This window comes from Microtus oregoni, unplaced genomic scaffold (assembly GCF_018167655.1).
Source record: "Microtus oregoni isolate MIOR12 unplaced genomic scaffold, Mior012 000000F_ref0000247, whole genome shotgun sequence".
Lineage (NCBI taxonomy): Eukaryota > Metazoa > Chordata > Mammalia > Rodentia > Cricetidae > Microtus > Microtus oregoni.
The window spans coordinates 91,694,746-91,755,200 of record NW_024543059.1 but is presented as its reverse complement, the minus strand read 5'-3'; the positions used below and the strand labels follow the sequence as shown (position 1 = coordinate 91,755,200).

Here is a 60,455-nt window from a genome sequence, read left to right as displayed (position 1 = left end):
GACAGAACTGCCTCCATTACCTAGCCTGGGGGATCCCTGTCTATGTGGGTTCCATAAACCTTGAGAATGAAAAGCTGGCTAGCATTTCTTAATTGTACCCGTTTGTGTCCTCAAAAGTCCCTACTCACTTCAGCCATCTCAGGTGATCCAACTGAACCAGTTGCTGGAACTGGAGAGGGGTGGGGCCTAAGTGTAAGACTCAGAGCTTTATCCCCAAAGTTCCTTTTCTGAGTCATTGCTTTTTATTTGCACAGTGAGTGGGAGCACCAGGGGTCATAAAATTGACTGAGCAACAATGCTATTATGGGCTTACATTTCAATTTTAAATAAGCTGTCTACTGATGGAACTCTGTTAATAGTTGGTTAGTTCTGGTTTCATTTTTAACTTCACTAGCAAATATCAATTGTATAAAATGCCCGGGTTTACTGTTTCAGTTTCCTACATCATGCTATGTACTCTGATCACATTCAACAATAAACTCGGTTAAAAAGTGAGCAAAGGTCTTGAGTAGACATTTCCCCAAAGAAATTATTATAGAAATGACGCAATTATTTTGTGCAAAGAAAAGCAACTTGACATTCCTGACCACAGGGAAAGCAAATTAAAACCTAAATGAAATCCCATTTTACATCACCGTGATGGCTGTTATTGAGAAAATCTAAGAGAACAGCAAGTTCTAGTGAGGATGCGGAGAAACTAGAGCCCTGTGCACTGTTGGCGGAGCACAGTGCCACTGCCGTGGAGGACGGTTCCCCCAAAAGAAGGATGGTTGTGTCATCTTATCCTGTTTCAAAAACAGTTCAAAGCAGGGGCTCAAGGACCTGCTTGCTTATCTATACTCAGAGCAGCATTGTTTGCAATAATGTGCAGGCAACCTGGTAGTCATGTACAGCTGAATAAACTATGGCACATGCATGTAATGGAATGCTATTTCTCTCTTTAAAAGAAAATCTTGATACACATTTCAATATGGATGAACCTGGAGGATATTATACTAAGTGAAATAAATTTGTTACAAAGTATAAACACTGTGTGTTCACTTATATAAGGTACCAAGAGTGATTAGGTTCATGGAGGCAGGTGGAATGGTGGCTACCCGTGGCTTGGAAGAGAGAGGTGGCAACTGGACGTACAGATGGCTGTGAGCTGCCACACCCAGGTCCTCTGGAAGAGCAAACAGTGCGCTCAACTGCTAAGCTGTATTTCCAGCCTCTGACCCAAATTGCTGATAGTGTTAAACTCCTTTAGGGATGAGCACATTGCTTTCTGTCTCTCTGGACTAGCTCCCTGGGCAGGGACTTTGGCTAGGTTTCTTCTTTGTTGTCTCTCCTATTTGGAGGTCTTTGGGTGATACTTAGCAGACATTCAGTGAATGAGCAACATACACTGGAAGGGACATCTGCTTACACCGGTTTTATATTCGGTTGAAGGCAAGGGTTATTATTCCATCTCTTGTTAGCAGCCTTTTTCCAACCTTAACTACAGCTTTTCTTCTTAGAATGTTGATTATTATTACAATAGTACCTAACTCTAAGATGATTCAGGGAAGTTGTTCATATAAAATAATTAATGTTATTGTACTTCTTTCTCTTACCTTTTATGTGTTCTTGCATGTGTGTTTACATGTGTGGGTGTGCATGTGGAGGCCAAAAGGCAACATTAGGTATCTTCCTTAATCATTCCCCACCTTATTGAAATTTTTATTAGATTGTATGTGTGTGTACACGTGTGCGTGCCCAAATGACAAGGCATGTGTCACTTGCTGGGGGTCAGTTCTTTCTTCTCATCCTATGGGTCCCAAGGAATGAACTCAGGTCACCAGGATTAACAACAGGTGTCTTTACTTGCTGAGCCATCGCCAGGACTCTCCACCATATTTTTTTTGAGACAGAGTCATAAACCTGGAGCTAGCCTATTCATGCAAGATTTGCAAGATTGGCAGGTAGCAAGCCGAGAGATGCCCTGTCTCTGCCTTACAGCACTGGGTTATAGGTGTGCTCTGCCATTTATTTATTTATTTATTTATTTATTTATTTATTTATTAGTCAATGCGGGTGCCTGGGGATTGAACTCAGCTCCTCATGCTTAGAAGGCAAACATTTTACTGACTGGGACATCCTCCCAGCACTCCTCACCCCTAATCCTGTATTACCTTGTAACTTAATGTGCTATTAATTTACCTTCTAAAGCAGCAACACTTCCTAGGAGCTTACCCTGCATCACTGTCCTGGACTGTGATGAAACTCTAGCCAAGAGTTGCCTTTTCCCTCTTCTGTCATTGTTTCTGGCTCAAGCACAGTCAGGCCAAGTCCTGGCTACTCCCAGTGACTCTTTGAACCTTCTCTCCCTCTGGAGAGAAGGGGGGCAGGTTTGAGAGTTAGGCAGTAAACACAGCTGAGCGTGTCTCTGAATAAGAAGATGATGGTTGCAGTGCCCCGCGTCTGCAGAGTCATCTCATCCACTGGGTGTTGCTCCCGGGTCTTCAAGGAGAAAGGCAACAACTAGCTTGGTCAAAGTGCAGGGTGTCTTAGAGAGTGTTTTATACGGGGCAAGGCTGGAACCTGTGTGAGCTTTTTCAGTAGAAAATATTCCACAGGTGGGTAAGAAAATATCAATCATTGTATGTCCACTCTGTACATCAAGCCTTGCCTTCAATGCTTGTGTGGAATACTTCTAACATAAAAATGAAGAAATGTATTTGGAAAGTTGAGTTTGTTCTTCATGACTGATAGAAGATTCAGGAAAGTTAACTTATACAGAGGCTTAGTGAAACCAGCTTAATTCAGCCTGTGATATTAGGCGAAGGATGGATCACGTGGCACACCCTCAGGGGCCCCATCCTTTTCCCGCACAGACTCTGGGTGTATGTATAGAACAGCCTCTGCCTTCGCTCACCCCTCCCTGCCAGCTTCCCGGTCAAATCCCAGCCTCCTTGCTAGGATGCCAGCAGCATCACTGGAGACTGTCATGGGGGGAATGCAGGAGTTTTCTGCTGTAACCTCATTCCTGGCCACCAACATCAGCGACAGTGTTTCTTCCTTCCCCATTGGCTGGGTGGCTTTTCCTATATCACACTGCTGACCTCGTGAAAGTGTTATGTAAATCATGGGTTGTTTCTGTTCTGCTCACTAGGATTTGGTTTTACCTAGTTTGCTCCTGAGAAGGAAAATGTGTTACAAGGAAACCCATTTTAGAAGGAAAGGAACTTTTTTTTTTTTTTTAAAAAAAAAGAATATTGGGACTTTCTTTGTTTCAAAAGCCAGTTTGCAAGCCCATGTAACATAGTAAAGAAGCAGCCTATGTATTCTCATGAACAGATTCCATCTGGATTTCACCTGCTCTCCAAATGACAGCCTTTCCGGCCACATGCTGAACTTCTCTTTTTTCTGGTCTTCTTCAACCAAGAACATTGTTTCAGTCATCCCCCAGCTTTCACTGTCTTTGCAGATCTAAAGGTTACAGACTGTAGAATATTCTGTTTTGGTTTTATCTGACGTGTCCTCGTGACGGCATTCTCCAGGTTGTTCTCCTGTATGGAGCCACTCACTCAATCCAACCAGGCATCCTGCTCAACCCCCTTTGATTCCTGCCACACAGCTTGTGCCACTCAGACCTGCCTGGCCGCTCCTCACTTATAAGGAAGATAGGAAAGGAAAAGGAAGGAGGGGGTGGAGAGAGGGAAGTAAAGACAGAGGCATGGATGAATAGAGATGGCGAGAGGAGGGGAGGAAGCACAGAGGGAAGAGGGACCATCGGTGTTTATATATGAAGTAGAAATATACAAAACTGGTCAATTATCTGTAATACTGTTATTAAAAAGGTTCAGATAATTTACACTAAATGTATAGTTCTCAGGACATAGTTCAAATGAATGCTGAAACATTGGTGTTTTAGCAAAGCCATTACAATTCTATTATTTAAAACAATTACAGTTATTTTAAAATGTGAAGTATTCACATGATTTAGTAAGGGTGGTGATTTTAGTAATTTAGTGCCGTCTTTGCACAATTGGGACTTGTTGGCATTTCTTTTGGGCATGGTATGGGTTGGTAGATAGTCTGGACAAGAGTCAGAATTCATTAATCTTTTAACCTGGAATTCTGACTTCTAAATGACTTAGAGAATATGATAGATTTCCAATTAGCTCAATGTGATATGAAATAGCCTAAACCTAAAGTGATTATCTCCTTGCTGCATTGCCAGGACATCCAGGCTCATGTTTTGCTGCATATAAGAATCACCTTTCCTGTGATGTAGCTGTGTGGTGGAGCTGCGAACACAGGATAGAATGGGTCCTCCTGAAGCGGCTGATTTGTCTTTATCAGGACAATCCATAGCTATTAATAAGAACAAACATGTTTACCAGGCTCTAGAGTGGTTACCACTCCAAGGAATTCAAGATAGATGCTGAAGTCTTCAAGGACCAAAATTGATGAAATCCAAAAAAGACTGCTGTTTCTATGGAAATAAAAGGCACGGGGAGGCCAGCGCCTTTTAAAGCGGAAGTGCTGAATTAGGCTGAATGCTAAACTCTCTTCCTGACCACAGAAATGGGCAGAGTAAAACAAATATGAGCCCAGGGGTTTCTGTGTGGCCTTCATGGGAGTCTTTGGCCCATGAGCCTTACCGACAGACACAGGAAAGGAAGCCCTCTTGTGGAGAGGTCTCAAGTCTGAACATTTCCTTCTCCTGAAAAACTGAAACTGGCTATGATTGTTATCTGTGTGTTAGCTCTCCTTCGCCATCATAGCTAACAGCGGAGATGGTCAGTTTGTAAGTAGGGAAAGGTTCTCCTGGGGTTAAGGTTTCAGAAGTTCCAGTCCATAGTCACCTGACCCCACTACTTATAGGCCACTGTGGGGGTGGGGAACATGGAGGGTGGGGAGCGGGGTGGGGGATGAAGTGTGTGTGTGTGTGTAGGTGACAATAGTGGAGAGTACAGGGTTGTTGTTGTTGTTGTTGGTGTGTGTGTATGTGTGTGTGTGCGCGCGCGTGCCTGTGTGTGTAGGTGACAGTAGTGGAGAGTACAGGGTTGTTGTTGTTGGTGGTGTGTGTGTGTGTGTGTGTGTGCCTGTGTGTGTAGGTGACAGTAGTGGAGAGTACAGGGTTGTTGTTGTTGTTGGTGGTGTGTGTGTGTGTGTGTGTGTGTGCGTGCCTGTGTGTGTAGGTGACAGTAGTGGAGAGTACAGGGTTGTTGTTGTTGTTGTTGGTGTGTGTGTGTGTGTGTGCGTGCCTGTGTGTGTAGGTGACAGTAGTGGAGAGTACAGGGTTGTTGTTGTTGGTGTGTGTGTGTGTGTGTGTGTGTGTGCGTGCCTGTGTGTGTAGGTGACAGTAGTGGAGAGTACAGGGTTGTTGTTGTTGTTGGTGGTGTGTGTGTGTGTGTGTGTGCGTGTGTGTGTAGGTGACAGTAGTGGAGACTGCAGGGTGGAATGAAACCTCTCCCTGTTGGGACTTTTATATTCAGGTGTGTGACTTTTGTTTACGCAGCATTTTGTTAACTCAGTGAAGCTGTGGTTTTTTGCCTGTCTGGAACACCTGACGATCTAATAAAGCTCTGAACGGCCAATAGTGAGGCAGGAAAAATAATAGGCAAGGCTAGCAGGTAGAAAGAATATATAGAAAGAAATCTGTGAGAAAGGGGTTCTGAATAGGAGCCCGAGGAGAAGAAAGACATCAGGAGCCAGTCACCCAGCTACACAGCAATCCACGGAGTCAGAGTAAGATTTACAGAAGCCAGACAACAGGAAAAGCCCACAGACAAAGGTGGATGGGATAATATAAGTTAAGGAAAGCAGGCAAGAAACAAGCTGAGCTAAGTCTGGACGTTTATAATTAAGAATAAGACTTCATGTGTGATTCATTTGGGAGCTGGGTGGCGGGTGCCCCCCAAAAGAGTCCTAAGAGCAAACATCATACAGCTACATCTCACCTCCCAGCCTGTAAGCTAGAACCAGAGTCTGGGGTTCTATAGTCTCCACGGTACAGTTCTCCCCCACTGGCCTGAAGACCTCACAGTAGGCCGGACCCCTAAAAGTCTCTCCCCCCTCTCCACAGTGCTAAACTTAGGACCAAGGCTTTAACACAGGCCTTTCTGGAGCATCCATATCCGGACTACAGCAACTGTGTTCGGTGTTTCTCAATCCACTGAACATACATTTGTAAAACATATTTCCAGATGATTAGAAGATTACCTTAAGTTTTTTTAAAATTAGATTCAACAAACAAAAAGCCGATAGAATTTCTAAATCTTCCCAATGTCTTACTCAGGCACACACTTATTTTCTTCTTCCCTGAAGCATCCACTGCTCTTGTTCAGTGTGATTTCTTTGCAGGAAGCCTGGATAGACCTGAGGTTTGTTTCTGAGCCGTTCAGAACACTGCAGGCCGATAGCTCCCAGTATTCTTGATAGCAAAGCTTAAAATTTAAGCACTTCACAAACTTTTGGTTTTTCAAGATAGAGTTTCTCTGTAGCTTTGGAGCCTATCCTGGAACTAACTCTGTAGACCAGGCTGGCCTCAAACTCACAAGATTCACCTGTCTCTGCCTCCCGAGCACTTTGTTCATGTTTAAGACTAATTTTAAAGTCTGCTTTATTGCGAATCTTCACACAGAACAAAACAAATGCTTGAAGGTTTCTGATGAGCACACTTTGTGTAACCACCCTCATAACCAAGGTCTCGGGAAGTCCCATCACCCCATCCTTATGCTGCCCTTTGACCTTTAATATCATACCCCTCAATAAAAATAACTCGCAACTCCACAGCTCCTGATCTGTTTCTGTTCCTATATGTATAGTTTTGTTCTTTCCAGAACGTTCAATCATGAGAGCTGCTTGCCAAGAGATTACATTTCAGTACTGAGAGGCATTTCGGCGTGTGAACGTAGCACTGACTGTTCTGTAGCTCGTCCACTCAGGAACATTTCGGTTGTTTCTCGGTTGGCAAGTGTCATCCCAAGATGAGCGGGTTTCCAGGGAGGGCCTTAGGAGCCTTTTCCAAGGAGAGGTAACAAGAGCAGATGGTGTCTGAGGGCTTTTCCTGAGGAAGGGGCTAATTCCCAAGACTACAATGTGGATACAATAGAAGCACAGGAACGGGTTTTGGGATCATTTTTATTAACAGCAGGCAATCCTTATCTACAGACTTAATATTCATACACTATGTTTAAAACAGACTGGTAGGGAAGGAGGTAAATTCAAGATGTTAGACCCCGGCTTTTGAAGAAACAAGTGATTTTAGTTTCTGTTCTTAATTCCCGATGACAGCGGGATAGAACCAGTTTCTACTAAGTAGAGCGATTGAAGGGAGATGATTGATTCCAAGAAAGGCATCCCGCTTATGGTGAGGCAGCTGTTCATATTCTCATTTCACTGACGAAAGACTATGCAGGGAAACAGGACTCGGATTTTCTCTCTGCAGATCCAATGTAGTTATCCTAGGAACTCTCTCACTTGAACAATAAATGCTAAACCTCAAAACAACACCTGTCTTGAGGGGAAGGAGCTAAAGTTTCTCTGTGTGATGTGGGAAGGTACCCACTGTACGCTGTCTCCCCTCCTCTCTCCAAGGCCTCCTGGGCGACCGAAGTTCTTCCCTGAAAACAGACCTCTAGCAGGTCCCTCTGCTCCTTTTGGTCTGTTAGACCTTTTCACATTTGACTCATCGTCCCAGTTAACCACCCGTAGCCATCTTCTGGTGAACACAAGCAGCAGTTCGCCAACTCTTCCAGTCCAATGGGCCTTTGAGGCTGAGCAACCTGGCCTTCAAAACACCTCCTCCCCGCAGGCTTTAATATGCTGGCGGCGAAGCTTGCAGCTTCGAGGGGCTTCGGACAGAACAGAAACCGGTATCAGAGTCCCTAGCAACCCATCCCTCCCTCCTGCCCGCACGTTTTGGGGGCTGGAATCTGGCCCAGCAAGTCCCAGCAGCCAAGTCAGGCCTGGGCCAGCTCCGCCCCGAGCAGCAGCTGGGCGGCCACACCCTGTGCCGAGCTGGGTTCCTGTGAGCCAGAAGCCTCGCCCCCCGACGACGTTCCGGAGTCTCTGCGGCTGCCGCCCCACCCAGCCAGGCCTCGCCACCCGGATCGCGCTCGGCCCCCCGCAGCCCGCGGTGACTTCCCCGGGACCATGCTGCGCTGGCTGCGGTCCTTCGTGCTGCCTACGGCCGCCTGCCAGGATGCGGAGCCGCCCACGCGCTACGAGACACTCTTCCGGGCGCTGGACCGCAATGGGGACGGCGTGGTGGACATCGGAGAGTTGCAGCAGGGGCTGCAGAGCCTGGGCATCCCACTGGGCCAGGACGCCGAGGAGGTGGGTCGTCAGGGGCGCTGGGGAGGCTGCCGGCTCCGGGACCGAGCCAGGTACCGGGAGGGCTGTGGCCTGAGGCCAGGCAAAGAGGCGGAACTATGCCCGCCAGCGGCTGGAAGAGCTCCGGAAAGTTGAATCTGGAAGGCGGCGGGTATTTTTCCAGATAAGTTAGTGTTACACACTTAAAACTGCCAAGGCTTTCGTTCTGAGAGCATCTCTAGTTCTTGGTTCTTCACTTGTCCCGACCTTTGCAAACAATGCATGGCTGTTCCCCTGTCAGACTTCTTTAAGTTAGGTGAAAGAGACACTTTGTGGCCCTTGGAAGTAGCTTTGTTACAACTACCAACTAGAGTTTTGTTTCAAAAACGGGTTAAAACCAGCAGTTCTTCCCGCCGCTGGTCGAGGTGGAAATGCCACATTCCCATTTTATGACATTCTAAGTTAGTGCCCTAAGTACACACATTGATCTGAAGGGTTGACCTGTTGTAAAGTAATTGTTCTTTCTCTGAGTCATGTAAATTGTGCCCCTGACATCCAGGCCCTTTGGCAGGGTGGACACACTGAACCTGGAACTTGTCCAGCCTGTTGCTGTGCAAAAGGACACTGGCTTTCCTAGCCCAAGAGGAACGTGCTTGAGTTACTGCGGGGGCCACCAACTGTTCTGTATCTATATTTAAAACTCTTTCACCGTCAATTCCTTAATAAGAGGCCTCTTCACTTTACTACAGCCTCTTAGTAAGTTAAACTTTTTAATTTTTTTGGGGGGGGGAAGTACTCATTTTGCCCAAAGTATTATTATATATCTCATTTCTGATCTCTGTTCCTTCCCCTTCTTCACACTGGCCATAGGTTTGCCTATTTAATACACATTCTGAAAGAACCAACTTTGGGTACTTTTTGCGGAGTGTGTCTATTCTACTTAATCTGGGTTGACTCATTTCCTCCTATTTCTTGAATCAAAGGTCTGACTTGCTAATCTTGAGTGATAGCATCTCTTAGCCTCTCCATAGCTGAATCTCACAGGTATGTTGAGGGTTATTTATTTACTTGTTTGTTTGTTTATTTATTTTTTGAGGCAGGGTTTCTCTGTGTAACAGCCCTGGCTGTCCTGGAACTCACTCTGTAGATCAACCTGTCCTCAAACTTATAGAGATCTTCCTGCCTCTGCGTCCTAAGTTCTGGGATTAAAGGCGTGTGCCACCACCACCCTGAGGGTTAGTTGTTTTTATTATTCTCCTCCAGGTGATTTCTAGCCGCTGGTATGATTTCTTTGACTCAGGTTTCATTTTAAGTGTGCTTTAAGTTTCCTAATAACGTTTTTTTGAAAATATGAACAAAGTCGACAACGCGTCTGGTGAGATTTTAAAAAGAGAGGGATTAGCCAGGGATGATGGGGCATGCCTATAATCCCAGAACTCTGGAAGCTGAGGCAGGAGAATTGCTGCAAGTTCCTGGTCAGCTTGGGCTCTATCCTCCTCTCTTCTAAGTCAAACTCGAGTGAACTGAAACACACAGCAACGACAAAAGCTCAAAACCCTGGACCCCACAATAATAACAAATCATGAGATAAAGTCTTTAATTTTTCAAAATTTATTATATATAAAACAAGTTATGTAAAAACTATGTGCATTTAAATATATAGAAGAGGGCAGCTCATGTATATCACTGGTAAGTGTATATATTTTGTGCATATATAAATTATATTTTGTTCAGATGTGTAGTGTCACTATTGATGTCGTGCCTGGCGTATGATCAATGCACTAATGCACTCCTCTGCAGAAGGCTAGTAATAGCTATTTCTCAATGATAAAAAAACAAACAAACAAACAAACAAACAATTTTCTACTTTTCCTTTACAACATTTGTAAGTTTAGGAACTGTTATTTTTATAGTTAAGGGACAGCATTTGTAAGTTTAGGAACTGTTATTTTTATAGTTAAGGGGAAGTTAGTTTTATTTTGAATAACTGGCACCTTCTCTGTGGTGTGTCTTCCTGGACCACCTTCCAGGGATGAGCTGACTGTGTACTGCTGTGTGTGGCTCCCTTACCTCACGTGTCACCACTTTTGTGATTGCGAGTGGTATTCCGTATTAATCAGTACGACCTCCGATAAGACCAGCACTTCGGACTGACAATTCTGTCTCTCTCACTGGATCAAAGGGATAGCAAAGGGTTTAGGGCTAGCATCTGAAATACACTGACATGGCAGTGACGTGTCTTTTAATAATCACAAAATTAAACTTTAAATCAGTTGTGTTGCTTTTATATACACATTTATTTGTATGTGCGTGCACATGTGCTTGCGTGGGAAGCGTTGCATGTATGTGGAGGTCAGAGGACAGCTCATTGAGTCACTTCTGCCCTTTACAGAGTGAACTCCAGGGTGGAGCTCAGGTCTTGGTGGCAAGTGCCTTTACCCCCTGTGTTGTCCTGCAGGCCCTACTCGTTAGTGTTTCCGTTTTCATCGTAAGTAGGACCAGCCAATCAAAACCGTGCCGGGGAAAATCGGATCACATGTAGTATGTCATACGGCAGGTGGATTCCTAGGCCGTGGGCTGACTTGTATGCCCTATTTGCTGTGATCTGGACACACATAACTTGTCTATGTTTCCACTTCATGTCATTTTTCCTCACAAATGCAGTGAACAGCACCCTAGACACATACTAGGACGATTCTTCTTCTCTTGTTTCCCAAGGCTCCTTCCCCCATGCTGCAGGATGGCGGCTCTGGTTGGTCTGTGCTCACTCAGGGGTCCTCAGCTGACCAGGCTTCAGCTGTCCCTCCTCATTCACAAGGGAGTGGGATTTGGATAAGAGCTTCATTCAACACAGGAGTTCCTAAAAGGTCTAGGCCAGGCTGATAGGGAACTAGCCAATGGTATTGAAGAGAGGACGAGAGGAAACTTATGTTGGGGAGAAGTGGCCCCAGCTCCAGTTCCCCACAGAATCCTGTCACTGCCTGGAGCAGCCCAGGGACAGGACAGCTTTTCGGTGTATCAGAAGGTGCCATGGCTGGAGACCGGAGGATGCCAGTCAGCTGTGTCTCCCATGCAGAATCCCTCGAAGGGGAATAATTGCTCCATCCATGGGTCATGATTCTTACAATACACAAGAACTTTCCGCAGCCCTCAATAATTTTCAAGGATTCTAAAAGGATCTGGAGACCAAAGAGGTTGTTCATTGTTTCTGTGCGGAATTTTTAACAATTGTGTGATATACTACTTTATATTTATATAATATTATTGCCAATACTCTGATTGCTATTTAGCTTATTGATAGTTTCAAAACTGTGTCAAATAAAATTACATCAGAATCCGTTTGTTTTTATTTTTTGTCTCATTTGGTCCAGTTATTTTCATAAGATACATTTTTTTTAACTTTTTGAGCTTATACTGTAGTTACAATGTTTATTCCTTCCTTTTCTCCCTTCAGACTCTTCTATGCATTCCTCCTTGCTTTCCTCCAAATGTGTGTGTGTGTGTGTGTGTGTATGCATGCACACACACACATATGTAGAAATATAACCCACTCAGTCTGTACAGTGCTACTTACTTGCTTGTTTTTTAGGGCTGACCATTTGGTATTGTGTGCTGTCCTTGGAGAAGGCCATTTCTCCCCCTTTTAGCATTCCTAATTTGCCTGTGTAGGGTTGAGACCTCGTGGCCTTTTCTCCATTCACTTAAGCCTGTCTATTATCCTTGTTCAGCTCATATTTGGACAGCCATTTTCACTTTAGAGATGAGATTTTGGTGAGGCTTTGTGGATGTCATTTCTCCTAGCACACGCCCTGATCTTCTGGCTCTTACAGTCTTTGCTCCCCATCTTCTGCACTGAACCTTAGGTGTGGGAGTGTATTGTAGATGTATCTGTTAGGACTGGGCTCCACAACTCTGCAGTTTGTTTATGGTTTTCTGTAGTGGTCTCTGTCTGTTGCAAGGAGACGTTTCCTTGTTGAGGGGTGAACACTACAACCACACCTATCTGTAGGTAAGTATAAGGACAGATGTTTAAACTGTCAATAGGGATTATGCGGGTTTAGTAAATTAGCGCTTGCAGATTCTCCTCAGATATCCATGGCTTCACTAGCACTGAGTAGTAAGCTACGTTTCCTGTTCCAGACATGTTTGCCGTCTTGTTGAGCGGGTCTTAAATCCAGTCAGAGAGTTGTTGGTTAGCACCAAGGTAGGCGTGTGTGCATCTACTGCACCCATAGGACGATTGTGCCATTCTGGTTGTTGCTGTGGTTCACAGCAAGATTGGACGGTTGGTAGCTTCTCTCCTTTGGGAGATTGAGCGACATCTTCTGGCAGAATGAAGCCCAATCTTCAGAGAAGAGGCTTTCAGGCCAGGTCCAGTTCCTGGGCCCTGTTTCTGAAGTGCATGGTGTCTTCTGTGATAGGGATTTATCTCCACACCTTGGAGGGAGCCAAGGGCAATAGGAATAGACTTTATTTTATTTTTTTTTTTGAGTCTCTTGGCCATCACTGGCCAACTACTCAGAAGAGGCCTTCTCATGTCCAGCTAAGTGGTCCTTGGTTCTTGGAGGGAGCATTGTCATCCCAGATGAGAAAAGTTCACTGAACATATAAATGTGGATCTCTGTGAGTTCCTGGTCAGCCAGGTTTACAAACTGAGTTGCAGGACAGCCAGGGTGGCTATACAGAGAAACTCAGCTTTGAAAAACCAAAAACAAAACAAACAAACAAAAAACAAAAAACAAACCCACCAGACAAAACAAAAGCCCCAAAACACGCCCCCAAACTATAAATGCATATTTATACACAGAATTTCATGCTTTAGTACTAGTTTTAGGTAAATAGTTAATGGTATGATTTCATGGCTTTTCAGACATCCTTACCGTTATTTTACCTCCTCTGTCTTTACCTTCCCACCTCTCTAAAAGCCCCTTTTCGTCTCTCCCCGTCAGAGCCCATGTAACCCACCATTCCTTTTACCCTCTTCTGTCCTTCTTCTGTGTTTGCTTCCCTGCCCCTCCTTGAAGAGCCCCCTTTCTCTTTCCCTCATCAGGTCACTAGCACACTGCTATTCCCCTCTCTAGGCTCCACCACAGCCCTATCCTGGCAATGATCCTGTTTTACTCTTTGTTTTAGTTACTCCAGGCTATGTACTCATATCTGAAGATTTGAAGGTACGAGCCCCCAACGAGAGAAAACATGATGTTTGTCTTCCTGGGTCTGGGTTTCCTCAGTATGATTGTTTTTAGTTCTATCCATTTACCTGCAAAATCCATGTGTACCAGGCTTTTTTGGGGGGCCACCAACAAGCTCCTAAATCATGATGCTGAGACTTACTATTAGTTTTGAATGCTCGACCTAGCTTGGGCTCACTTCTGACTAGCTCTTTTTTTTTATTTATTTTTATTTTTTTTTATTTTTTAAATTTATTTATTTATTAAGGATTTCTGCCTCATCCCCAAAACCGCTTCCCATTTCCCTCCCCCTCCCCCGATCAAGTCCCCCTCCCTCATCTGCTCCAAGAGCAATCAGGGTTCCCTGACCTGTGGGAAGCCCAAGGACTGCCCACCTCTATCCAGGTCTCCTAAGGTGAGCATTCAAACTGCCTAGGCTCCCACAAAGCCAGTACGTGCAGTAGGATCAAAAACTCACTGCAATTGTTCTTGAATTCTCAGTATTCCTCATTGTCCGCTATGTTCAGCTAGTCCGGATTTATCCCATGCTTTTTCAGACCTAGGCCAGCTGGCCTTGGTGAGATCCCAATAGAACATCCCCATTGTCTTAGTGTGTGGGTGGGTGCACCCCTTGTGGTCCTGAGTTCCTTGCTCGTGCTCCGTCTCCTTCTGCTCCTGATTTGGACCTTGAGATTTCTGTCCAGTGCTCCCGTGTGGGTCTCTGTCTCTGTCTCCTTTCATCGCCTGATGAAGGTTAATATTCCTGAGGATGCCTATGTGTTTGTCTTTGGATTCACCTTATTTAGCTTCTCTAGGAACATGAATTATAAGCTCAATGTCCTTTATTTATGGCTAGAAACCAAATATGAGTGAGTACATCCCATGTTCCTCTTTTTGGGTCTGGCTTACCTCACTCAGGATAGTGTTTTCTATTTCCATCCATTTGTATGCAAAATTCAAGAAGTCCTTGTTTTTTACTGCTGAGTAATACTCTAATATGTATATATTCCATACTTTCTTCATCCATTCTTCCGTTGAAGGGCATCTAGGTTGTTTCCAGGTTCTGGCAATTACAAACAATGCTGCCATGAACATAGTTGAGCATATACTTTTGTTGTATGATAGGGCCTCTCTTGGGTATATTCCCAAGAGTGGTATTGCTGGATCCAGGGGTAGGTTGATCCCGAATTTCCTGAGAAACCGAAACACTGCTTTCCAGAGTGGTTGCACAAGTTTGCATTCCCACCAGCAATGGGTGAGTGTACCCCTTTCTCCACAACCTTTCCAGCAAAGGCTATCATTGGTGTTTTTTATTTTAGCCATTCTGACAGGTGTAATGTGGTATCTTAAAGTTGTCTTGATTTGCATTTCCCTGATCGCTAAGGAAGTTGAGCATGACCTTAAGTGTCTTTTGGCCATTTGAAGTTCTTCTGTTGAGAATTCTCTGTTCAGATCAGTGCCCCATTTTATAATTGGGTTGATTAGCCTTTTACGGTCTAGTTTCTTGAGTTCTTTATATATTTTGGAGATCAAACCTTTGTCAGTTGCAGGGTTGGTGAAGATCTTCTCCCAGTCAGTGGGTTGTCTTTTTGTCTTAGTGACAGTGTCCTTTGCTTTACAGAAGCTTCTCAGCCTCAGGAAGTCCCATTTATTCAATGATGCCCTTAGTGTCTGTGCTGCTGGGGTTATACATAGGAAGTGGTCTCCTGTGCCCATGTGCTGTAGAGTACTTCCCACTTTCTCTTCTATCAGGTTCAGTGTGTTCGAACTGATATTGAGGTCTTTAATCCATTTGGATTTGAGTTTTGTGCATGGTGATAGATATGGATCTATTTTCATTCTTCTACAGATTGACATCCAGTTTTGCCAGCACCATTTGTTGAAGATGCTCTCTTTTTTCCATTGTATACTTTTAGCTCCTTTATCGAAGATCAGGTGTTCATAGGTTTGTGGGTTAATGTCAGGGTCTTCTATTCGATTCCATTGGTCGACGTCTCTGTTTTTATGCCAATACCAAGCTGTTTTCAATACTGTAGCTCTGTAATAGAGTTTGAAGTCAGGGATGGTAATGCCTCCAGACAATCCTTTATTGTATAAGATTGTTTTGGCTATCCTGGGTTTTTTGTTTTTCCATATAAAGTTGATTATTGTCTTCTCCAGATCTGTGAAGAATTTTGATGGGATTTTGATGGGGATTGCATTGAATCTATAGATTGCTTTTGGTAGAATTGCCATTTTTACTATGTTGATCCTCCCAATCCAAGAGCAAGGGAGGTCTTTCCATTTTCTGGTGTCTTCTTCAATTTCTTTCTTCAAAGACTTATAGTTCTTGTCAAGTAGATCTTTCACTTCCTTGGTCAGGGTTACCCCAAGGTATTTTATGCTATTTGTGGCTATCGTGAAAGGTGATGCTTCTCTGATTTCCCTCTCTGCTTCCTTATCCTTAGTGTATAGGAAGGCAACTGATTTTTTTGGAGTTGATCTTGTATCCTGCCACATTACTAAAGCTGTTTACCAGCTGTAGGAGTTCTTTGGTAGAATTTTTGGGGTCGCTTATGTACACTATCATATCATCTGCAAATAACGAAAGCTTAACTTCTTCCTTTCCAATACGAATCCCCTTGATCTCCTTATGTTGTCTTATTGCTATTGCTAGAATTTCAAGCACTATATTGAAGAGGTATGGAGAGAGTGGACATCCTTGTCGTGTTCCTGATTTTAGTGGGATGGCTTTGAGTTTTTCTCCGTTTAATTTAATGTTAGCTGTTGGCTTGCTGTAAATAGCTTTTATTATATTTAGGTAGGACCCTTGTATCCCTATTCTCTCCAAGACCTTTATCATAAAGGGGTGTTGAATTTTGTCGAATGCTTTTTCAGCATCTAGTGAAATGATCATATGGTTTTTTTCTTTCAGTTTATTTATATGGTGGATTACATTGATAGATTTGCGTATGTTGAACCAGCCCTGCATCTCTGGGATGAAGCCTACTTGATCATAATGGATAATTTTTCTTATGTGCTGACTAGCTCTTTTAACTTAACTTAAATATTAACTTGTTTCTCTTTATGTTTTTTTTTTCCCCCTTCAAGACAGGGTTTTTTTCTGTAGCTTTGGAGCCTGTCCTGGAACTCGCTCTGTAGACCAGGCTGGTCTCAAACTCATAGAGATCCGCCTGCCTCTGCCTCCCAAGTGCTGGAATTAAAGGCTTGAACCACCACTGCCCGGCTTTATCTACATTTTTTTTTTTTTACCCCAGGGCTTTTTACCTTTTTTTCTGTATCTCTCACTTTCCTGTGGTCTCTCTGTCTGTCTGGAAGCTGTCTGGCTTCTGACCCCAGTCATGTCCCCCTCTTTCTTCTCATTCTCTTATTCTTTTTTCTCTATTTTCTGTCTCTTTGGTGGAGTCCCGGAAGCCACTCCCTCCACAGCGCCCCAACTAAAAACAAAGGAACGAACAAACAAAAAACACAAGCTAAACTCTTCCCTGCTACTTCTTGTCAGCCAGTTGCTAACCCTGCTTCTCTGAGCCCGGGTTAATTTTATTTAACTAACACACATGCAACATGTCTTTGCATAGTTAACAAATGCAGCTTAAACAAATGTAACACAACTTTGCCTGGTTAAACAAATATCCCACAACACCCATTTTTCTATTTTATACTACTTCACCAGTATTCCGTGGTGTATATGTAGCGTATTTTCATCATCATAGGACATATTTTGAAAAATGGAAATTGAGTTGTATATTGCTTTGAGGAAATATTGTTTTCATTGTACTCCTTGCTGACCGACAGTCTGTGCAGTTCCAATTCCATCTGGTTAGGATGCCAGTTTTTATGAGCGCTCCCAGCCTGCGAGCTGCCTTCATATTTCCATTGTTTTATTCTGTTCCTTGGGTTGACATGTGCCCTCGCACACGGCCTGCCGATTCTCATGCCAATCTCTTCCAAAATCACCCACAGACACACCCAGAAATGTTATTGGTTACCTGGTGTGCACTAATCCACTTGGTATATAAAGTTCACCAGTATATCTGGGAAACTGGAGCCCATAAAATTCTTTAATTTGATGAAATACTTGACTGAGGCATAGTCAAGTGTTGGTATACTGTAAAGAACTGAGGAGAGGGTTGATTTGAGTACACAGGGGTAAGAACTATGGATGACTCCAAGTTTCAAGAAACAGTTTGTCCCTAAGACAAGTATTTACTTTGAGTGGAAATCCCTATAGAGTTTCACCAAATTTTACCTCTTCGTTACAATAAATTTAGCATTTTGAAGAGAGAAAATATCTGTTTAAGCTTTTTAGATTATACTATTTCTCACATTTATTGATTATTTGTGTACATATACCCATATAGCATGGTGCACAGGGTGGAGTCATGTTCTCTCTCTGGGGACTGAACTCAGGTCATGAGGAGTGATGGCAAGCACCTTTGCCTGCTGAGCCATTTTGCCAGCTCCAGGCTCTCATTATTTTGTTTTTCAATTTTTGATACAACAAATATCCGAGTAGAATGTAGGAGAGAGGCACAAAGTACCCAATGGTTAATCATTGGTAAGTATTCCAACATTACTAAGGGGAGAGAAAGGACTTTGTGGCAGGCAATCCTGAGGCAAATGTGAAATTGTCATGCTACACTTTTGATACTATGACCTCTGTTTTCTCTTTTAATAATTTATTCACTGAGAATGTCCTACAGGGATACAATGCATCTTAATCATATTCACCTCCACACCCTCTCTTCAACTTCCCTTAGCCTTCTCCTCAGTATATTTCCCTTTCAGCTCCAACTCCTCCTTTGTTTAATTAACTAATAAATGCAGTCATAGATGAATGGGTGTGGGGTCATCCCACTGACATGGGCAACCTCCCTGTGGCCACCCCCTAAAGAAAAGTGATTCTGCCTCCATCAGCAGCTGTTACCTGTCAATAGCTCCTCAGCTAGGGGTGGAGCCTCAGGAACCCCTCCTACTCCATGCTTGTATTTCTAACGGGCTTGTTATTATGCAGGCCTTGTGCAGGTAACCACAGCTGCTGAATTAATGTTGGGAGATTGGCATTTCCCAGCACTCCTTACTACCTCCAGCTCTTATATTCTTTGTGCCCCTGCTTCCATGATGTTCCTTGAGCCCCTGACTATGAGTTACAAGAGAAACCTCATGTAAGTTCTCCTAAGACTTGGGGTTACCAGGATATGGACCTGAGTCCCCTACAAAAGCAATAAGTGCTCTTAACTGCTCTCTCCAGCCCCACAAAAGCAGGTTTTGTTGGCTGTGGGGAATGGGCCTCCTTTGTGTGCTGTAGAGAACACAGAGTCACAACTGACATATTTGAGTAGAGAATACATCTCTATAGGAGGTACCACATGACTACACGAAAAAGACCAAAGTTATGACCAAGATAATAAGGAAAGCCAACTGATAGCATTTTCAAGATTAATGGAAGAATAAACAAGGTTGATATTATCATGCTATAATTAGCAAGTATTTTATCAAATATCTCTTCACTTTTGAAAATTGCTTTGGTTATTATTTGTTTGTTGGTTTTTATGTATTTAACCAACTAATATACAGCAATGATGGATACGGTGTTGGCTCGTTCCTCTTGGCCTTGTCCACTGCTGCTTCTCCAGCTTAATGGACATTTTCTTACACTGTTCAGTAACACCAACTAAATAAAAATCTTTGCACCAGGGTTTGGGGTGATTTTTAATAATTTCCACCTTATATTTGAACTTTCTAGGAATTAAATAACTTGACTAAAACCCTGAAGTTAGCAACTGGTAAAAGTGTTTAACTCTGTCTAATCAATTCCAGAGCCCATACCATGACTAAGCTAACACATGATAAACAATGATCCTTATTTAACAGTGAACCTCATTCAATCTTTAAAGCCAGAAAATCCTTTTGCTGTTTTCATAAATCCAATCAGTGACCTCTACTTCACTGTTCGAAAGGTAAGACTTTGAACTCAGAGTGGAGAAGAGAGGTTAAGTAACATTTTACAGAATGTTGCTTTGTGGAAGCTTATTTATCTACATGTGTAATATCTAGAAAAATAAATAAATGATTCTGAATTTTTTAGGGTAAGAGTGAGAAGATATTTCATTCAACAGTCGTGATAATTAACCAGGAAGAATGGGAGAAATCCAAGGCAGAAAAGTAAAATAAAAAGATAAACATACGCTGGACAGTAGTGGTGCATGCCTTTAATCCCAGCACTCAGTAGGCAAAGGCAGGTGGATCTCTGTGAGTTTGATGCCAGCCTGGTCTACAGAGCAAGTTCTAGGACAGGTTCCAAAGCTACACCGAGAAACCCTGTCTTGAAAACAAACCAAACGAAACTAAAACAAAGAGATAAGCATAATTGCTGTGGCAAAATCAGGGAACACAGGCTGTTGGGAATTTGGGAACTGACTAGGCTTTGAATACTCCCCTGGAGAAGGCCGTATTAGACTATAAAGGAGTCTTCCTCTTCATTTTTCTCTTTCAGAGGATTTATTTCTACAAAGAAGAGGTAACATTACCTTTTAGAATATAAACTTGGGGACACACACACACACACACACACACACAAGATACTGATTTTGTATATTAGAACGTTAGATGTGAGCGTTGCTAGAATTCCCCTGTTTTTCTTATTCCATAACCTCCGTGCCATGATGCCCTCAAAAGTACCTTTCTATTATAAAGTTTCAGATAGTTGAATATTAGTGGGGCCTGAAGCTTAGTAGGCCAACATTTGTATAGTGTGTGTGTGTGTATATGTGTGTGTGTGTGTGTGTGTGTGAAGGCTTGGGCTAGGTCCCTAACACTACAAAAAGGGAGGGATACTAATCTAGCATCTCCATTATTCAGAGAGAAATTATAATTATCTCAGTGGGGTTAAAACCTGAGGAAAAAAAATCAAAGCAAAGCAATGGACTTTGATAAACTGTTGTTTTGCATTCAATTCTATTCCATATGTGATTGTGAAAGCATAAAATGTCCTTTTGAAAAGAAAAGAATGAAAAATTACAGACTAGAGAACCTGGATTATCCCTGAGTTCAGTTTACCCCATTGAACCATTCTTGATATCGAGTCCCCAAGACGTTCATCATCTAGTGCATGTAACACTACATCTTTAGTATATGTGAAGGCATGTGTGCACGTGTATATGGAGGCCAGAGGTCAGTGTGGGCTGTCTTCCTCTATTGCTCTTCACCGTATCCTGACCCAGGAGCTCATTGCTTGACTAGACTGCTGGGCACCGAGACCTGGAATCTTCTGTTTTTGAATTTCCAGTACTGATATTACAGGAGTGTGCTACCATGCCCAGCTTTCTATGTGATGCTGGGGGTCCAAACACAGATCTCCACACTTCTACAGCAAGCACTGAGCCCTTGGCCTTATGGCATATCTTAAAGGTATCCTTACCTAAGCCCGTAGTCATCCACATGTGCTTATATGGAGAGCTCCGCCTATTAGCCATCTTCACACGGTAGAAGAAGCAAGTGAGGTCACTGGCTATTACGAGGGCCCTGATCCCATTCACAAGGGCTCCACTTTTGTGAACTAACTACTCACAGAAGCCCTACTTCTGGATCCCATACATAAGGTGAGTTAGCATCTGAATGGAAGCTGAGTGATACAAGCATTTTGTCCATACTGCGATCTTCTCAGCTTCAAGGTCCCAGGCTCCTATGAATCCAAATGTCTCCTAAGAAATTCACACTAGGAGCTCTGCCTGTGAAATTATGGCAAAAAGCTTAGTCTTAAAATTGCCTGCAGCTTCTCAAGCTAACTGAGCACATTTATTCAAATTGCTAGCATGAACCTGGGTTCAGGAACACCTGGTTCTCTCCAGCCCCAAACCATCTCTGTCTTCCATACACTCATAAAATATAGCCACAGAAATAGTGTGGATCAAAGAAAGACCCCTCCCAATGTAAATTCATCCTGGGTATGCTTCCTTTTATTGTTTTATTATTTTACATTTCAGAAGTAGAGGATGCTGTACTGTTTCAACGTCTTCTAAGCCTAAGTTAGATTTCCTTGACTCTTCTTCTGCATTGAGCTATGTTACTCATGACTTCCATGTCAAGACATTAAATTTCAGACGATTTCCTCCATCTCCAGTGTCCTAACTGTTCTGATGTTCAGCAGAGTATTTCAGAGAATATTTTGGGACTATCTTTTAAAATGTTCTAGTCTAATCTTTGACTTAAAGACAAAACAAAAAGCTAGAAAGAAGGTGCAGAAGGAGAGATTGAGAAATCTGTGGGAAATTAATAGTGACAACACATTGTCCCCCGTTCCTCAGACCAGCACGACTCCCAACCATCTGTAACACCAGGTCCGGGGGACTCGGTGCCCATTCTTGAAATGCTCCAGCACCAGCACACTTGAAAGGCACACAGATGCACAAGCACATCCCCATCAAATAAATACATCCAAAAGTTCAAATCCTCTTTTGTGTGACAATTCATTCACAATTGGGCCACAGGTTTTGTGAAACAGCCTTCCGTGTGAGCCCCTGCTCAACAGCTCTTGGGAAATACCTATTGCAGAGCTTACAGCAATACCTATGTTTAACTGTGGTGCATCCTCCTCCTTGAGGGAATCTGTCTAGGCTTTGTGATGCTCTTTGTCTTGCTCTCAGCACTTGGTATGATGAGAAGTATAGAGCTAATGGAGGATGGCAGAATTAAATTTTCTATTTTAATATCTAATTAAAATACTTATTTTTGAGTGAAGGTCTCATTACGCGTTATCTCAGGCTGGCCTAGCGTTGAGGAGCCTTCCGTCTGGGGCTCAAGCATCCGGTGCTGTCTCACTGCACATTTGTGTTTTCATTTGAAAAAGTATTCAGTTTGAAAAACAAGCAGTGTAAAAGCAGGGAGTCTGTCCGCGGAACTGCATTTCCGCACTTTTCCTGGAGCGGGACAAGGGGCCGGGGGTTCAGGGCTTCCCATGGCTCAGGACGGTGGGCATTGAAAAGCCACAGATAGTACTAACAGTCTCTCCTGCCTTCTCGTTGGAGTCCAGCTGCCTTAATCCCTGGCCATTTGTGGATTATCCTCTGGGTCTCAACTGGTGCCCAGATGGAGAAATTTTGCCCCCAGAATCACTATAGATTTTGTGTAAAAATAAAAGATAAAAAAATCAGGGGTGGGAAGTGGAGATGGAGGGGGGAACACAGAAGAAAAGATCCACACGGGCTAATTTTTCTTTATTTTCAGTCTTTTTTTATTCATCATTTTTTAAAAATTTATTTTACACACCAATTTATTTTACCTCCCTCCTCTCCTCTTGTTCCCTCCCCCTGCCTCTCTTCTATCCGTCCCCCCATCCATTCCTCCTTCCTCTCCATTCAGATGGGGTAAGGCCTCCCATGGGAGTCAACAAAGCAAGGCATATCAGGTTGAGGCAGGACCAAGTTCCACCCCCTTGCATCAAGGCTGAACAAGGCATCCCCACCATAGGGAATAAATTCCAAAGAGCCAGCTCATGCATCACGGACAGATCCTGGTCTCGCTGCTACAGTCCCCACAAAAGATCAAGCTATACAACTGTCACCCCAATGCAGAGGGCCTCGGTCGGTCCCATGCTGGCTTCCTAGCTGTCCGTTTTCAGTCTTTATGACCGTCAGCCTGGTGCACTTCACCCCTAAAAATAATCCTCTTCTTAGGACAACCTGTTTATAACTAAAAATATAGACCCTACCTGAAGCTCGGTGGTGGGGCAGTTAGCGATTTTCTAGCATGTGCATGTTCGAACACATTCCTTCCCCAGCACCCCAGAAAACAATAACAAGTCGCAAACCACACACAGTTTTCCAAAAGTGGTCGGGTGACCTCTGCGACTGTCCGCAGATCACAGAGCAATAGCCCAGTTCCACTCTATTCTCGCGGTTTTTTTTTTTTTTTTTTTTTTTTTCCAAAACAGACCAAACAAAGCAAGACAAAATACAAACTTCTCTTTTAGATGGTCTTGCGCTGGGGTCTCTGAAAGTGGTGGCAGGGCATGGCTGGTTCTGTCTTGGCTCCTGTAGAACCTAGAGTGGAGGTAGGACCTCCTGCCCATGGACTCGGGGGCGGAACTCGGTTCCGGAGTAGCCCACTGGTTCTTGCCCTGCGCGCGCCCTGGCAATCTCGGGACGGTTAGGATGAGGCTTTCTCCTTCTGATGCGGTAACCCCTGCAGATGCTTTGCCTTCGTCCTTCTCTCTCACTGTGGGCAGACATAATCTTTGTCCTATCCCAGGGACTTCGGCCCCTGGGGGACTCAGAGGGCCATAGCAGGGGTTACCCGGGCCGCAGGAGACATTGCACATGGATTCCCTCTACGAAGATCTTTTTTGGTATCTGGATCGTGATGAAGATGGAGCTGTGGACCGCTTTGAATTTCAGAAAGGTCTGCAGGATTTAGGGGTCACTCTTTCTCTGGAGGATGACGAGGTGGGCTTCATGAAGCTCAGATTGATATGGGGTCAGAACCTCTGGAGAGGCCTCCTGAGGCAGAATGGAGTCATAGTTTAGACGTTCTCAAACTTGACCTGGTCCTTTGAGGTGCCGCTGGACTAGTATTGCTTCTGTTTATTAAGAATCCTCCAGGGGCTAGGGATGTAGCGGGCAGGTAGAGGGCTTGATTCGATCACCAGTACCTTATATGCCATTGTGGTGGTGCCAGCCTCCATCCCAACACCGAGAATGGGGAGGCAGGATGATTAGAAAAAGTTCAAGGTCATCCTCGCAGCGAATATCTTCAAGAGTATTTCTCAGTTTTCCTTGTGGCTATAATAAAATTTCCAGCTTCTGATTGCTTTTGCTATTGGCTACAGTTCTGTTTTATGGGGACTACTCGTCCTGTGTTCTCCCGTCACCAGAGGCCTGGCTTAGTAGCTTTGGCACCTCTTAGTTACTTTTCTACTGATGTGAAGAGACCCTGTGAGTTGGGGACTTGCTTACAGTCTCAGAGGGAGAAACTATGACCAGTGTGATGGGGAGCCTGGCAGCAGGCAGATAGGCAGGAACTGGAGAAGTAGCTGAGAGTTTACATCTCATCCAAAATTTGGAGGCAGGACAAAGAACTGCCTGGGAATTACATAAGCTCCTAAAACTTCAAAGCCCACCCTCAGGGATGCACCTCCAACAAGGCCACACCTCCTAGTCCTTCCCAAACAGGGTGGACCAAGCATCCAAATATATGAGGTTATGGAGGCCATCCTTCTTCAAACCACCACAGCAGAAGGGACCAAGATGTGCCTTGGTTTAGAGGACCGGAACATTCACTCCACATGTGTTTGGGGGCTCAGTGGTGGTTGGGAGCAATTTTGTTTTGTTTCTGTTCCTAAGTAAGACCCATCCACATCCTAATAGCTGTGCAGATGGTTGGAGTCTTTCTTTTACGCTTCCGTATGTTGGCCAGCTGTCTTTGAAGTTGATTCCATATGCCCATCACTACATTGTGGTTTCTTTGTCTTTTGCTGTGACTGGGATAAACGTTTCTCAAAGGTGTTCCTTTTAATGACCTGGCACTCAGCCAGTGATTCTATTGGGGGCTGGTGCTGGAACTTCTAAGAGGTGTGTCTTAAAGGTGGCAACTTCAAGAGTTGGAAATCTCCCATACGGAGGTGGATCTTGGGACCCTGGTCCCTCTTCTTCCAAAATGTGATGTGTATTTATTTGATACCAATTAACCTTTTAGAAGGAATCCAGGATCTCATCATAAACAGCTTAAGTTCTTCGAAACCCACTTATTCCTTTTTAACATTTTATTTTCCTGCAAATCTTTTTTGGCAAAAGGTGTGAGGCTTAGCATGTCCATTGATTCTGGGTGCACATTCATTTCAAAGCCAAGGGAGAGCCGTTCCCAGGGCTCCAGACCAACCACATGGAACATTATTTTAAAAGAATTCCTGGGTTTCTCCTCAGGTAAAGGCCACATCAAAGAAGTTCTAATGTGTGGGTTCTCATATGTCTGCAGAAGAAATATCATTCATATGGACTGAGAATTCAATTATCTTTTTAAGATAGAAGTTTACATTGTATAGTGTGAGGTGCAAAAGATACTTTTTTATTAGAAAAATAAGAAATCCGAAGGGATAATTTTCTTTTGTCATTCTACAAGTAGGGGAGACTGAATATGCAAGCAGACCACGGTAGGGTTATAAATAAAAATAGACATTGATTCAGAATCTACAGCCAGGAAACCTTGACCTTACAACGGTCAGGCGTGGAGGAAGATGCTTGATGTCTCTGTCTCCAGTGATAGTCCAGGAAACTGCACAATAGCATCGCTAAAAGCCTCTCCTCTCCCCCAATGGCCAGGACTTGATTAATCTAAGGGACAGTTCTCTTAATTTTGGTTCCCATTTTCAATTTGGGATTCATTAAGAACAGCTATGCCTTCCCATAGATCCACACTGGATCCCGCTGCTGGCTCGCCAGCCTGTGCCCACCTCTTCACATGCCCTATCTCCCCTTTTCTGTTACAGAGCTTCCTGTAGGGGAAGCCCCGTCTTTGGGTCCATAGAAAACACAGATGAAGCAAGCTCAGAAGACGTGGCTCTGGGCTTTGCCTTTATTTCCACAGAGGGAATTATAAGGCAATTCAAAAGAGAAGCCTTAGTCTTCGTGTAATTATTAAATTGGCACCATCCGCTGCCTGTGAAACCCTGGGAATCTTAACCACAGGAAAGGTTGCGGAGCTATGCCATATTGGATACTAACACAGCTGGCCCAAACTGGAAGTCAATACACAGTTAGTCTTTACTTTAGCCCATGCTAACAATAAGATTTCTCTCTCTCTTTTTTTTCCTGTAGAAAATTTTTGTTACTGGGGACACCAACAAAGATGGACAGCTGGATTTTGAAGAATTTATGAAATACCTGAAAGACCATGAGAAGAAAATGAAGTTGGCATTTAAAAGTTTGGACAAGAATAATGATGGTGTGTCCCATTGTCAGTTCTTATGCAGAGTTGCCTTTACGCTTTCCACGTCTAAGATATAATCTTTCCAGATGACTGTTATTCGTGTTAGCGTTTATTTTGTTAATGTGATTGAGAGATCATGTTTTTATTCATTTATTTTTTTAAGATTTTATTTTAGTTGTACATGTGTGTGTGTGTGTGTGCGCGCGCGCACACGCGTGCATAGTTATTGCACATGAGTACAGGTGCCTGCAGACCCCCTGGAGATGTAGTTATAGGTAGTTCTGAGCCAGCCAGCATGTGTGCTGGGGACTGAACTTGGGTCCTCTGTAAGAGCACTGAATGCTCTTAATCACCGAGATACATCTCTCCAGCCTTGAGACCATATTTTTCATAAAGAAAATTTATAGTTTTTTTCTGTTGAATTAAAAATTGCCATACAGTGTTAACCATTGAGATCATGCTCATTTCACTTAAAATAATAATTATTTACATACTAGTATTATTAAATAAAATAATAATAGTTTAAAATAATAATTATTGTTCTTCCAATAAGAGGTATTTATTTTTCCATATACAGGCATGACTTGTGTATTGTAAAATGATAAGTTCATATCTTACATTTTATAATCTCTTTGGAAGAGTTATTTAGATAGTCTCTGATCCTAAAAATGAGAATAGCTCAGCGTTAGTCTTTACCTTCTGGCCAGGATGGCATTGCCTTGCTTACAATACTAGTTCAGGAAGAGAGTCCCAGGTAAGTAGGAAGAAAATCAGCAGTGGAAAAACACCAGACCCATGTCCAGAGGCAACCATTGACAGGAAGGATGAATTCAAAAAAATTATAATGCAACTCTAAACCTTTCCCAACCCCTAATGAATGGTTCAATTCACAGACTTGTTATTCAAGAAAGAAGTTGACTAATAGATTGAAAAAAGTATCATTCTTTTCAAGGGTTGGTATAAAACATTTCAATCAAATTCTAGGTTATAGATATTTTAACTATGTGGGTTATGTAGTCTGAGTTGTGGTTGTGTCTCAGCCAAAGACAATATGTAGGCAAATTATATGCTTGTGTTCAAATAAAACTTCGTTTAGAAAGTCAACAGACCTTATTTGGATCGACAGTTATAATGTACTAGCTAATGATTTAGACTGAACATTAACTTAAAATCAAATTCCTTCAAATAACCAAACCTTATAGATGGTTTTGTTGACGGCTCACAACAGCTACAAGCTCAGTGTGTGGTGGAGGTGGGGGCTGTAGCCGCCAGTAAACCTTGCATTATGTATATTGCCCTCAAGCCCGAGGTCAATCCTCAGGCAAGTCCAGTTTTTTATTTTTATTTTTTATTTTTTTATTTTTTTTTGTTTTTCGAGACAGGGTTTCTCTGGAGCTTTGGTGCCTGTCCCGGAACTAGTTCTTGTAGACCAGGCTGGCCTCGAACTCCCAGAGATCCGCCTGCCTCTGCCTCCTGAGTGCTGGGATTAAAGGTGTGTGCCACCACTGCCCGGCTAAATCCAGTTTTTTTTAAATGAACTCTCTTTCCTGCATGTAAACTTCTATCCTGACCTGGATCCTCTGCAGTCCAGTTGCAGAGACAGTGTTGTCTGTGTGTTGTTAACAATCTCAGGACCAGCTACTATGTGACAGGTGCTCAGCCACCTGTAGACGGAGACTGCTCTTTTGTCTCCTGGCTGCCCAGACCCGAATAATCACACAGAAACTATATTGATTACAACACTGCTTGGCCAATAGCTTCAGTGTCTTTATAGCTAGCTCTTACATCTTAAATTAACCCATTTCTTTTAATCTGTGTATGGCCACGAGACTGTGGCTTCCAGTAAGTTTCCAGCCTAGCATCTTTCTCCTTTGGCAGCTATATGGCATCTCTCTGACTCCACCTACTCTCTCTATATATCCCTTCCAGCCTGGCTATATTCTGTTCTACCATTGGCCAAAGCAGCTTTATTCATTAACCAATTAAGGCAACACATACACAGAAGGACATCCCACATCAGCCACCTAGTACATAAATTGTCCTCCCCAGAAAACTAGAATTAAACCATAGGAAATAGAGGTGAAATTTTAACAATACATATTTCATAAATGTAGACCGCTCCCCTTCCACTTATGACTTCATATATATTTTCAAACAATTTACCATTATAGGCTCATGTTTTTGTTTATAAGGATCCCTTAACATTAACATATGTAGTCTATTTTCTCATTATTTGTGGATTTTGTACTGGTGAATATTACTACTTGCTAAAATTTAGCCTCAGAATTAATTCAAAGATGTGTATTCCAGTTGTTCATGGCCATACAGAGAAGAGCAAAAACTTTGAATCATTGAACATAGATATTTTTAGTTGAGACATAATAAGGATAAAGTGATATTTTTGATTCTTAAAACATAAGGTGACATTCTTCTTTATTTTAACTCTCAGACTGTAAGCAACTGTCTCTTTCAAGATCTGTTTTGTGCATTTTGTTTGCATCTTTGTACATTGTTTGGTGGATAATTTTACTTTATAAAATGTTCCCCATACATGGTGCTAGTCCAAGTCCAAGAGTGCCATGGGGTATGCCATGCAGAATGTAGATTTCTTAGAACCATTTTCCAAGGGTTCCATGTCAGTGAATGAACAGCGCACAGTCATGAGGTGTCCGGACAAACACGAGGTACCCTTAGGTCAGTGGATGACAATGCTGTGATAGAGTCTCTCAGGAACTTGCACCCAAATCCCCTGCAGGATCAGTGGTTTTGCGTTTGCTAATTCAGTGTCTGCAGTAACTTTACAGAACACAGCCGCTGTGCAGTGGACCACTGAGTCTTTTAAGAGTGCAGCCCAGGTTAGCCTCAGATTCTTGGCTATCCTGCTTTCACCTCCTCAATGCAGGGATCGCAGGTGAGCCACTTCCCTCTGGTGAGACCATTTCTTGGTGTGATTTGCCTTTGGATGGATTAAACCAACTTAATCTATAACCCTTAGGTAGAGAGAAACAATTGTGGGGCCTTCTGTCTGAAAATCAGAAAAGGAAATATGAGTGTATAAGTCTGGTCACTCAGGAATTTAATACCGGTACAAGAAGCTTGTCAAAGCGGCCACGAGATGGTTACTAGGAGGCGTACAGATGTAACTCTATGTTTACTGCTAAAAACTAAAGCTTTGTGAGAAGTCTTGAATTTATGGGGGGAGGGGGGGGTCTGTCCTTTCCCCGATCCCTACTCTGTCCTGAACTGCAGGAGACTGAACCTCCTTGGGCTATGGTGATCCCACCACTGGGGTGTTTATTTCATGGTTGATTTTTAGTGTACCTGAGTACTTATATTCCTATTGTATAATCATTTTGTAAGAGTGCTGATTTTCCCTTCCCTTCTTCCCTGGGAGAATAAAAACTTATGGGTACTCAAAATAAGAAGATAAAAGGGAAAGAGAGAGAGAGAGAGAGAGAGAGAGAGAGAGAGAGAGAGAGAGAGGAAGAAGAGGAGGAGGAGGAGGAGGAGGAGAAGGAGGAGAAGAAGAAGAAGAAGAAGAAGAAGAAGAAGAAGAAGAAGAAGAAGAAGAAGACAATGACGACGACTACTGTATGGCCTAGGAGATTGCTGGGAGGGATACGAAGCACTTCACTGTTGAAATGATGTCCCCTCTGCCCCCCTCCCACCACTGTCCAGAGTCTCCTGCCATTGTCCTTTCTCTGAGTGGTCTCCTTCAGCATCCTGTCACTTCTTTAGGTTCCTCACTCAGAAGGTGTCTTCCTTCCCCCTGTCCCTGTGTGTCCCTTTTCCCTGAGGAGCTTGCCGTCCACACTGCGTGGTTGCAGAACCTCTTACTGTGCATGGTCCCAGCTGTGTGAGCCCCTTGAGGGGAAAGCAGGGGCGCTTGTGTTCATGGTGTGTTCTGTTTCCTCTCTTCCGCTTTTCCCTAATTTGTTCCATCTGCAGAGTCTTCAGACTCCCCTTGTATTATTTTTTCTCTCTTTCATTGCTTTTCTCTCCTCATTGTCTTTTTTTCACTGAGATTTCTCAGAAGTCTGTGTTCTTTTGTTCAATTCCTTATTTCTTGCTCTCTTTTACTTGGCCACATGTGACTCCTCATTAATTAAATGCCCCTTTACTTATTAAAATGCAGATATGGGCATTTTTAAATGAGCAGTTCCTGGTTTAATGGCATTTGTCTTGTAGACGGTCAGGATTTAGATCCCCCTCCTACTGCCCCTCACTCTCATTACCCAGCAAGGATGGGAGCTTTTGGCCTACACTTGGAGGATTACCACTGTTTATCCACTAGGCTTATGAATCAAATAGTATGTGTGCATTTTAAGGAATCTGTGAACAATTTGAGTACCGATGCCACAATATGCATTTAAGAAGATCGCTGGCTTGCCTGAATGCTTTGCTTCACTGGCATGGTTCAGAAGTGTTCTCAGATTCTGAGCCTGACCTGACACTGTTTTCATTGTTTGAAGGGAAAATCGAGCCTTCCGAAATTGTCCAGTCTCTGCAGATGCTGGGTTTGCATATTTCTGAAAAGCAAGCAGAGCTGATTCTCCAAAGGTGAGCTCTCTGTCAAACTGACAAACTTCTTTAACATCTCGTCTTCCATGCTGGTCTCTAAGGGCCCTATCAACTGCCTTCCTGCATCTCAGTGTATCTCATTACCTTCACGTACTGACTTTCCCTCCTCTGTTCCCATTTTGTTCCTATGTAAACACACTCTGCAGGGCAGAGATGGCAGAGGGGTGCTTAAACTGGACTAGCTGGTTGTTGCAAGGCTTCGGGAGCACGGGGACAGCAGCAATTCTTGTGTCTAGAGATAGGAGCTAAGGGGTTTTAGTGTTGCTTTAAACATTTACTTTATTTTATGTGTAATTGGTGCTTTGTCTGCCTCTCTGTGTGTGTATGTGTGACTTGCATATCTTGTGCCTGTGGAGTACAGAAAGGTGTCAGGTCCCCTGGAACAGGCCGAGAGGGGAAAGAGGCAGATGGGGGACAGAAAGCTTTGTCAGCCCATGAGCATGAATGGAGACAGCCCTCCGGGAGACAGATTTCAGTGACTCAGCTCAATTTCATCCCAGAATCTAAGGACTATGTGGAATTTGTAGACAAATCCTAATTTGCATTAGTGGCACGCTCCTCTCACAAGGCCTCCTATGTGGCAGCAGGGTCCTATGGCAGAGCCCCAGCACAAGTCTCAGCAGGGATCTCTGCCAGAGATCAAGCTAAAGACAAATCAGGCGGCTGGTTCAGAGACAGCTTTTAGATAAGCCAGTCCTCCAGGCCCGGGTACATTCTCCAGATAAGGGCAGGTAGAAAGCAGGAAGCAGGGCGGGGTTCCTGGTTGCTGAGCTGTTGAGATAGCTGCTAAGCCACCGGGAGGCTGCGACCTCTGACCAGCCAGCAATGCTGTCCAGTAACTGACGGCTGTGAGCCACCTGGTGTGGGCTGGGTCCTGAGCCCAGGTTCTCTGGAAGAACAGGATGCTTTTAACCACTGAACTATCTCCCAACCTCAAGCTAATGGTTTTTAAATCAAGTTGGTTTTGGTTTCTTTCTTGTTTTTTTTTTTTTTTTTTTTTTTTGTATTAGCACGTGTTAATTCTAAGGTGACCAGGTCTGCTCTGGCGTCTTCCTACAGTGTGCCTCAGTCACATTAGCACGTGTTAACTCTAAGGTGACCAGGTCTGCTCTGGCGTCTTCCTACAGTGTGCTTCGATCACATTCGTCTCTCTCCCATCTGCTCTCATTCCGATTCCCTCCCGCTGGCCTCCTTCACCCAAATAGCACCCCTTCTACTTACATCTTTAAAATGGATTTTGATTCTCCATGAAAGAAAACTTACAATATTTGTTTTTCTGAGCCTGCCGTACTTCTTATCACGACCCTCTCCAGTTCCATCCACTTCCCTGCAAACGACAGAATTTCTTTTTTATGGTGGTCGGTTCTGGTGTGCGTGTGTGTGTGTGTGCCCCTTCACCTGTTGATGGGCATCTAGGCTGATTCCATGTCTTGGCAGCTGGGAGTAGAGCAGCTGTAGACACACGTATCTCTGAGGTGTACAGGCTTAGAGTCCTTGGGGTGCATTCCCAGAAGTGGAACGGTAGAGGCTCATGTGCCAGTTCTAGTTTTGGTTTCTGGAGGAATCTCGGTGCTGATTTCCAATTTCCACTCTCATCAATAGTGTAAAGTTTCCCTTTCCCTCCTGCACCCGCTGTTCCTGCTTTCTGGACGTGAGCCATTTGGAATGGGGTCAGATGGGACATCAAAGCACTTTTCATTCTTATTTCCCCGATGGCTAGGGACTGTTTAACAATTTTCACATGTTTACCATCCATTTATGCCTCTCTTGGGAACTGTACAACTCATTTGTCCACTTAATGATTAGATTATTTGTGGAGGTTTTATGGAGGGTGTTTAATTCTCTCTCATTTATTTGTTTTGTTGAGGAGGTGGCCTTTTGAGAAGAATCTGGTGTCTGTGGTCGAGTGGGCTTATTTCTGGGCACTCTGCTCTAGTGCCTTGATTTAAGCATCTGTGTTTGAGTTAGTACTCTGCTACTGTTGTTGCTATGGCTTCGTAGTATAATTAAAATCAGGTTATGGGGGTACCTCCAGCATTACTCTGCTCAGAATTGGCTTAGCTATTTGGGGGTCTTCTGTGCTTTTATATGAATTTTAAGATTGTTTCCCCGAGTTCTGGGAGGAGTGTCATTAGAATTTTGCTAGGAATTACACTGAATCCGTAGATTGTTTTTAGTAATATGGTCATTTGAGCAATAGTAATTCTGTCAATCAATCCCCAAGCCTGGAAGCTCTCTCCATCTTTTACTGTTATCTATTTCTTTTTCCAGTATTTTATATTTACAACTTTCATTAGGAAGATTTTTCACTTTCTTGATTAGGCTTGTTCCTAATATTTATTATTTATTCAGTTGCGGCTGCTGTGAACAAGATGGTTTTCCTTCTGAGTATGCTTGTTATTGGTCTGTAGAAAAGCTGCTGGCTGTTACATGCCAGTTTTGTATCCCACTAATCTATTAAAAGTGTCCCCAGACCTAAGAGATTTCTGCTAGAATCTTTAGGGTCTTTTAAATATAGGATCCTATTATCTGAAAACAAGGGTAATTTGATCTGTTCCCTTTTTTATTTGTATCTCTTTGATTTCTTTCTTTTGTCTTATGACTCATCCTAAGACTTCAGACATTGTATGTATTAAACAAGAGTGGAAATATTGGACACCTTAGACTGCTCCAAATTTTAGAGGCAATTCTTTCATTTTACCCCATTCAACATATAGCTATATGTTTTTCACTTGTAGCTTTTATAGTGTTGACATATGACCCTTCTGCCACCGGCTTTTTCAGGACTTTTAACATAGAGAGATATAAAATTTATCAAACTTTTTTTCTGTATCTATTTAGATGATCATGTGATTTCTGTCCTTGGTTCTAATTCTATTATGTGCTGTATTACTTTATTTTCTTGTGTGCGTTGAACAGTTTTGTTTAAACATTATTTTACGTGTATGGGTGTTTTGTTGGCATGTGTGTGTGTGTGTGTGTGTGTGTGTGTATTCCATGTGCATGCAGTACCCATAGAGGTGAGAACAGGGCATCAGATCCCCTGGAACTGTAGTTACATACAGTTATGAGCTGCCACATAGGTGCTGGGTTGAACTTAGAGCCTTTACAAGAGCAGCCAGTGCTTTTAACTTCCGAGTCTTCTGTCCAGCCTGCTTCTTACATCTTTGAAACAAAACTCACTCCATCAGTGCAAAATCTTTCAAATATGTTATCACCCCCAATTTCCATGCAATAGTTCATGGGAAATTTTTGTGTCGTAATGAAACAAAGAGTTAATTCTTTGAAAAGACAAAGAAAACTGACAAACGCTTAGCAAAGTGTAGATTTTATCTTCTCTCATTTAAGGCCCCAAATCATTTTTTCTTGTATTTCCTTTGACAGCATTAGGACTAAAGCAACTTCTCAGCCCAAGTCTACAAGAGATACAAATGCACCAACACTCAGCTTGTGTGCTGCACAACAGAGTACCACCCGTGGACACATGCCTTCCCACAGCGTGGGGCAGAGTGGAAATTCAGTAAAGTTGTAGGATGACAGCAGTGTTGGTGCACACCCTTTATCCCAGCACTTGGGAAGCAGAGGCAGGGGGATCTCTGCGGGTTCGTAGCCAGCCTGGTCTACAGAGTGCATTCTAGGACAGCCAGGGCTACGCTATCTCAAAACAAAAAAACAGAGCAAAAATTGTGGAATGTTTCTAAGGTGACACTTGCCGCATAGAGCATGCTCCTGAGAGGGAAGTTAGGGGTTATGGTTAAATGCTAAATCACTGCACAAAACCAGAAACTATAGATAAAATGAGAGCTGCTAATACTGCAACTCAGAACGCAGTTTAAACCCAGCGGTGACTAGGATTCCTAGTGACGATGGAGCATTGACACCTCTGCACTGGGGCAAGTAAGCTGAAGTGTAATCTCACAGAGACATATGGGAATTAACATTAGCACTGAGAACATAATAATAAATATCAGAAAATTGTATTTTATTTGTATGCCGCTTGCATGTGTCACTGTCATATAAATTATAGCATAATATCTGAGGAAACACTAAAATATTTTTTCAGACATGTTAGTTCAATACATAAAGAAGTGCCTTGCACCTACCTCTTTAGTAACTATCTGTATTGAACAACGCAATAACGAAATAAAGCCCAGTATGATTTTATATTGTTCTTAGGAGGAAAATCTCATAGAATGGGCTTTCTGCCCAGAAGCTTTAAACACACACACACATACACACACACACACACACACACACACCCCACAAAGTATTACCGCTTACACATGTAAGATGACAGAATGCTGAGTTTAGAATTGATGAGATACCAGGATTTCTGAAAACTCAAATAACCAGGAATAAGATTTTGGTTTCTTAGAACCACTGCTAATTTTCTTACACTGATGAAAATTGGAGAAGAAAATTGAGAGCATATTTAGAAGCTATTTCAAAAGTTGCACCCAAGTGTTTCAGTCTTAGGGTATTAAGAAATAATTCCCTGAGCTTGTGAGAGGAAAAAAATGGCCCCCGAATTTATTTATTCATACTCCTTAATATTTCATTACCCATTTTGTGTCTTTTAGCCTGATGCCTTGAGTCTGACAGAGTGCTAAGTGTGGTCTGTAGTGGGCTCTCCATAATGTTTGGATCTGCTTTTCTCCAAGTAGTGAAAATGGTCAGAAATATCATAATCTATCATCATGTACGCATATGAGTTACTGTGAGTGGTGTGGTTTTCTTTTTCCAGGGCTGCATGCCTGCTAATCGAATGGTCTTTTGCTAAACCCTTTAAACCTGCCAACACGTTTTTAAAATTCTTTAAGAATATTAATCTGAGAGGTAAAATTTCACTCTGTAAAATGAGCAATCATGTTAGCGGTGTCCATGTCTTGTTCTTGAACCACCTGTTTAAACCCTCCCTCAGCATTGACTCTGATGGGACCATGACAGTGGACTGGAATGAATGGAGAGACTACTTCCTATTTAACCCTGTTACAGACATCGAAGAAATTATCCGTTTCTGGAAACACTCTACTGTAAGTTTGCTTTCTGTTTCTGTAGCTTCTTAGAGCACAGGTATAAGCATAGGTTTAATGTCAATGCAGGAAACACAGCTCCACCTTAAAAGAGACAAAGAGATAATTTATTTTGTATCTAATTGAGGGACCCTGGCCTGGGAACATAGACTCAGGTTACCCTAAATTCAGTGCTCTAACACGGAAATAGTTTCATGAGGTTTTTCTAGTAACACAGCAGAAAATCATAAATCAAGATGTGTTTCAAATACTTTGGCGGAAACGTCAGACAGAGGGCTTATAGCAAAGTAGGGAACTTTCTGCTATGGTCCTCAGAGGCCGTGTGATCCTAGCCTTGAGCTGGTAGAATCTGGGAGGTCTGTTCAAACCTTCCAAAGGGTCTACCTAATACACAAGGATGTTAGGTCACACACAGAGGTGGGCAAAGACGCATATTCAGGGGGATAAAGGTAGTTGAGATAGGTTGGCCCTGCTCACTAAGTTCTATGCAGCCTGTCAGTCTTTGTAGCCCCTTATGCTTAACGGAGCTCTGGTTCCCAACAGTTACTACCCCCAAACACTGTAATACCCTGGAAAGGGCGGCCAAGTCCAAGAAAGTCCCAGTCGATATTTAACTTCTAGATCTGTTTATTCTGTTAGGCACAGATTAATGGAGCATCTTTAAAGCCCCCAAGGTGGCATAAATACAGCTCTTCTCAAAACTTGGAAGAAGTCCCATCTCGATGAGCTAGCTGCTCTTACTTCATTGGCATTTAATGCTTCTGCCACAGGGAAGTCTTAAAGTCAGAAAACATGTATTACCCAGCCATCTCTGTACTTCCATATTGCTAAAGATGACATGGCTTCAGGTCCCTCCCGAAACTGCTTGTTTAGTCAGGCTGCCTAGATTTATGGCTGTCCTAAGGGACTGCATTGCTCATTGAATGCTGGAGAATCATATTGACTCGCATGCTTGGCATTTCCTGCCAGTGCACACTCCACAAAATTCCCCTGTGATTGTTTCATTCACAATCCGATAAAATGTATTGGTGTAAATTAGCTTCTGTTGTACAGTCTGCTCCTCGAAGCACTTGGGGAACCTTCTGCAGGATCTCCCACTCTTCAACCCGTGGACTTGTCTTCTGTACTTGGGGAGAAGTAGCTTTGACTCTCACTCAGTACACCTAGAGTTCACATTGTCACCACTAACAATGCCTAAGCTTATGCGGAGCATTATAAAATCAGTTATGAGTGTACATTTTATGCTGTGTGAACTTTGTATTATATCTTTGGGGATAGTTGATAATTTGATGCTCTAATCATAAATAAATTTTATTGGTAACGAGGAAGAGAGTATTACTCCCAAAGTACGGCTCATTACCTTTCATTCTTGCCCGTAAAGTTTTATGTCAAAGTCATGTTTTGTGTGTGATGCTGGAGCCTGGAGCATGCTAAGAAAGTGTTCTATGACCTAGTTATACCCACCGCAGCATTTAGATAATTAAGTTAAAAGTATCATAGTGATAAAACTGTCCTCAAGCTATATGGATGATGAGCGTAGAGCTATTTATGTGCAAGGTTTAATTGTAAAATTTTCATGTTTAAATTATATATACTTCACGGCACAGAGTGTAATGGGACTTAAGACAAATAGTGTCTGAAGTACGGGCTAAGTAGTTTTTCAAAGCTGCCACCAACTGTGTGGCTTTCTAGCATTGCGACAAGTGACTGACAAGGACTAACTGCGGTAAAACATCCCCCTTTCATTGCCATTCATTCCAATGAAAGTCACCTGATCTGAAAAAAGGAGGAAGTTGTGACTTTGCAACTGACAGTTCCCAGGTCTTGTGTGTCGATTCTGTGTGACATTCCGTGTGACTAGATGCTCACGCGTGCATGTTCCGATTGGTTCACTGTCAATCCCAAGGGAAAACCTTGATCAATACAGTAATAGCTCCTACACAAAAAGAAAGTTCTGGGCTTATCTGTTTGTGTCTGAAGAACTGTGGGATCTCTTTCCATTTTACCAGGGCATTGACATAGGGGATAGCTTAACTATTCCGGATGAATTCACAGAAGATGAGAAAAAATCAGGACAGTGGTGGCGGCAGCTGCTGGCAGGAGGCGTGGCTGGCGCAGTCTCTAGAACTAGCACAGCACCTTTGGATCGTCTCAAGGTCATGATGCAGGTGAGTCATGCCACGTGCCAGCCTGTATCCAAAGCATACTGTGTGTAGTCACAGTTCTTCATATCTTAAAAAATGATATTCTTCTACCATTAACCTTCATATTAGCCACTTGTCTAAGTATTTGGTACTGTTCCATTAAATTGTAAATTGTTAGTACTTGTGTGTAATGAAATCTTAGTCTTTGGTATTCTGTGACTTCAAATGTTTAACTAAAAACCAAAAACAAAACCTCAATGCTATTATAGGGTTCTCATCAAATTATATTTTCTTTGATTTTAAGACTTGAGAAAGAGGATTTCTCAAGTCCTGAGTCTTGGCGATGAGAATATGATTTCAGAAGTGATTCTAGAGCTAAGGTTAGCAGAAAAGACCTGGGTTTCCAGACAGGCCTGGCTGCTCACTGGTGTTGGAGAGAGAAGGAAGAATATCTATTTGTGCACACCATGGCAACCCATTCCATATTCACGGAGCTCGGGAAAGCAGCTGGTTTACTTCCACGTACATGTAAGGAAGCTGAGGCTGCAAGAACCAAAGTTTCCTTTTTATGAAGAAGAGTAGATGAGGCAGGAAGTAGCTTCACCTCCAGAGCCTTCCTTTGGTTCTTACCCTGCGTTTGACTTCTGAGATCTCATGTTTTCTCCATTCCGTAACGGTAGTCAGAGTATCTACCAAGGACGGCTCTAAAGTTTAACTTATGTAAACACCGGCATATGGGAATAGTGTAGAAGATATTAGCAGTTGCTTAAATACGTTTTTATTTTATGTGTATGGATGTTTTGCCTGGATCTATGCATGTGTGTCGCATGCATGCAGAGCCCACAGATCCCAGAAGAAGGTACCTGATCCCTGGAGCCGGCGTTACTCACGGTTGTAAGCTCTGATGGAGATACTGGGGATCAAACCTGTGTCCTCTGCAAGAGCAGCCTGTGCTCTTAGGCACTGAGCCATTTCTGCAGTTCCTTAAAAATGTTTTTAAAGTTGTGCTTTTTATGATTGACTATATATTGTCAACACTTTCTTATTTTTAAATTGTTTGGATAAAAGAGATTTTTTTTATTGAGAAAGCTTGAATGGGCACACATGCTTTTCTTTGTCATATGTTATTATGAAGTTTGTTATTTAAAATAAAGTGGCTTTGTTAAGATTGTTAAGATTCTACACATTTGAAGGTTCCTCCAAAGTCTCCTTCAGGTTTGATAGTAGACGGTCTCATAAAAATACAGACTCATGGTTGTGGTTTATTACAGGGAAGAAATACGGATTCAAATTAACCAAGGGAAGGAAGTGCAGAGGGCTGAGCCCAGCAAAGTTCCCAGTGTAGATCTGCTTCTGTCTGTGCCCTGTGCAGATCGAACACCTTTCTTTCCTGGTTTTCATGTGTGGCCACAATGAGCAGAACACTGCAGCTCGTCAGAGAATGCTCTCTGGAGGAGGCGTTAGCATCCAGGATCCGGTGTTTGCACTCAGCTCAGACCTACTTTCAACAATATGCAGAACTATGCCATGATGCTTTGCTTTTATTTCTAGGTTCATGGTTCCAAATCAATGAATATATTAGGAGGCTTTCGGCAGATGGTAAAGGAAGGAGGACTCCGTTCCCTTTGGAGAGGAAATGGCACAAATGTCATTAAAATCGCTCCTGAGACAGCTGTTAAGTTCTGGGCTTATGAACAGGTAATAGTTATTACCTGTGGAGATCATTAACAAAAGAAGTTAGCTATCTGATTCAGTTAAAGATCAGCACGCAGCGCTCTGGGTCTTTATTCCTAATATTCCACGAGAAAATTCCTTCTGGGAGACTAGGACTCAATAAACTCAATGCTTCCACAGAGCTGAATTCTGGAATCTTGGATTCCATAATACCATTTATGGAGGGAGGCTCCCCCACCCCCGCCCCTCTTTTCTAAGTAGTTCTTCAAAGCGTGACTTTAGCTGACTCATCTTGAGTGCTAGTGGACACAGGGCACTTCATCCAAGCTTTACAAAAATGGCCCTGGAAAGAAAACTGTTCAGATGAATTCCTTTGTGTCAATGGAATTGTACTTAGCTTGAAAATTCCATGGAGGCAGGGGTCTGGCTTCTCCCTGCCTTCCAGCACCCAGGCAGAGCCCAGCACAGGCGAAGTGCTGAGTGTTTGTTGAGTGGATGCAGGAGACAGCAAATGAAGCATTTGCCTCCCTCTCTGTGGGCCGGATTGAAGCACAGCAATGGGTTTGGAGGTCGGCTTCTGTGGCTATTAGCAGGATCACTGAAACAGCTGCACAATATTTTTCTTCTGTCATTTCTTCTGTTATGGTTTACCATGGCCTATATGAACCTTAGAGTTTAATACCACACCCTGGTTTCTTGTTTGAGTAAGTTCAATTCTATACCCATTGGAAATGACCAGGGCTTGTGGGGACTTTTGAAATAGAGAAAGCAAAGAGCAGCTGACCTCAGGACTTTACGTGGAGCCCATTCAGGGGAAAGAGATTTTCCTAATTCAAATGCCTGAACATTCAAATTATGATTAATTTTATGGTAGGAAAGCCAGAGCCTAACATACATATTCAAAAATAATGCTGTTATTTCAATATGAGGAAGTTGAGTGTGTCTGAAAGCCCACACACAGCATACTTGGTACCATTCATCCGACTCTTAACCTGGCTGCTCTAACAGGCTCACCCCTTCCTTCCCCTCCCCTCTTTCTTCATAATGATGCTGGAATTTGAACTTAGGGCTGCTACACAGTCAGGCAAGAACTCGGCCCCTGAGCTACAGTGTCACCTGTGTGGTGATCTAATTTGAAACCCTGCTTCCCGGGAAACAGAATCAGCAATTTAAGCCCCACATTTCTGCTAGGATTGTTAATGTAGAGGGTGTGTCTCGAGGCATCTCATCGCACTGTAAGTGAATTGATTCCTAGGATCTGACTTGTGCCTCACCACCGTAAAATACCATCTAAGGTGTGGTTTAACAACAGAAGTGTGTTTCCCACAGCTCTCAACTTTAAGCACTATCAGATCAAGGGCCAGGCAGCGGAGTTGCTCTTCATGCCTTCTTGCTCCATAGTCATATGGCCTTGGTGCTTGGTTTGGCAGAGCGTGAGCTGTCTGTCAGCTGTCCCTTCTGAGAAGGATGCTATTCTATCCTGAGGTCTCAGAATCTCTTTCTAACCAAAATCGTCCCCAGAGTCCCTGTCTCCTAACACTATCACAGTGGAGGTTTGGGTTCAATAGAAGAATTTGGGAGGGGGAGTTACCGTAAATTCGCTATTAATGCTCATCTTAAAACTTCCTTTTTACAGTACAAGAAGTTGCTGACTGAGGAAGGACAAAAGTTAGGAACCTTTGAGCGATTCATTTCTGGTTCCATGGCTGGAGCAACTGCGCAGACTTTTATTTATCCCATGGAGGCAAGTACAGCTGAGGCCCGGCTGCTTGGTGGTGTTTGCACTGGCTAGCTATAGTCATGTACTAAGTCAACGCAAACCTAACAGTTTAAAACAAGCCTTTAGCATCTCACAGTTCTGGCGATTAGAAGTCTGAGAAGAACACAGCTAGGTTTTCCTGGCCCCAGGTGTTTTAGCGCCTTCTGTGAAGGTGTCACCCAGCACTGTGGTCATCTAGAGGGTGACCTGGGGTGGAGCTGCTTTCAGGCTCACTCAGGTGGCTGCTGCCAGGCCTGGCTGGCTGCTGGCTGGAAACATCAGTCTCTTTTAGGCAAGCCTCTGTAGATGGTCTGTGGATCTTTGCAGCATGCCAACCTGACCTCCTTTACCGTCAATGGCATGAGCGAGACGAGAGCAAGCCCTTGTGTGGGATTAAGCGCTGTCTCTTGTCACTTTGGCTGTACCCTATTGGCTACGCAGACTGACCCTGGTACTGTGTGCGAGGGGCATCCTGCAAAGCAGAGCATCCCTGGAAACAGGATCCTCATCTCAGAGGCTGGCTGCCAGGGTGCTGATGAGGGCTAAACCTCTCATTCCTCTCCAGTGAGCTTTTGTACCATAACCCCAGTAGTGGAAGCTGAGACTTTGGTCGTAGGACGATAATAACAACTAGACATCCTTCCGGAAGAGCGCCGGCTGGCTAGCAAACCGCAGACCACCTGTGGTCAGTGTGTACAGCCTCAGCGAAGAATCGTTGTTATGCCTGAAAGAGGCAGGGAGAAAGCAAAGGATATGTAACAGAGACCGTGCACGAGAGGCTAGTAGAGACTAAAATACTTACTGTTTGGCCTTTGCAAAAAGTGTTTGCCAACTCACGCTTTATAGCAAAACTAATAGAGTAGATATGGATAATTTTTATGGATACAGCTAGGGTTTCTCAATAGTTTATAATACCTAAGTAAAATATACCTTTAACTTGAACCTCTTTGTGATATGCATGGGAATAGATTTGTGCATGTGTGTGCACAAGGGCAGGCGTGTGTGTGTGTGTGTGTCTGTGCCTGCCTGTGGAGGCCAGAGGTCAACCCTGGGTGTCATTGATCAGGAGGCACTGCGTACCTGTTGAGACTGTGTCTCTCACTGGCCTGAGTTTACCATTATAGGCTTGGCTGGCTAGCCAGCAAGCCCCAGAGAGCTGTCTGTCTTCCCTCCCCAGGGGCCACAGGCATCTACTCCCATGCCAGACTCTTATGTGGGGTTTGCGAGTGTCAAACTCAAGTCCACATGCTTGTGCCCTAAGTGCTTTGTAGATTGCCCTACTTCTGAGCCTCTACCCACACCCCTCATTTCAACTAATACCGTCACCTTCTCCACCCTCCATCTCCCCGGCCTGTGCTCCATTGAAGACAATGGAATTGTCCCCTATGCCACCACTTTTCACCTTCCTTGCCAATTAATTTTATTATGACATCAAAAAGATTATCTGACACAGAGCTAAATGGCCTGTAGCTAAACAGGAGACAATAGGCAGAACCTTCCCGGGGGTGGGGGGTGGGGGGAGGAACTCAGGGCTAGAAACTAGGCACCAGCAAGACACTGAGGAGTCAGACATACAGATGGAGAGGTCAAAAGCCACGTGGTCGAATGTAGATTAATAGAAACAGGTTAATTTAAGTTCTAAGAGCTAGTTGGAAACAAGCCTAAGCTTTCATAATTAATAATAAAAAATTATCTGGTCTACATTTTTAAAATGTTTATATCTATCTATCTATCCATCCATCCATCCATCTATCCACTCACCCACCCATCCACCCACCACCCACTCATCTATCTATCTATCTATCTATCTATCTATCTATCCATCCATCCATCATCTATCTGTCTTTCTATCTATCCATCATCTATCTATCTATCTATCTATCTATCTATCTATCTATCTATCTATCTGCAAAGCCCTCCTTCAGACTCTCTTTGAAATAACTGGCCCTTCCTGGCTCTGATTTTAGCTTCTCAGTGGAAGTAACACACGAGGGAGAATCTATCAATGAACTGGGCATTCTCTTGAGAGAGAGAATTTGCTAGTGCTTCATGAAATCAGTACTTTTGAATTGTCCCGTGTTAAACGTGAGTTAAATTGTGTTGCATTCTTTGGTCTCTAGGTTCTGAAAACCCGGCTAGCGGTAGCCAAAACCGGACAATACTCTGGAATATATGGATGTGCTAAGAAGATTTTGAAACAGGAAGGCTTTGGGGCTTTCTACAAAGGCTATGTTCCCAACTTACTGGGCATCATTCCTTATGCAGGCATCGATCTCGCTGTGTATGAGGTGAGTGAGGGCATAGCATGCTTCGGGCTGCAGGGTAGGTAGTCTGCAAGGTGGCTGGCTAGTGGCCAGCAGAACTGTTTGTGACTGGCCTCCCACAGGGTTGTCCTTCCATCTTTCCAGCACCCCGACTGTGAGATCACAAATGTGTTGAACCTCTTTTTTTGTATTAGATTTCCTTGCATATTTACTTTTGTTAATGAAGAGTCTGCGCTCAAATGCAGCTTAGAAGATGGCCCGAGGGATGGGGAGGCACAGAGAAAAATAAGCAGAAATTTATTAGAATTACTACCACCTGGCATTGACGAAGCCAGGGAGTGATGTGGATCCCACAGCTTTGTCCCTTGTCATTTAACAGCCCCTAGGGCTGGAGGTAGGGGCTGGGGAAGGCAGCTCAGTCTATAAAGTGAAGCTTGCCTGTGGAGACTTGAGCTCAAGACAACTCAGACAGCTCAGGCAATATATGAATACGAACCACCTGCCATTCAGGTCAACAAACTTGGTCATCCCTGCCACATGGGTCACTTAATACCTTAGGAATCTGAGAAACATGTACTGAACACACACCATATTCAAGCCATTGCATTAGATGCTGGGTTGAAAGAAGGACTTGGGACTTTTAAGAACTCAAGAGTTTGGTGAGGCAGACACAGTGCTAGTGAAGGAGCTGAGAGTTCTACGTTTGATACACAGGCATAGGAGGAGACTAACGAGCTTCTGAGATCTCCGAGCCCACCACCAACAGTGAAACACTTCTTCCAGCTCAAGGCCACACCTTCCAATAGTGCCACTCCCTGGGGGCCAAGCATTCTAACACACAAGTCTATGGGGGCCATCCCTATTCAAACCACCACAGGGGCATTCTCCTTCAAACCAGCACAACTAGGTACGTAGGGCTTTTATGTATTAGCATGTATATTCTGCTTAAAATATTTTACTTTTGGAGTTGACTATATGAAACAGACCTGAAGACGATAATGTTGAGTGAGCGATGCCTGAGTATCTCCTTTGTTGATTGTTTTCTTTGTTTTGGGGGCAGCTTTTGAAGACTTATTGGCTGGATAACTTTGCCAAAGACTCTGTCAACCCTGGTGTGGTGGTACTGCTAAGCTGTGGGGCTCTGTCCAGCACCTGCGGGCAGCTGGCCAGTTACCCCCTGGCTTTGGTGAGGACTCGCATGCAGGCACAAGGTGAGTCTGGGTTCCAGAATGGCTGTGATGACATTTCATGTCACTCACACGCTCAGATCCCTCCCTCCCTCTCTCCCTCCCTCCCTTCCTCCCTCCCTCCTTCCCTCCCTCCCTTCTTCCTTCCCTCTTTCTCTCTCTCTCCCTCCCTCCCTTCCTCCCCCTCTCCCTCTGTGTGTCTGTTATTGCTCCTTCTTTACAGAAATAATCCATATTTTAAGAGCATAAACTTTGACATCTAGCAGATTTGGGCTCAGGTCTTTGTCCCACCTCTCTCTCTCTCTCTCTCTCTCTCTCTCTCTCTCTCTCTCTCTTAGTAATAGTATGTGTAAAGGATTTGGCGGTGAGCCTTCTCTCTATGGCACTCTCTCCGCTGGCTCCTCGGCTGCACTAGCCTGACTCTCCTGTCACTCAGTGACTACTGTCTTCTTGCTGTTTGCTGGTACTTATTGCTACCTACTCTTTGAAAGCATGCAATACTCTTTGTCTTTCTTTTCTGTTCTTCTTTTTCCCTGGTCACCTTCATCGATTGTACTTTCTCTTATGAGTACTGGGCAGCCGTGGTCCCATTCCTAACCACTCCTTCAACCAGACAGTCAGTCACTTGTCAACATGTTGTTTGGGCCATCACTGGGACCAGGCACACTGTCAGATGGGTGCTTGGGTTAGAGACTGCAACAAGTCAGGTGTGAATCAGGTCACTGTAGAGTGGAAAAGACATGGATCCAACCAGAAGACAGCCCTTTAAAACACCTCGTGGCATGGGGTCTAGCCTAAGTCCAGACGAAGCCCAGGAATGTAGTGGGAGCTAGCTGGGAACAGGCCCGCAGAGTGGCATATTTGAGGGGCTGCAGAAAGGAATGCGAAATAGCAAACTAAGTGTGCACAGTCTCTCATTATGACCATTTTGGGAGCTTGATACTAACATTGTCCACATTTGACAAATGACTAGCAGGCAAAACCAGTTAAGGAATGTCTGTAAAGGTTACACGTGTGACAGGCAGTGGAGCTGGAGTTCAGAGCCACTCAGGGGTTTACCCTGCTGCGCGGTGAGCCTTCCTTCCTCTTAGCTCCAGTCCTGACCAGCACAGCTGCCAAGATCTGCCATTTTCCATCAAGGCCCACTCATTTCTTATCTCTTCAGACATTTTTGTAACTCTTTGTTTCCAGTGTCAATTCCCAAGTTCTCTGCGGGAATTCCGAGGTCTTCAGCAATCGTATCTTGCCTCCGTGTTAGCTTCATCTCTGTTCCCTACCCCCACTATGCAGCTGTGTGACTTTCCCTGTGGAGGCTGGAGTGAGTTGACATCTGTCTGTTCCCCTAGATAGGGCAAGGACAGACCAAAGAAACGGGTCCACCCATGGCTAGCGTTATGTGTCAGTGAGTTTGCTGGGGTTCTGACCGGAGTGTGGGTGATGGCTACACACAGGGGCTTGAGTGGCTCAAAGACAGCTGCGCCACCAACACCCCACCCCCACCCCTGCAACCAATGCCCTACCCCACCCCTGCAACCTGTGCATGTGATCACCCACAGAAGCCGAATCCCCGGAGCTCCCTGGATAACCAGCAAGAAACCTGTGCTGGAACCTCTTGTCCGCAGTAGTTATAACTGCTCATATAGCCTTGGAAAGTGGGGAGGACTTCTGGGAATTCTAGTTTCAGAAGCTGACTGAGCTGGGCAGGTCTTGTTTACTTCCCGAGTCTTGGGAGTTGTCTAGGTTCCAAATGGAATGCTTCAATTTGAAGGAAACAGCTACTCAACAATGTGGGCATCTCCAGCCCCTTAGTACCCTATAGGAAATCATCACATCTAAAAACCACCATGGTCCTCCCCCCATGCCCGTCCCTACCTTTGTCCTTTGTTGTACCAGTAATACAGAGCTGGCTCCTCTCCCTCTTCCTCCTCCACCCCCTCCTCTTCCTCCTCCTCTTTTCTTCATCTCTCCCCTCATGAGATAATTACAAGGCCTAGGTCTCTATACCCTTTCTAAACTTCTCCAGCTCCTCCCTCCCCTATTATCTAAAATGTAAGCATTCTAGCCAGTGCTTGGGGAGAGTGCTGTGATAGAAGGATGTGGTTTTAATTAAAAGTGTCTGGTTCGAGCACCAGCCACAGCTTTTTGGTTTTGCTACCAGCTAGCTAACCAGGGTTTCAGGACAGGGCTCACTATCATTCCAACTTTCTAATTCCTCAGTTATGAAATGTACATTTTTATCCTGAAGGGTTAGCATGGCAAGTAATTAACCTAGTACCTAGCACAGCGGTTCCTAAAGAGCTGTGCCCTCACTGGTGGGTGCTGCATCAGGAAGGTTGTTTTCAAAATTGATTTTTATTGGTCCATTGTATTTGAGACACCATTCTGAATCCCCAGTCGTCTTTTGTGATAACAATGATGCATGCTTGAATATTGGATTAGCCTGGTTCCCGCCTTTTATTTATCTTTTTTTGTTGGTTTGTCTGTCTGTCTGCTAGCCATGGTGGAAGGGGCCCCGCAGCTGAGCATGGTTGGCCTTTTTCAGCGAATCATCTCCAAAGAAGGAGTGCCAGGACTCTACAGAGGCATCACCCCAAACTTCATGAAGGTGCTCCCTGCCGTTGGCATCAGCTATGTGGTGTATGAAAATATGAAGCAGACACTAGGAGTAGCTCAGAAGTGACACGGCCAAGTCTTCTTTCCCGTGATGATCAAAGCTGTGAGCGCTCTCCGCTGACTTCCGGGGCGGCAGCAAGTCCATTGTAAAAGAAGCTGTTGTTCCCCCAGCCAAAGGGAAAAGAATCTGCAGCCACTTCAAGCATTTGGGCTCGGTTTTGTATCCTCCGTAATGCTCAAAATCATAGGTTCAAGAAGTGTTTCAGAAGCCACAAAATTGTACTTTATGTTTGCTGATAAAGACCTGTGCCTTGCACCCTAAATCTGAAAATGTACTTGCTTAAGATGAAATCATTTGGTGTAGTAGAATTACAAATCACCAATCTTTGTTCTAATTGGTTCAGGTTTATGTCAATTTGTTTATGCCCATTTTTTTTTAAACAAAGTGATCAGAAAGCCTTGGGACTTAAATTGTTATATATATTTTGGAAGTCTTTATAGATGTAAAATTCCCCTATAGGAAGATTAGTAGAAAAAAATCACCGTATTTAAAATCAATCTTGCACAGTTTATATCCTCATTTGAAAGCAGAATAAGAATGAATTATAGTAGCCAAATTTGTGTATAGAGGGGCAGTGAGATAATATTTATTACAATATACACTCTTTCTGTTCTACTTGCATTGCTATTTGGTCCCCAGTTTTAGAAATTGATTGTCATCTGTTGTTAAATTACTGATTCAAATTATTTGGTAGACCCTGTGTGTTCCCCCATTGCTTTCTAAAGCATCAGTGAACAAAACTGTTGACTTGTACCATTTTCCAGAGAGTGTCTTGGTTTTGTTCATTTTTTTTTTAAAACTATTTGAATCAAATTCTCTAAATCAAGAAGGCTCCCTGGGACCTTCATAGAAATCTGAAATTGTTCTTTTCATGACTCAAGTGTTGATTTCAGGTAAATGACACCTTCGTCCCACTCTTATTGAAGTCTGTGGAACCTGTGCTTCCCAGAAGGGGTGGGGGAAGCTAAGACACCAGCATGTTCCGACAGTACTATATGTCCATCTTCTCTACGTGAATGAGAGGCGCAGTCTGTAAGCATACGCGCCCATCCGCCTTTTCACTTGCTTCAAGGTTCAGGATGAGGCCAGGAAATTTATAATATCACAGCACTCACAACTTCCACTAAAGCTGATTTTGTAGTCAATTCTCTCTTAGGATTTGTTTTATTAGAGCTTAGAAAAATGTTATTTCTTATATAAGAAGATATTTGATATTTTTAGCTATGCGGTGGTGGCACACACCAGAGGTGGGTGGATCTCTGAGTTCAAGGCCAGACTGGTTTATATAGAGAGTGAGTTCCAGGACAGCCATGGCTACCCAGAGAAACCCTGCCTCAAAAAATCACATATTCTTACATTTTAAGATTTAGTCCATAGACTCACTTGGTTTCTGATCATTTCTGTTATAATTGCTTTCTAAAAAAAATCCAGTGAAATGGGAATCTTTGACTTTAGCCTACCTCTTGTATTTTTTGAACCAAAGAGAAAAGATGGATTTGTGTTTATGAAACTTATTCTACAGTGCAGTTTGGTTTGTATTGCCGACGCCTGCTGTAGTCTCAGCATTTTTATACTATGTGAGGAGAGGAGGACGCTCTCCTTTATCTTCAGGGATGTTGTACTTTTGAATAATACACAGAAGGACAATATTATGGTACAGGAGTCATTCCTTTTTAACTCATAACAATTATGAAATGAATAATTCTGTTAATGTCTTTGGAATTTCAAGCTGATGAAAACGATGAAAATATTCACAGCTCTTTATGAAATTAAAGTGCCCCCCACTGAACATGTGCAAAGTGTCACTGATTTATCTGTGCATCTTGTATCTTTTGGGAGAAAGGCCTCTTCCTGAAGACAGCTTATTTCTGACTTCGCTACATAGTTACTGCTCATTTGTATTAAAGGTATCTGTCTGTTTGTAAAATGGCTTGTTTCCTAATCGTCCTAGTTTCTTCTCTATTGCTGGGACAAAACACTCCGAATCAAAGCAACAAAGGGAGGAAAGGGTTATTTCTCCTTACAGGAGAGAAGTCAGGGTAGGACAACCGGAACCATCCGGGCTGTTCCTTCCTACAACCGATTGTGAAGACAATCGCTCACAGACACACCCACGGACACACCCACAGACCAGTCTGATGTGAGCAATCCCTCAATCGAGACTCCCATCTGGTAGACAATTGACAGAACTAAGGACATTCATTTTGGGAAGAATTTATGAATAATACATTTTTTATTGTCATACTGTTGACAGTGGTTCTAACAATGCTTTTCACACCTGGCTCTCTAGTCTTTCTAAGCTTCTGCCTTCCCTGAGCAGCTGTGGTAGCTCACATTTGGGCACAGGCCATGCTTCACATGGTACTCAGTCTACATTATGAGTGAGGGTCATGGCCCAAGGGGTTTTCAGGACCAAGAAGACTCCAAAGTTGCAGGGTTAGCATGGTGCATCTTGGTGGGGAGTGTTTTTATCTTCAAACTGTGTGAAACCAGCAAGTCTGCGAATAAGTAATTAAGAAATTTTCTAAGAGCGGTGAGTACCTGCCTACCAGGCAGGCCTCAGGGTCCCCTGTAAGGGAGCCCGGGCACCTTCAGCTCCTGCGCCAGGCTTCCTGTGCTCTTCTGGATACCATCCCCCTCACCTGCTCCGTTCATCCTTTTGTCCCCGGATCATTGGGCTACCGGACGGCCCTGTTTAGTTGCTGAGGAATCCCATCTGGACGGGTGAGTGTGTGCTATCCAGGGGCGGATTGTCCCGGAAGAGAGCACAAACTCCCCTCCCCCAGCTCCTTCTGCAGGGCTGTCTTTTTTACACACGAACCTCCCCCCCCCCCCCCCAAGTCTTCATTTTCTGCAAGGTCCTTTGCTCAGGAACAGTTTTCTGCTCCTACACTAAGGCTACCCACCCAGAGCGGTGAGAGCCTACCTAAGGGGCAGGCCTCAAGGACCCCTGGTAAGGGAGCACATGCACCTTCAGCCTGTGTGGCAGGGTGTCCTGTGTTCTACTCGTCCCCACCCTGCCCCCAAGCTCCCCCTTTTGTCCCCGGGTCATTGGACTACCAGGCGTCCATGTTTTGGTGCTGAGGAGTTCATCTGGACAGGAACGGTTCCTGCTTCTACACTGAAGAGATACACCCAGAGAGTCAATCACAGCAAAGACTGGACCAAGACACCAGGCCTCTCCTGGCTCCATTTGAAGGAAGAGATGGGAAGGTGCCAATGCAAGAATTCCTCCAACAACCTGAAAGGCAACATGACACCACCAGAATCCAGGGATCCCGAAATAAGAAGAATTGTACACCCTACTCCAGAAGAATTAGAAGAAATCGACTCAAAAGTGAACTATATGAAAATAATAGAGGACCTTAAACAGGAGGTGAAAAACTGCCATAAACAATTAGAGATTACAAACAAAAAGGTAGAGGAAATGAATAAATCGCTCAAAGACACGCAAGAAAACCAAGAGAAACAAGAAAAAGCAATCAAACAGGTTAGGGAAGCAGTTCAAGACTTGAAGAATGAAATGGAAGCAATGAAAACACAAACAGAGGGAAGGATGGAGATGGAAAATCTGGGTAAACGAACAGGAACTACAGAGACAAGTACTAACAACAGATTACAAGAGATAGAAGAAAGAATGTCAGACACTGAAGATACCATAGAGAAAATAAACACACTGATCAAAGAAAACAGCAAAACCAACAAATTCTCATCACAAAACATTCAGGAAATCTGGGACACAATAAAAAGAAAGACCAAACCTAAGAATAATTGGGATAGAAGAAGGAGAAGAAGTACAGCTCAACGGTCCAGAAAATATATTTAATAAAATTATAGAAGAAAACTTTCCCAGCCTAAAGAAAGATATTCCTTTGAAGGTTCAAGAAGCATACAGAACACCGAATAGACTGGACCAAAAAAAATCTCCTCGCCATATAATAATCAAAACACAAAACATACAGAATAAAGAATATTAAGAGCTGCAAAGGAAAAGGGTCAAGTTACTTATAAGGGTAAACCTATCAGACTTACACCTGACTTCTCTATGGAAACCATGAAAGCCAGAAGGTCCTGGATAGATGTACTTCAGAAACTAAAAGACCATGGATGCAAGCCCAGACCACTATACCCAGCCAAGCTTTCGTTCACTATAAATGGAGAAAACAAAATCTTCCAGGATAAAAACAAATTTAAACAATACGTAGCCACAAATCCAGCCTTACGGAAAGTAGTAGAAGGAAAATCACAAACCAAGGAGTCCAACAATGACCACAATAACTCAAACATCTAGAGACCCTTCACCAGCGCAACTCAAAGAAGGGAAACACACAAACTCTACTACTAAAAAAGTGACCCGAGTTAACAACCACTGGTCATTAATATCACTTAATGTCAATGGACTCAACTCACCTATAAAAAGGCACAGGCTAAAAGATTGGATAAGAAAACAGGATCCAACATTCTGCTGTTTACAAGAAACACACCTCAACCACAAAGACAGGCACCTACTCAGGGTAAAGGGTTGGGAAAAGGCTTATCAAGCAAATGGACCCAAGAAACAAGCAGGTGTGGCCATACTAATTTCTAACAAAGTTGACTTCAAACTTAAATCAATCAGAAAAGATAGAGAGGGACATTTTATACTCATAACAGGAACAATTCATCAGGATGAAGTCTCAATCCTGAATATCTATGCCCCTAATATAAAAGCACCCACGTACATAAAAGAAACATTACTAAAACTCAAGGCTGCCATCAAGCGGCACACACTAATAGTAGGAGACTTCAACACTCCTCTCTCACCAATGGACAGGTCAATCAGACAGAAACCTAACAGAGAAATTAGAGAATTAATGGAGGTAATGAATCAAATGGACTTAACAGACATCTATAGAACATTCCACCCAAATAGGAAAGAATATACCTTCTTCTCTGCAGCTCATGGAACCTTCTCGAAAATTGACCACATACTCGGTAACAAAGCAAACTTCCACAGTTACAAAAAAATATTAGTAACCACCTGTGTCTTATCAGACCACCATGGATTAAAGTTAGAATTCAACAACAACGCTACCCCCAGAAAGCCTACAAACTCATGGAAACTGAACAGTCAACTTCTGAACCACACCTGGATCAAGGAAGAAATAAAGAAAGAAATCAAAGTCTTCCTTGAATTCAATGAAAATAAAGAAACAACCTATTCAAACTTATGGGACACTATGAAAGCAGTCCTGAGAGGAAAGTTCATAGCACTAAGTGCCCACTTAAAGAAAACAGAGAAAGCACACATTGGAGACTTAACAGCCCACCTGAAAGCTCTAGAAAAAAAAAGAAGCAGACTCACCTAGGAGGAGTAGAAGACTGGAAATAATCAAACTGAGGGCTGAAATCAACAAAATAGAAACACAGAAAACAATCCAAAGAATCAATGAAACAAAAAGCTGGTTCCTAGAGAAAATCAACAAAATTGATAAACCCCTATCCAAACTAATCAAACGGCAGAGAGAGAATATGCAAATTAATAAGATCAGAAATGAAAAGGGGGACATAACCACAGACACAGAGGAAATTCAAAGAATCATTAGATCTTACTACAAAAGCTTGTATGCCACAAAACTGGAAAATGTAAAAGAAATGGACACGTTTTTAGATAAATACCATATTCCAAAGTTAAACCAGGACCAGGTGAACAATCTAAATAGACCTGTTAGTCGCGAAGAATTAGAAGCTGTCATCAAAAACCTCCCTACCAAAAAAAAAACCCCAGGACCAGATGGTTTCAATGCGGAATTCTACCAGAACTTCCAAGAAGAGCTTATACCTATACTCCTTAATGTGTTTCACAATGTAGAAACAGAAGAGTCATTGCTAAATTCCTTTTATGAAGCTACAGTCACTCTGATACCAAAACCACACAAAGACTCAACCAAGAAAGAGAATTACAGGCCAATCTCACTCATGAACATCGACGCAAAAATACTCAACAAAATACTGGCAAACCGTATCCAAGAACACATTAGAAAAATTATCCATCATGATCATGTAGGCTTCATCCCAGAGATGCAGGGCTGGTTCAACATACGAAAATCTATCAATGTAATCCATCATATAAATAAACTGAAAGAAAAAAATCACATGATCATTTCATTAGATGCTGAAAAAGCTTTTGACAAAATTCGACATCCCTTTATGATAAAAGTCTTGGAGAGATTAGGGATACAAGGGTCATACCTAAATATAATAAAAGCTATTTACAGCAAGCCGACAGCTAACATCAAACTAAACGGAGAGAAGCTCAAAGCCATCCCACTAAAATCAGGAACACGACTAGGTTGTCCACTCTCTCCATACCTCTTCAATATAGTGCTTGAAGTTTTAGCAATAGCAATAAGACAACATAAGGGGATAAAGGGGATTCGAATTGGGAAGGAAGAGGTTAAACTTTCATTATTTGCAGATGATATGATAGTGTACATAAGCGACCCCAAAAACTCCACCAAAGAACTCCTACAGCTGATAAACACCTTTAGTAATGTGGCAGGATACAAGATCAACTCCAAAAAATCAGTCGCCCTCCTATACACAAAGGATATGGAAGCAGAGAGGGAAATCAGAGAAGCATCACCTTTCACGATAGCCACAAATAGCATAAAATATCTTGGGGTAACTCTAACCAAGGAAGTGAAAGATCTATTTGACAAGAACTTTAAGGAATTGAAGAAAGAAATTGAAGAGGATACCAGAAAGTGGAAAGATCTCCCTTGCTCTTGCATTGGGAGGATCAACATAGTAAAAATGGCAATTCTACCAAAGGCAATTTATAGATTCAATGCAATCCCTATCAAGGTCCCATCAAAATTCTTCACAGATCTTGAGAGGACAATAATCAACTTTATGTGGAAAAACAAAAAACCCAGGATAGCCAAAACAGTGTTATATAATAAAGGAACTTCTGGAGGCATTACCATCCCTGACTTCAAACTCTACTACAGAGCTACAGTATTGAAAACAGCTTGGTATTGGTATAAAAACAGAGAAGTTGACCAATGGAATTGGATAGAAGACCCAGATTTTAACCCAGAAACCTATGAACACCTCATTTTCGATAAAGGGGCTAAAAGTATACAATGGAAGAAAGAAAGCATCTTCAACAAATGGTGCTGGCACAACTGGATGTCAACCTGTAGAAGAATGAAAATTGACCCATATCTATCACCATGCACAAAACTCAAGTCCAAATGGATCAAAGACCTCAATATCAGTCCGAGCACACTGAACCTGATAGGAGAGAAATTGGGAGGTACCCTACAACAGATGGGCACAGGCGATCGCTTCCTATGTATAACCCCAGAAGCACAGATGTTAAGGGCAACATTGAATAAATGGGACCTACTAAAACTGAGAAGCTTCTGTAAAGCAAAGGACACTGTCACTAAGACAAAAAGGCAACCCACTGACTGGGAGAAGATCTTCACCAACCCCGCAACAGACAAAGGTCTGATCTCCAAAATATATAAAGAACTCAAGAAACTAGACTTTAAAATGCTAATTAACCCAATTAAAAAATGGGGCACTGATCTGAACAGAGAATTCTCAATAGAAGTTCAAATGGCCAAAAGACAATTAAGGTCATGCTCAACCTCCTTTGCGATCAGGGAAATGTAAATCAAAACAACTTTGAGATATCATCTTACACCTGTCAGATTGGCTAAAATCAAAAACACCAATAATAGCCTCTGCTGGAGAGGTTGTGGAGGAAGGGGTTCCCTCATCCATTGCTGGTGGGAATGCAAACTTGTGCAACCACTTTGGAAAGCAGTGTTTCGGTTTCTCAGGAAATTTGGGATCAACCTACTCCTGGACCCAGCAATACCACTCTTGGGAATATACCCAAGAGAGGCCCTCTCATACAACAAAAGTATATGCTCTACGATGTTCATAGCAGCATTGTTTGTAATAGCCAGAACCTGGAAACAACCTAGATGTCCTTCAATGGAAGAATGGATGAAGAAAGTGTGGAATATATACACATTAGAGTACTACTCAGCGGTAAAAAACAACGACTTCTCAAATTTTGCATGCAAATGGATGGAAATAGAAAATACTATCTTGAGTGAGGTAACCCAGACCCAAAAAAATGAACATGGGATGTACTCACTCATAATTGGTTTCTAGCCATAAATAAAGGTCAGTGAGTCTATAATTTGATATCCTAAATAAGCTAAATAAGAAGGTGAACCCAAAGAAAAACATATAGCTATCCTCCTGGGTAGGGGAAGTAGACAAGATTGCCAGGCCAAAAATTGGGATCTTAAGGGTGGGGTGGGAGGGGGGTAAGGGGAGATGGGGAGAGAAAAGTGAGAAGGGTAGGATGGGGGAGAACTTGAGGCAACGGGATGATTGGGATAAAGGAAGGTGGGATAGGGGAGCAGGGAAGCACATATCTTAATTAAGGGAGCCATCTTAGGGTTGGGAAGAGACTTGGACCTAGAGGGGCTTCCAGGTGCCCAAGGTGAGGTCCCCAGTTAGTTCCTGGGGCAGCTGAAGATAGGGAACCTGAAATGATCCTATCCTATAGCCATACTGATGAATATTTTGCATATCACCATAGAACCTTCATCTGGCGATGGATGGAGATAGAGACAGAGACCCACACTGGAGCACTGGACTGAGCTCCCAAAGTCCTAATGAGGAACAGAAGGAGGGAGAAGATGAGCAAGGAAGTCAGGACCAAGAGGGGTGCACCCACCCACGGAGACAGTGGGGCTGATCTATTGGGAGCTCACCAAGGCCAGCTGGACTGTGACTGAAAAAGCATGGGATAAAACCGGACTCTCTGAATATGGCGGACAATGAGGGCTGCTGAGAAGCCAAGGACAATGGCACTGGGTTTTGATCCTACTACATGTTCTGGCTTTGTGGGAGCCTAGCCAGTTTGGATGTTCACCTTCCTAGACCAGGACGGAGGGGGGAGGACTTTGGACTTTCCACAGGGCAGGGAACCCTGACTGCTCTTCAGACTTGAGAGGGAGGGGGAGAGGAGTGGGGGGAGGGGGAAAGGAGTGGTGGGAGGGGGAGAGGAGTGGGGGGAGGTGGAGAGGAGTGGGGGAAGGGGAGAGGAGTGAGGGAGGGGGGAGGAGTGGGAGGCTGGGAGGAGGCGGAAATTTTTTTTCTCAATAAAAAAATAAATATATAAATAAAAGAAAAAAAAGAAAAAAAAAGAAATTTTCTAATGGAAATTAGATATAAGTATAGAATCTGACTCATAAAAATGAAACGAGCCTAGAGATGGATGGGCACAAGGCTTGCTAATGTTGAGTGGAGCATACAGGCAGGGGCAGTGGCCACAGGAAAGGGTATGAAGGAGGTCAGGCCAATGTACAGGGCTGTGGGAAGTGAGCCCATTGTAGGGTGGTCATGGAAGACACAGACAGGGCTTCAGGAGGGCTCTTAGCTGTTCGGTTCTCCTTTCCTGCTTCCTAGTTCTGCAGTAGCAGCAGTTCCTTGGTGATATTCCTTAAACAAAATCCAGATGTCTTTACTCTGGGGTTTCGTCTTTGGAAACCGAGGGTGAAGGCCTGTTTCAGACAAACATTTCTGTTGCAGGTAGGATAGTCCCCCTGCCCCTGCACTGCTGCCAGCCCATTCCCCGGGTAGCCTCTCCATCTCCAGGAAGAAGGGCATTTTTAAAAGAGAGTTAATTTAGAGACATTAAAATCTACATCCCCATGGGTCACAGAGACTTTCCCATTTAGAATGCTCATGGTGCCATACAGCTGTCCCCACCAACTGCTTTGTATTCCCCCTCACTTTGGTTTTTCTTCACACAAACTTTACTGTTACGGAATGTCAGTTTAAGATGTGTTACATTCTTTTACGCTGTGGAACATTTGTTTAATGATGCAAAGATGTGTTGCATTCTTTTATGTTGTATTTGTTTAACTCTGTAAAGCTGTGTTACTTTGCCTGTCCAAAACACCTGATTGGTCTAATAAGGAACTGAACAGCCAATAGCTAGGCAGGAGAGAGGAATAGGCAGGGCTTCCAGGCAGAGGGAATAAACAGGAGGAGAAATACAGGCTCAAAATAAAGAAAGAAAAGGGGGAGGAGTGAGAAAAGGAGGAGAGGAGGATGCCGGGGGCCGGCTACCCAGCCACACAACCAGCCAAGGAGTAAGAAGGGAAGAAAGATCTATAGAATAAAGAAAGGTAAAAAGGGCAGAGGCAAAATACAGTTAAAGAGAAACAGGATAATTAAAGTTAGAAAAGCTGGTTAGAAACAAGCCAAGCCAAGGCCAGATATTCACAAATAAGAATAAATCTCCAGCCAGGCGGTGGTGGTGCACGCCTTTAATCCCAGCACTCGGGAGGCAGAGGCAGGCGGATCTCTGGGAGTTCGAGGCCAGCCTGGTCTACAAGAGCTAGTTCTGGGACAGGCACCAAAGCTATAGAGAAACCCTGTCTCGAAAAACCAAAAAAAAAAAAAAAAAAAAAAAAGAGAGAGAGAATAAATCTCCATGTGTTTATTTGGGAGCTGGGTGGCAGGCCCCCCAAAGAGTAAGAAAACCAACTATGGTTTGCAATATTGGAAACAACCTTTTTATTTGCTTATTCTCCATTTGTTATTGTCCTGCTTTGAATTGACTTCCACAAAGACAACAATAATGAGCAAGTGGTTTGTGTAGCTGGGGTGGAATCATTCAGAGATTTTTTTTATTGCTTTATAAATAATACCATTCAAAATTTCTGCTTCCTCCCCTCCTCCCATTTTCCTCCCACTCCCCCACTCATCCTCCTCCTTCCCCCCTCCAGTTTTAAGAAGGGCAGGGTACTCTGCTCTGTGGGAAGTCCAAGGCCCTCCCCTATCCATCCAGGCCTAGGAAGGTGTGCATCCAAACAGACTAGGATCCCAAAAAGCCAGTACATGCAGTAGAGACAAATCCCAGTGCCATTATCTTTGACTTCTCGTTCAGGGACTTTGATGCATTCTGAAGTACCCTTCAAACCAAGCCTGTCCCAGACTCCGGGCACTCCCTCGACATCCATGTCTTCCAATGAGGTTCTACTAATCTCATTACATAGTCTTTACAAAGCAGGCACAGCCATGGCTCGGGGCAGATGAGTTTGAATCCTACCAACTGTAAGTGTCCCCTGAAGACATGCAGCTCCCAGCCCATCTGTCATCTTGAAGCAGGTGCCCACATGAATGCCCATGTGTGACATTGTCATGCAAGCGATTGATATCTATCAGAAAACCCCCATCACAGAACGACCAGGCAGTGATGTGGGACTCTTGGCCCCTCTGAGTCAGTGACCATATCAGGCAATGCCATGAGGCCGTTAGTACCAGTCTTCATGGATCTGATCCCAGCCACTGTGCATGCTTGGATGGGCTTAGTTGGGAGTACATAGGACTGGAACCTGGCAATCTGTCTCCTTTCTAACCACTGGGCTCACCCTTTCCCCCTGTGACATTGAGAGAACTCTGCCCACTTCTCTAGGACCCCTGGAGTCTACTCTACAGGCAATGTGGGTGTTCCCAAAGACAGAAAAGCCTTTCACTGAAAATGACTTCTGTTTCCACATTTAAGCATCACAGGGAAGGCAATGCTAGCTCATGGCTGGAGATGAGATGAAGGGAAAGTAGAGAGGCTGAATCCCCAGCTATCTCTAGCTTGGTACTCTGTGCCTCGGGGTGAAGTTTCTGGTGCCAGGTGGCGTGAAGCTCCGTACCCAGAAGAGGAGGTTACTTTCATTTGTTTACCATAAACAACAGATTTTATCCTCTGAACGTCCAGCTCCCCAAGTGTCACTGATGTGTGGCGGTGTGGTTTCACAGCAGACAGCCTTCAATAGACAGTATCCAGGTAGAAGAAGCCAAGAAGCCAAGAGAGGGAAATGGCACCCCTGCCCACAACCCATCTATCAGAGCCACAGCTAGAAAGTAAACTTAGAGTTGTGAAGGGGAGGGTCTGAGCTACGCTATCGAATATACATGGTGCCTGTACCTCTTTAATAGCAATTAGTGTAACCCGGAAGAAATGTGACAAACGACGGAAGAGAAGAAAGCAGGGGGAGAGTCAGCCTGGGCTCTAGCTCTGATCGTATCGGTTTCACACGACTCCATCCGTTATTTCCAAAAGACTGCAAATAAGTAGTTACATGGATGTAACGAGTTAGAAGATGCTCTTTGCACCGGCGCTCACGTCGTGCTGTGTGACTTTCATCATGGAGACACAGGCTAAGAATACTTCACACTCACTGTAGAGGAAAAAAAAAAAACACCCAGGACACACGGGTTGCTGTCAACATGAGAGGGTTGTTAAAATAAAGCACTCCACTTTACACGACACTGTTTTACGAGGCGACTTCTTGTACGTGGTGGTAGCGCGCAGTTTCCATTAAGGAGAGAGGAACATTTTATTTCTTGGCTTATTGAATGTCACCAGCACCTGGTAGTGTACTATTTATTGTATTAATCTACCCGGCACTAACAGAAGCTTTGGACCGTGAAAGTTTGATATATTTGTCTGCAGAAACGCTTATCTTTTCAACTTATTATTTTAAAATAACACACAGTCACTGTACATGTTTATGGGGTCCAATGTGGTTTTTCCACACTGTTAGGGTTACAAGCAGCGTCAGTGGCCTCTATGTCCCACTAGGTGGCAGACGTCTCCCAGCGAGCGGCGGAGCCTGTTGGTACCTGGGAGAGGACTACAAAGCTTCCTAACTTTGCTTTCTTCCTCTGCCTTGACCTGG

The 60,455-nt window shown here is 43.5% G+C and overlaps 1 protein-coding gene across 1 annotated transcript; it reads left to right on the top strand.

The window, feature by feature from the left end:
• The first annotated feature begins 7,986 nt into the window (after nucleotides 1-7,986).
• On the top strand, nucleotides 7,987-49,621 carry Slc25a24 (solute carrier family 25 member 24). The gene is made up of 10 exons (XM_041655842.1): nucleotides 7,987-8,310; nucleotides 26,267-26,393; nucleotides 30,851-30,938; nucleotides 35,881-35,992; nucleotides 38,002-38,160; nucleotides 39,688-39,834; nucleotides 41,447-41,554; nucleotides 43,690-43,857; nucleotides 44,894-45,044; nucleotides 47,516-49,621. The coding sequence occupies exons 1-10, from the start codon at nucleotides 8,128-8,130 to the stop codon at nucleotides 47,698-47,700; spliced, it is 1,428 nt and encodes a 475-aa protein (XP_041511776.1). The 5' UTR covers nucleotides 7,987-8,127; the 3' UTR covers nucleotides 47,701-49,621.
• Nucleotides 49,622-60,455: the final 10,834 nt, after the last annotated feature.

Bases quoted from the DNA above. Each gene is read 5' to 3' on its own strand.
- Slc25a24 (XM_041655842.1), top strand. From the start codon at position 8,128: ATGCTGCGCTGGCTGCGGTCCTTCGTGCTGCCTACGGCCGCCTGCCAG. The intron at 8,311-26,266 runs GTGGGTCGTCAG...TTTTTCCTGTAG, and splicing joins TGGGCCAGGACGCCGAGGAG to AAAATTTTTGTTACTGGGGA. The intron at 39,835-41,446 runs GTAATAGTTATT...TCCTTTTTACAG, and splicing joins AGTTCTGGGCTTATGAACAG to TACAAGAAGTTGCTGACTGA.